Source organism: Aethalodelphis obliquidens, unplaced genomic scaffold (genome assembly GCF_003676395.1).
Source record: "Aethalodelphis obliquidens isolate GAN/ISIS:26980383/991018 unplaced genomic scaffold, ASM367639v1 scaffold14, whole genome shotgun sequence".
In the NCBI taxonomy this organism is placed as follows: Eukaryota; Metazoa; Chordata; class Mammalia; order Artiodactyla; family Delphinidae; genus Aethalodelphis; species Aethalodelphis obliquidens.
The window spans coordinates 23,763,903-23,835,991 of record NW_020837958.1 but is presented as its reverse complement, the minus strand read 5'-3'; the positions used below and the strand labels follow the sequence as shown (position 1 = coordinate 23,835,991).

Below are 72,089 nucleotides of genomic sequence, written 5' to 3'. Positions count from 1 at the left end.
TCATTGTCCAGAAACGATGTCCTTGATTCATCTTTACTAAGAATCCCTCTAGTTGTTGCCACACTATATCAAGCCAGCACTACAAAAGTCAACTGTAGCAACAAAATACAGAAAGTTCGTACACTCTCTCAAAGAAAAGAAGAAATGTTAGATTAGAGCTCTCATTTATTCCTTGATTAAAAATTTATTGAGTGCCTACAATGTTCCATATGTTCCTGCTCATTGCTGGAGTACACTGCTCATGTCTAGTGGAGAAAGACAGAGATGTACACAGTTACAATTCCTTAGATGTTAGGTATAGAGGTGTGCAAAGAGACCCATGGATTTTCATGGGAGGGTCCACCTGCATGCATGAGTGTGTTAGTGTGTGTGTGTATGTGTGTGTGTGTGTGTGTGTGTGTGTGGTGTGTGTGTGTGTGTGTGGTGTTTAGGGAAGTTGTCTGGAATATTTGATGACATCAGTCAAATTTTGAAAGAATGGGTGGGAGTTAGCCAGGTCAGTAGGGTAGAAAAGGTATTTACGGTAGAAGGGACAACATTTGCAACCACAGAGAGGCATGTGAGAACATGGCCCTTGAAGAAGGTCAAGTAGCTTAGTCAGATTGGGGTTTAAGGTTCAGTAGGGAAGGATGGAGAGAGATAAAACTTGAGAGGTTTGCCAGATTATGAAGGTTGTAGGATGCTGCGCTAAGGAGTAATAAGTGGACCATCGAAGAGCTTTAAGCAGGACAATGTCATGAGGTTTAGAAATATCACTTTTGCAAGGTAATGAATGGGTTTGAAAGTGGCACAATAAATAACAATAGAAAACATTTGGCTAGCATTCAGTATGTGCTAGCATTACAATAATTTTATGTATTGATTCCTATTATCATCCCCATATTACACAAGGCATAGTAAGGAAGTGGATTTTATGGGATTTTAAGTGATTATTGAAAGAACAGTGAGGAGTGAGAGGGAGAAATTAAGGATGATCTGGGTCATGGTAGCACTGATTATTAAAGTGGGAAATATAGGAGAAATATATTTTGCAAGGATGTTTACAAGTTTAGTTTTGGTCACTTTCAGGTGCTTGTGGGACATTCAAATGGAGATGGCCAATGATCAGTTAAATTTTGAGGTAAGTCTAGGAATGTGCACTTGGAACTATAAGAATAGGGGGAGGTAATTATCAATACGGACGCAGGCATGATTTCCCAGGGACACTGGGTACAGTGAAAAGAGAAACAAGCCAAGGATGGAACCTTGACAAACACCAACAATTAGAGCATTCTTTGGCTTTCAAACCAATTTTAAGCAGTGGAAATTGTTGTGCAAATAAAATTTGTAGAAGGAAAATCAATTTATAGGAAAGATCAAAACCAAACTGGTCTGGTTGAATGGTTCTGGCAGTGGTGGAGAAAGGGGGCTGCAGGCAGGGACTGGATTGGTGGGGGCAGGGAGCCGTGTGTGAGTGGTGAAGCCTAACAGTTAGGATTCCTATATTAGTTATCTATTGCTGCATAACAAATCCCCCAGAAATGTGGCAGTTTAAAACAACAAGCATTTATTATCTCACACTTGCTGTAGGTCAGGAATCTGGGTGAGGCTTAGCTGGGTTCCTCCAGCCCAGGGTCTTTCAGGTTACAGTCCGGTTTTGCTGGCCGTGCCTGTGGTCTCATCTGAAGGTTTGACTGACAGAGTATCTTCTTTCAAGCTCACTCACCTGGGTTTTGAAGCCTCTGTCACTCATCCATGAGCCTTTCCATATAGCAGTTGGCTAATTCATGTTGAACAATCCAAGAGAGGGCAAGGGAGAACCTTTCAAGGTGGAAGCCACAGTCCTCTTATAGCCTAATTGCAGAAGTTAGGTCTGCAGTCTTCCGTTCACTAGGAATAACTCAGTAGGGCCAGTCCACCAGTCTACCTCAAGAGGATGGGATTATACAAGGGATATGAATACCATGGGGCAGTTAAGTTTTGAGGTATGTCTAGGAATATACATATGGAAACTGTAAGAATAGAGGGAGGTAATTATCAATATGGACATAGGCATGATTTCCTAGGTAGAGTGGATACAGTGTAAAGAGAAACAGGCCAAGGATGGAACCTTGACAAACACCAACATTTAGAGCATTCATTGGCTTTCAAGCCAATTTTCAGCTGTGGAAATAGTTGTGCAAGTGAAATTTGTATAAGAAAAATCACAAGGGATATCAATACCATGAGGCAGAGATCACTGAGGGCTATTTTTGAGGCTACTTATAAAAATCCTTATCCCCAGGGCGTCCCCTTATTTGGGATTCATAATGCCCTGTTTGACAGTCACTGATTTAAATTATGAGCAGAGAAATCAGTACTCAAAAAAGAAATGGGTTCACAAGAAACCATGGAGGAAAGAAGAAAACTGGGAAGAGGTGATATTCTCTAAACCACCCAAACAGTGAGTTTCAAGAAGGAAGGAGAGGTCATCAGTGTCAAATACTACACTAATATTAGAAGCCACCCTCTGATTTAACATTGATTATCAAGGAGGGGCAATTGCAGTACACTGCTGGGGTGGAAGACAGATTCCTGTGGATAGAAGTGTGAAGTCAAGGAGTGAAACTAGTGAGAAGAGGAGACTTAAAAGTAAAGACCCTATAATGTAGGAAGGAGAGTGTGTGCTAAATAGAGGTGATCTATGCTTAAAGGAGGCTTTTGTAATGGAGATGCAACATATGAAACCATTTCTGATAATGAGGTATCTCTATAGCAGCAATGATGAAGAAATAAAGCAGTCTGGGATATGATACTCCAGTACTTCATTCCAGTGACCAAAGCCTATGCAATGCCCTGCCCAGGGTTGCCGAGGAGCAGAGTATAGTGAATGCCATAGACTGACTTGGAGATAAAGAGTGGACTAGTAAATCCAAAAAGAAATGCCAAAGAGTCTTTTCTATCATTAAATTTCTCCCTTCTGGTAATTTATTACGGTGGCCTGAGGCATTATATTTCTGTGCTGTAGCACAGCATTTATTCTGTGTATTTGGATCTTTTATATAAGTCATATGTGTGACTTATCCTAACGCACCAAATGTAACTCAGATTCTGACGTTAAGTGCTAGGAGGCACATTTCTTTGAATATGCTTCTAACCAAGTTTGTTTCCCCCACTCTTTGCTTTTTCTCCTAATAAAATTTCTTCTCCTGGGTTCCCTTGGTTAAAGATAGTACTACCATATAGTTCTAGTGTAGTGGTTAAAGTCACAGGGTCTGGAGTTAGACTATCTGGCTTCACTTTCCAGCTCTCACATTGATTAGCTGTGTGACCATAGGCTAAGTATTTAACTTCTCTGTGCTTCTTTTATCACTTGCAAAATCGTACACAATTTACCACCTGCGAAATGGTAAAATATTTCGCACTAGGATTGTTAGGAGTATTAATGAAGTACTAGCAGTTAGAAAAATGCCTAGCATATAGGAAACACTCAACAAATGTTGGGTGCCTTCACCTTGTTATTGTTTTCTTATCACCTCCATTGGAAACCTAAGTTATTATTATTATTATTATTACTGCGGTACGCGGGCCTCTCACTGCTGTGGCCTCTCCCATTGTGGAGCACAGACTCCGGACGCACAGGCCCAGCGGCCACGGCTCACGGGCCCAGCCGCTCCGCGGCATGTGGGATCCTCCCGGATCGGGGCGCGAACTCGCGTCCCCTGCATCGGCAGGCGGACTCTCAACCACTGCGCCACTAGGGAAGCCAAACCTGAGTTATTATTGATCCCTCTCTCTTCCTTCATCCTTCTATGTCTGACTGGCTGTTCAGTCTATGCTACTTTTGAAGTAGTGAACTTGTCTTTAGTAAGAAGATTTTAATTAGTGGCATTAGACACAAAACTTGCCTGCTTGAAGCTGTGACAGATTATCCTACCCTTTAGCTCAAACATGGTACATAACATCAATTACTATATGGAGTTGAACAGTGTTCTCCCCAAATTCTTGTCCACCTGGAACCTCAAACTGTGATTTTATTTGGAAATTGTGTTTTGCAGATATGACTAGTCAAGATAAAGTCATCCTGGATTAGGGTGGGCCCTAATCCAATGACTGGTGTCCTTATAAGAAGAGAAAACAGAGAAACAGAGATAGATGGAGAGAGAAGACAGCCATGAAGAAGAAGGCAAAAACTGATTCAGCTACAAGCAAAGGAACGCCAAGCCTTGCTGGCTAGGAAAAGGCAAGGAAGAATTCTTTCCTAGAGCCATCAGAGAGATCGCGATACTGCTGACGCCTTAATTTTGGACTTCAGAACTGTGAGAGAATAAATTCCTGTCGTTTATAGTCAACAGGTTTGTGTTAATTTGTTATAGAAGCCTTGTGAATCTAATACAGTTACTAATAGACTTTTCCAAACTCTTTAGCGTGGCATCCAGTGATCTGACCTCTTGTGTTCTGGCCAGATTCTGCTTCTATGTTCAGACCTTTCATCCATCACTCATGCTGTTTACTCAGCCCAGTAGGTCTGCCCTCCCCCACTGCCCCACTGATACTCTTACTTCAAGACTTGAATCAACTCTGCATATTCCTATCAGAATTATTTGCTCACCTCTCTGTTTTCTATACAGAGTATGTTGCTTTTACCTCTAACATATATTTTATGTCTTTGTGCTTTGTTTACATGCCTATCTCTTTTACCAGACTTAAGTTTCTTTAAATCGGGGTCTGTGCCTTTTTGGTCTCATACATATGGGGTTTCTGTGTTATGCTGATGTGGATTGATTGGGTCAATAATGAACACAGTGCTTATTGGAGTTTATAACATGTTTGTTATGTGAATGAATGAGAGTGAATGAATGAATGAATCTGGTGAACACGCAGCACTCTCAGCTTATAGTTTGCAGGCAGACCTCCCTAATCCTTCTATCAATCAATGACTGTGAATCTAGAAAGCCCACTGTCAGAGATTCATTATTTGGGGTTATCAAGATTCTCATGGTCTCTTGAGAAACCACAGCTCAGAAAAGAATAAGCCATTAAATCCAGAACATTTTCCTGAGAATGTGTTTATCAAATCAAAGACAAAGAGAAAATGAAAGAACTGGGCTACAAGGAAGAAAAGAAGGTGGAAGGATGATATAGTTTTTTATTTAGGGATGAACTTTGTAAGGTTTAGACGCCTGAAGAGCCAGGAAAGAGGCTCCAATCACATTTTTTTCCTTAAATCACATTTTTATATGAGGGCAGATGAGGATGCTTAGTCATTGCACAGTTGCTGCTATTAGACAAGTAACCCCTTTATGGAATATGGATGTCCTATTTCTGGAGGAGTAGGGCAATGCAAAAAGACAGCAGTGAAGGAGAGTCCTCTGGTGCCCAGGTTTAGTCCACTCCTTCCTTCTGTATATTAGTGGATGGCTCCCTCTGTATTCCACTCCTCCAAGGAAGCTGATACAGTAGCTTCCAAGTCATTATTTTCGCAAGTCTTGTTTATCCTAATTTCACCTCCTGTTTGGTGGGGAAGCAGCTCTCAGGCCAGGTACTACAATTCTTTATGTTTGCTGAGGCAGAGAGAGCTTTGATGAGCTGAGCTGTTCCTGCTCTGTGGCTAAGAGAGGCTGTGGGGCTCTGTTCTCCACGGGGGTAAGCAACAGAGCAGAAGGCTTTCTGTTGAGGCTCTTGGACTAAAAAAGCAGAGGTTTGTCTGTCCTCATCATTATGCTTGGAACCCTTAAGGCAGTGTTTGGAATGCATGCTCCCCACTTATGTCTACCAATATATTCCCTGGGGCATGACTCAAAGTTATTCACATGCTAGTGTTCAGGCCTAGGCCAAAATGTTTGAAAATTATTTATGTTCCAATTACACTTCATTACGTTTTTTTTAACATCTTTATTGGAGTATAGTTGCTTTACAATGTTGTGTTAGTTTCTGCTGTATAAGAAAGTGAATCAGCTATATGTATACTTATGTCCCCGTATCTCCTCCCTCTTGCGTCTCCCTCCCACCCTCCCTATCCCACCCCTCTAGGTGGTCACAAAGCACCGAGATGATCTCCCTGTGCTATGCGGCTGCTTCCCACTAGCTATCTATTTTACATTTGGTAGTGTATATATGTCAATGCTCTCTCATTTCCTCCCAGCTTACCCTTCCCCCTCCCCGTGTCCTCATTACTTTTAAACTAAAGATCTCATTTCACTCCAGTGACGAACCCAATACAATTTGGCTAATTTCAAAGCAGCCACAGAGAACCTGCATTTGGGGGCCATATTTCAATAAAGATAGGGCATACCATTTAGACCTTCCCCAGTTTGTGAGATAAAGTGCTTCAGTAAAGCTCAGAGATCAAATCTGGAGTTGCTATTAAAAAATAAACAAATAATATTTATTTAAAAAATTCTGTGAGCTTTTCTTAATCAGTTTCTGGCAATATCCATGCAGTAGTTCATTTTTTTTGTTGTTTTTTTTCGTTAAAGTTTTTTCAAGCAGCTTTTACTCCTTTCCTCCAATTCTGTGATTAAATCCGAATGATGTTGCAATAGGTCTTTACTCCCACAATTTCAAAACTATCACTCTGACCACTGTGATTTTGTTAGGGCCTCTAGCACCAGTCAAAATAAATTGTTTCAAATGAGAGAGGTATTGTCAGTGGCTCAAAAATAAGCTCTAGGAATTAGATCTCTTCTCCCTCATTTCAGGTTGAAATATCACTTTTAGCCAAAGCATTCCCTAAGGAAAAGGATGCAATATGTCCTTGAGGTCCTTGCTGCCAGGTTTTTAGCCAGAGAACTGAGCTTTCACTGAGGGCTGTAGGGTCCTGGTTCAGAAGATCCAGCTGAGAGACTTTTTCCCCTCACATTCTCACAGGATGTTATCTCTGGCTTCTCATCTTGGTTGGGGATTTTTTTAGCTTTTCTTTTTTTTTTTTTTTTTTTAACATCTTTATTGGAGTATAATTGCTTTACAATGGTGTGTTAGTTTCTGCTTTATAACAAAGTGAATCAGTTATACATATACATATGTTCCCATATCTCTTCCCTCTTGCATCTCTCTCGCTCCCACACTCCCTATCCCACCCCTCCAGGCAGTCACGAAGCACCTAGCTGATCTCCCTGTGCTATGCGGCTGCTTCCCACTAGCTATCTACCTTACGTTTGGTACTGTATATATGTCCATGCTTCTCTCTCGTTTTGTCACAGCTTACCCTTATTTGTCTTTTTCTGACTTACTTCACTCTGTATGACAGACTCTAGGTCTATCCACCTCATTACAAATAGCTCAATTTCGTTTCTTTTTATGGCTGAGTAATATTCCATTGTATATATGTGCCACATCTTCTTTATCCATTCATCCGATGATGGACACTTAGGTTGTTTCCATCTCTGGGCTATTGTAAATAGAGCTTCAATGAATATTTTGGTACATGACTCTTTTTGAATTATGGTTTTCTCAGGGTATATGCTCAGTAGTGGGATTGCTGGGTCATATGGTAGTTCTATTTGTAGTTTCTTAAGGAACCTCCACACTGTTCTACACAGTGGCTGTATCAATTTACATTCCCACCAGCAGTGCAAGAGGGTTCCTTTTTCTCCACACCCCCTCCAGCACTTACTGTTTCTAGATTTTTTGTTGATGGCCATTCTGACTGGTGTGAGATGATATCTCATTGTAGTTTTGATTTGCATTTCTCTAATGATTAATGACGTTGAGCATTCTTTCATATGTTTGTTGGCAGTCTGTATATCTTCTTTGGAGAAATGTCTATTTAGGTCTTCTGCCCATTTTTGGATTGGGTTGTTTGGATTTTTGTTATTGAGCTGCATGAGCTGCTTATAAATTTTGGAGAATAAACCTTTGTCAGTTGCTTCATTTGCAAATATTTTCTGCCATTCTGAGGGTTGTCTCTTGGTCTTGTTTATGGTTTCCTTTGCTGTACAAAAGCTTTTAAGTTTCATTAGGTCCCATTTGTTTATTTTTGTTTTTATTTCCATTTCTCTAGAAGGTGGGTCAAAAAGGATCTTGCTGTGATTTATGTCATAGAGTGTTCTGCCTATGCTTTCCTCTAAGAGTTTGATAGTTTCTGGCCTTACATTTAGGTCTTTAATCCATTTTGAGCTTATTTTTGTGTATGGTATTAGGGAGTGATCTAATCTCATACTTTTACATGTACCTGTCCAGTTTTCCCAGCACCACTTATTGAAGAGGCTGTCCTTTCTCCACTGTACATTCCTGCCTTCTTTATCAAAGATAAGGTGACCATATGTGCATGGGTTTATCTCTGGGCTTTCTATCCTGTTCCATTGATCTATCTTTCTGTTTTTGTGCCAGTACCATACTGTCTTGATTACTGTAGCTTTGTAGTATAGTCTGAAGTCAGGGAGCCTGATTCCTCCAGCTCCGTTTTTCATTCCTAAGATTGCTTTTGCTATTCGGGGTCTTTTGTGTTTCCACACAAATTGTGAAATTTTTTGTTCTAGTTCTGTGAAAAATGCCAGTGGTAGTTTGACAGGGATTGCATTGAATCTGTAGATTGCTTTGGGTAGTAGAGTCATTTTCACAATGTTGATTCTTCCAATCCAAGAACATGGTATATGTCTCCATCTATTTGTATCATCTTTAATTTCTTTCATCAGTGTCTTATAATTTTCTGCATACAGGTCTTTTGTCTCCTTAGGTAGGTTTATTCCTAGATATTTTATTCTTTTTGTTGCCATGGTAAATGGGAGTGTTTTCTTGATTTCACTTTCAGATTTTTCATCATTAGTGTATAGGAATGCCAGAGGTTTCTGTGCATTAATTTTGTATCCTGCTACTTTACCAAATTCATTGATTAGCTCTAGTAGTTTTCTGGTAGCATCTTTAGGATTCTCTATGTATACTATCATGTCATCTGCCAACAGTGACAGCTTTACTTCTTCTTTTCTGATTTGGATTCCTTTTATTTCCTTTTCTTCTCTGATTGCTGTGACTAAAACTTCCAAAACTATGTTGAATAAGAGTGGTGAGAGTGGGCAACCTTGTCTTGTTCCTGATCTTAGTGGAAATGCTTTCAGTTTTTCACCATTGAGGACGATGTTGGCTGTGGGTTTGTCATATATGGCCTTTATTATGTTGAGGAAAGTTCCCTCTATGCCTACTTTCTGCAGGGTTTTTATCATAAATGGGTGTTGAATTTTGTCGAAAGCTTTCTCTGCATCTATTGAGATGATCATATGGTTTTTCTCCTTCAATTTGTTAATATGGTGTATCACGTTGATTGATTTACATATATTGAAGAATCCTTGCATTCCTGGAATAAACCCCACTTGATCATGGTGTATGATCCGTTTAATGTGCTGTTGGATTCTGTTTGCTAGTGTTTTGTTGAGGATTTTTGCATCTATGTTCATCAGTGATATTGGCCTGTAGTTTTCTTTCTTTGTGACATCATTGTCTGGTTTTGGTATCAGGGTGATGGTGGCCTCGTAGAATGAGTTTGGGCGTCTTCCTCCCTCTGCTATATTTTGGAAGAGTTTGAGAAGGATAGGTGTTAGCTCTTCTCTAAATGTTTGATAGAATTCCCCTTTTAAGCCATCTGGTCCTGGGCTTTTGTTTGTTGGAAGATTTTTAATCACAGTTTCAATTTCAGTGCTTGTGATTGGTCTGCTCATATTTTCTATTTCTTGCTGATTCAGTCTTGGCATGTTGTGCATTTCTAAGAATTTTCCATTTCTTCCAGGTTGTCCATTTTATTGGCATAGAGTTGCTTGTAGTAATCTCTCATGATCTTTTTTTCTACAGTGTCACTTGTTACTTCTCCTTTTTCATTTCTAATTCTATTGATTTGAGTCTTCTCCCTTTTTTTCTTGATGAGTCTGGCTAATGGTTTATCAATTTTGTTTATCTTCTCAAAGAACCAGCTTTTAGTTTTATTGATCTTTGCTATCGTTTCCTTCATTTCTTTTTCATTTATTTCTGATTTGATTTTTATGATTTCTTTCCTTCTGCTAACTTTGGAGTTTTTTTGTTCTTCTTTCTCTAATTGCTTTTGGTGCAAGGTTAGGTTGTTTATTCGAGATTTTTCCTGTTTTCATAAGGTAGGATTTTATTGCTATAAACTTCCCTATTAAAACTGCTTTTGCTGCATCCCATAGATTTTGGGTCGTCGTGTCTCCATTGTCATTTGTTTCTAGGTATTTTTTTATTTCCTCTTTGATTTATTCAGTGATCACTTCATTATTAAGTAGTGTATTGTTTAGCCTCCATGTGTTTGTATTTTTTACAGATCTTTTCCTGTAATTGATATCTAGTCTTATAGTGCTGTGGTCGGAAAAGATAATTGATACAATTTCAATTTTCTTAAATTTACCAAGGCTTGATTTGTGACCCAAGATATGATCTATCCTGGATAATTTTCCATGAGCACTTGAGAAAAATGTGTATTCTGTTGTTTTTGGATGGATTGTCCTATAAATATCAATTAAGCCCATCTTGTTTAATGTATCATTTAAAGCTTGTGTCTCCTTATTTATTTTCATTTTGGATGATCTGTCCATTGGTGAAAGTGGGGTGTTAAAGTCCCCTACTATGAATGTGTTACTGTCGATTTCCCCTTTTATAGTTGTTAGTATTTGCCTTATGTATTGAGGTGCTCCTATGTTGGGTGCATAAATATTTACAATTGTTATATCTTCTTCTTGGAGTGATCCCTTGATCATTATGTAGTGTCCTTCTTTGTCTCTTGTAATAGTCTTTATTTTAAAGTCTATTTTGTGTGATATGAGAATTGCTACTCCAGCTTTCTTTTGGTTTCCATTTGCATGAAATATCTTTTTCCATCCACTCACTTTCAGTCTGTAAGTGTCTCTAGGTCTGAAGTGGGTCTCTTGTAGACAGCAAATATATGGGTGTTGTTTTCGTATCCATTTAGCCAATTTGTGTCTTTTGGTGGGAGTATTTAGTCCATTTACATTTAAGGTAATTACTGATATGTATGTTCCTATTTCCATTTTCTTCATTGTTTTGGGTTTGTTATTGTAGGTCTTTTACTTCTCTTGTGTTTCTCGCCTAGAGAAGTTCCTTTAGCCTTTGTTGTAAAGCTGGTTTGGTGGTGCTGAACTCTCTCAGCTTTTGCTTGTCTGTAAAGGTTTTAATTTCTCCATCAAATCTGAATGAGATCCTTGCTGGGTAGAGTAATCTTGGTTGCAGGTTTTTCTCTTTCATCACTTTAAATATGTCCTGCCACTCCCTTCTGGCTTGCAGAGTTTCTGCTGAAAGATCAGCTGTTAACCTTATGGGGATTCCCTTGTGTGTTATTTGTTGTTTTTCCCTTGCTGCTTTTAATATCTTTTCTTTGTATTTAATTTTTGACAGTTTGATTAATATGTGTCTTGGCGTGTTTCTCCTTGGATTTACCCTGTATGGGACTCTCTGTGCTTCCTGGACTTGATTAACTATTTCCTTTCCCATATTAGGGAAGTTTTCAACTATAATCTCTTCAAATATTTTCTCAGTCCCTTTCTTTTTCTCTTCTTCTTCTGGAACCCCTATAATTCGAATATTGGTGCATTTGATGTTGTCCCAGAAGTCTCTGAGACTGTCCTCAGTTCTTTTCATTCTTTTTTCTTTATTCTGCTCTGCAGTAGTTATTTCCACTATTTTATCTTCCAGGTCACTTATCCGTTCTTCTGCCTCAGTTATTCTGCTATTGATCCCATCTAGAGTATTTTTAATTTCATTTATTGTGTTATTCATTGCTGTTTGTTTCATCTTTAGTTCTTCTAGGTCCTTGTTAAATGTTTCTTGCATTTTGTTTATTCTATTTCCAAGATTTTGGATCATCTTTACTATCATTATTCTGAATTCTTTTTCAGGTAGACTGCCTATTTCCTCTTCATTTGTTAGGTCTGGTGGGTTTTTATCTTGCTCCTTCATCTGCTGTGTGTTTCTCTGTCTTTTCATTTTGCTTATCTTACTGTGTTTGGGGTCTCCTTTTTGCAGGCTGCAGGTTCGTAGTTCCCGTTGTTTTTGGTGTCTGTCCCCAGTGGCTAAGGTTGGTTCAGTGGGTTGTGTAGGCTTCCTGGTGGAGGGGACTAGTGCCTGTGTTCTGGTGGATGAGGCTGGATCTTGTCTTTCTGGTGGGCAGGTCCACGTCTGGTGGTGTGTTTTGGGGTGTCTGTGGACTTATTATGATTTTAGGCAGCCTCTCTGCTAATCGGTGGTGGTGTGTTCCTGTCTTGCTAGTTGTTTGGCATAGGATGTCCAGCACTGTAGCTTGCTGGTCGTTGAGTGAAGCTGGGTGCTGGTGTTGAGATGGAGATCTCTGGGACATTTTTGCCGTTTGATATTATGTGGAGTTGGGAGGTCTCTTGTGGACCAGTGTCCTAAAGTTGGCTCTCCCTCCTCAGAGGCACAGCACTGACTCCTGGCTGCTGCACCAAGAGCCTTTCATCCACATGGCTCAGAATAAAAGGGAGAAAAAGTAGAAAGAAAGAATCAGTAGAAGTAGAAAGAGAGAAAGAAATAAATAAAGAAAGAAAGAAAGAAAGAAAGGAGGGAGGAAGGAAGGAGGGAAGGAAGGAAAAAAAGGAGATAAAGTAAAATAAAATAAAGTAAGATAAAATATAATAAAGTTTTAAAAATATAATTATTAAGAGAAAAAGAAAAAAAATTTAAAAAACAAACAACAATAAAAAAACGGACAGATAGAACCCTAGGACAAATGGTGGAATCAAAGCTATACAGACAAAATCTCACACAGAAGCATACACATACACAGTCACGAAAAGAGGAAAAGGGGAAAAAATCATAAATCTTGCTCTCAAAGTCCACCTCCTTAATTTGGGATGATTCGTTGTCTATTCATGTATTCCACAGGTGCAGGTACATCAAGTTGATTGTGGAGATTTAATCTGCTGCTTCTTAGGCTGCTGGGAGAGAGTTCCCTTTCTCTTCTTTGTTCTCACAGCTCCCAGGGGCTCAGCTTTGGATTTGGCCCCACCTCTGCGTGTAGGTCGCCCGGAGGGCGTCTGTTCTTCGCTCAGGCAGGACGGGGTTAAAGGAGCCGCTGATTCGCGGACTCTGGCTCACTCAGACCGAGGGTGGGAGGGTCACGGAGTGCGGGGCGGGCCTGCGGCGGCAGAGGCCGCCGTGACGTTGCACCAGCCTGAGGCGCGCCGTGCGTTCTTCCGGGGAAGTTGTCCCTGGATCCCGGGACCCTGGCAGTGGCGGGCTGCACAGGCTCTCCGGAAGGGCGGTGGGAATAGTGACCTGTGATCACACACAGGCTTCCTGGTGGCGGCAGCAGCAGCCTCAGCGTCTCATGCACGTCTCTGGGGTCCGTGCTTGTAGCTGCGGCTCGCGCCCGTCTCTGGAGCTCCTTTAAGCAGCGGTCTTAAGCCCTTCTCCTCGCACACCAGGAAACAGGTAAGAAAAAGTCTCTTGCCTCTTCGGCAGGTCCAGACTTTTCCCCGGACTCCCTCCCGGCTAGCCGTGGCGCATTAACCCCCTGCAGGCTGTGTTCACGCCGCCAACCCCAGTCCTCTCCCTGTGCTCCGACCGAAGCCCGAGCCTCAACTCCCAGCCCCGCCCGCCCCAGCGGGTGAGCAGATAAGCCTCTCAGGCTGGTGAGTGCCGGTCGGCACCGATCCTCTGTGCGGGAATCTCTCCGCTTTGCCCTCCGCACCCCTGTTGCTGTGCTCTCCTCCGCGGCTCCGAAGCTTTCCCCCTCCGCCACCCGCAGTCTCCGCCCGCGAAGGGGCTTTCTAGTGTGTGGAAACTTTTCCTCCTTCACAGCTCCCCCGACTGGTGCCGGTCCCGTCCCTATCATTTTGTCTGTTTATTCTTTTTTCTTTTTCCCTACCCAGGTACGTGGGGGGTTTCTTGCCTTTTGGGAGGTCTGAGGTCTTCTGCCAGCGTTCAGTAGGTGTTCTGTAGGAGTTGTTTCACGTGTAGATGTATTTCTGGTGTATCTGTGGGGAGGAAGGTGATCTCCGCGTCTTACTCTTCCGCCATCATCTCGGAAGCCCCTTAGCTCTTCTTATAAGTGTTTCTTTGTTTTAACTTTCTGTAGGCCAATGGTAACTTGGTGTTGATTTTAATATATATGGTATGGTGGTGTGGGTGCTTCCACTGGACTAGTTCTTTAAAGAGTCATGTATCAATAAAAGAACATTAGCAAACATTTGATTCACCTGTGAAGCTACCCCAGGTCCAGGATGTGGACTTCAGGCATCAGCTCCCATGTCTGCCACTAAGTGACTATGTCCCTGAGTATGACCTTGGAGAAGACCTTCGTTCCTTAGAGCTTTGTTTGACTATTTGGTAAACTGCAGAGTATGGACCAAAGGTGTTTTCCCTAATTGTCCTGCGGAATACTGATCTTTGACATAGTAATGAGTGTTCTGCACAACACACAAAAACTAAAATAAAACAAAGTAAAAACCTCTGTGGTAAAATAGGTGTGAGAAATGCTTCCAATATATTTTTCTCTTGAAGATTTATATTTTCTATTAGCATCTTAAAGCCTTTAACATTTCGGTAGTAAACAAACCTGTAAAATCTGTGTTTTTCAAACTTAACTGATAATTGTATCAGTTAGGATAGACTAGGTTATGCTGAGAGAAAAATACACCCAAATCTCATAGGCTTAAAATAAAGTTTCTCTGTCTCTGTCTGTCTGTCTGTGTCTGTTTCTCTCTGTCTCTCCCTCTTTCTCTTCTATCTCTCTCTCTCTCATTACATTTCCAATATAGATTAATGGCAGTGGAAAGGGGCTTTTTTCTTCATAGTCACTCAGGGTTACAGCTGATGGTGTAGATATCATCATGAAAATTGCAGGCCATTTTGCCTGAAAGCAAGTTTAGGAGGGTCTCAAACCAGCCATTGAATGTTACAGCCCAAATATGATGCATATAATTTCTACTCACAATTCACTGGCCTGAACTAGTCATATGACCCTAGATGACTACAAGGGAGATAGTACCCAGAGGAGAGAACTGGATGGTGGTGAGCAGAACTAATGACCACTATGACTCTGGAACCCTTTCTTATTGTAAAAGCTATAACTAACTTGTAGAATTACATTCTGGAAAATTCTGTTCTGGATGAATTTTTTAAGAGCCCTTTCAATTCTGAAGGTTTATAATTCTATGATCTAGCCTCAGAAAACTTTTCCCCTTTCTAATTAGTATGTGTGACTCTCTGGAAGAAAATACCTTTTAATTATTTTCTTTGTTTATTGTGGTAAAATTTATATAACGTAAAACACATTTTTTATAAGCTGAAATATTAAGGGATGAACCTTCTAATTGGCTGTAGGATTTTTTAGGATAGCTGGTTAATATCAAAGCATATCTGCACACCAATCACTGAACAGAAAGAAACCAGTTATATTTTTTAGTCCAATTTCATAACCTTGACTTAAGAGAGAAAATGAGGTTTGCCTGTGACCAAATCCTGTTGAAAACTAGAATCTAGACAGTCATCTCTGAGAGAGGGAGCCAGGTCAGAGCAAATTTATGAGTCTTTTGCTTGGGGAGTCCTTTCCTATTCCCTTCTTGCTGCCAGTTAAGATCCCAAAGATGAGAAAGGGAAGAATTCGCCTTCCAGAAGCGGAATATGCATATGTAAAAGGATATATGCATATATATTTTAAAAATTAATCTAATATATTAATATATATTTTAATTAATCTAAGCTCACCTCCCAGATATTAGGTAATGTCCCCACTATCCCTCATCCACCTATGTCTCCTGATTTTCCTATTGCCATAAAATCCCTTTGTCTTCTAAAGGAATCATAAGACTGCAGTCATGTAGAAATAAGAGGCTTGCCTTTAGTATGGTGTAGTTTTTTTTCTAGTGTGAGGGATACAATTTATAATATTTGGGTGAGCTGCTGACGTGTCTCCAATAAGAGAGGTTCAGTCTATCTACAGTTCATTCTGACCAACTGCCTGGTAGGGACCTCAGTGGCCAGGGTGATATTTAATTTGTCACTGAACAGCCTGAGGTGATGATAAATTCGTAACTTTCTACCTCCCTTCCCTCAATACACGTGCGATTTGTTGATGTGTTTATATACCATTCTGGGAATGGAGGCATATTTATAAACATTTTGTAATGCAAAATGGAGTTAAGTACAAAACTATGCACCGTCATGGTTTGTGAATTGCTAATAGGCCAAAAGTCTGGCTTAAATATACATCACATCCTGCGGCATTAATCAGTTCCTAGAGCTGAGAGAACACAAGACTTGTCCTTCAGGGACACACAATGCCCATTTTGAAAAAAGGAATTATAATAAGGAGCACATAGGCATTCTAGAGCTTGAAGCTCTTAGCAGTAGCACACCTTTTGTTTCATTTTTGAATGAAAAGCATTTGCAAGATGATACATGTGGTAGATTCAGCCTGACTTTTTAAAAAAGGATAAATATAGTGGCCTTGCCTCTATAGGAAATATCCAATTGTTTGGCGACTTATTGATTTCCAAATATTTGGCCCTTGGACTACATAAAGAAAAATGCCTCTTGTGTGTAAAATCTGTTTGAGGCTGAGCCCATCATGAAAAATGAATGGATTTATGAGTGGGAAAAAACAAATCTTTTTCTTTTCTCTTTTTGCTTTGCTGTCACATACTGCTAAAACACTGATGGTTTCTTTCCCTTTGCCTATGTTTCCAAGGTACAAGATCCTTTTATTTTTCTGTTAAAATATATTTGAAGCCCTTGGAGATGCCATACCCACAATCACAGTATCTTCAAAGTGCTTTTACATATATCCTTTAGTGATCTGGCCAGCATCATACGAAACACCTTAGGCAACCTGGCATCTTCTGCATTTTGAAGATGTGATAATTGAGGTTTAGCTTAAATGACTGGTCAAGAATATTTAGCTAGAAAATAGTTGAATTGGGACTGAAAACCAGATTTTCAGATATAAAACTAAGGCTTTCCCTGATTGTGATAATTGTTCATAAAATTAGTTCCCTGGTAGGTAAATACAAAGGTATTATTTGTTTATTAAGTAATTCCTTAGGTTTTCAGAAGGTAATAAACTCCCTAATAAAAATACATTGCAAAAAAATGAAACTACATCACTAAAACAAAACAAACAAGATGTTATAGAGCATGTACCATATCATACCTAGAGAGTTTAAGAACTTTCAAATTGACCTTTTGTGTCTCTGTTTCCAGATTCGTTCTGGCCAGATGGGGCATGACCTGGGGTTGGAACAGAATTTCTCTATGAAAACACTCTGATAGGGGAACACTTCTCTCCAGCTCTAGATGTTTCCTTCCATGTGACAGGAGCTCAGCAAGCATGTGTCCTCTAGTCTGCCTCTTCCTTACTCTGACCCAGGGGAGGAAGAGTGACTTACCTGATTAATACACTTGAGAGGAATGACTAGGACATAAGTGTACTTAGCTCAGCCACTTCCTTCTATTTTTGGACAGTCTTTCTGCTGTGCTCTTTCAGGAGTGGGATCTGCCCCTTGAGGGACAGAGTGGGAGGCTATCCCCAATTCTGTGTGGCTGTGACTGGCATGACGTCTGCCTAATTCTCTGGTACACACATTAGCCACCCCGGCTCAACATTTATCTGTCAAAATGTGATACTTGGACATCCCTGTGACACCCCTGGCCTTATTTTTTTATTTGTTCAGATCCTGGGTTGATTAGAGAGGTACCATTTCTAAGCACATTTAATGATCTCAGTAGCCATGACCCCTGAATTTTTTTATATCTTTTAAACTACATATTCCTTTTTAACTTTGGAGTGTTTGCTGGAAATATGAATTCCTAAAGCCTGAAATATAGTTAATAATAAAAATATTAATAATTGCAGCTGACATAGTCTGATACCATGCTAAATACTTTGCTTGCTTTATCTCATTTAATCCTCATTATAATAGTTTTGATGAACATACATGTTGTTTTCAGCTGTCAAATGGGATTTGGGTTCAGTATCCTTGAATGAGAACACCCCCTTTTATTGACATAGCAGTATAAAAACTGTACTGTCTAAAGCAGCAAAGGATGATTGGAGAGGGGAAAGGATTCTGTGCTGTGAGTCCAAGATTTTGCTTTAGAAATGAAAAAGTTACTCACTAAGCTTGGGAGGCTCTGGATGTCAGCCCTCAGCTCTTCGCCCACTTGGGGACAGGCAGCAGGAGCCGGGCAGTACACGGTCCTTTTCCCATCCTTGCTCTGGACAGTGGAGAGTCCTGGAAGGCTTTTGCATGAAACCGTGAGACCATTATTCTCCCTGCCACAGCAGAGCCCTTTGCCCACACCATTCTTTGCCCTCTTTAATGTTCAGACCCACATTTCCTCCTTTATTCATTCTTTCCTTTCTTCATTCATTTGTTCATTTTCCTCCCTTCCTCCCTCCCTCCCTCCCTTCCTCCCTTCCTCCCCTTCTCATCTATTATTTATTAACATCTTGATGACATCTTTTCCTTGCCTGTTACTGAAGCCGTGATCCGGATCACTGCCTCTTGCCCCTTCTGCTTGGATTTGCTCAACAACTGCAATTTTATCCCCTAGGAAATTAAACTCAAGCTGTGGTTGGCAGAAAAGCAGCTCTTAAATGACAGTGTAAGTTATTTCTCAATGGGCTCTCGCCCCACTCCACTGTTCACATTTATGAGATAATTGGAAATAAATCTGAGACTATGAGAAAATAGAGGGGGTGAAAAAGGTACTAAGATAATTTCACACCAGACTCTGTAGACTCTTAGACTCAGAACTTTTAATCGTCCTGGCTGAATAAACTGAATAAATGGCCAAATGACTTAAATATTTTTATATTTTAAAAATTATTCTTCTGGGATTGATGTTGTTTGAGAAGGAACTACAACCCATAGAGCAAAGCATTATAGAATTATATTTTCCTGTCTCAGTGAATTCTACTTCATAAGCAGTAAATTTTTTTTTTTTTTTTTGCGGTACGCGGGCCTCTCACTGTTGTGGCCTCTCCCGTTGCGGAGCACAGGCTCCGGACGCGCAGGCTCAGTGGCCATGGCTCACGTGCCCAGCCGCTCCGCGGCATGTGGGATCTTCCCGGACCGGGGCACAAACCCGTGTCCGCTGCATCGGCAGGCGGACGCTCAACCACTGCACCACCAGGGAAGCCCAGTAAATTCTTAATTATTTGAAATTGTCAGAGATTGATATATTCTGCTTAATCCAAGATGCTTTTTACCAAGGCATTGTCAAATATTCTACATATAGATTATCAATTTAAAATAAAATTATTAAGACTTTTACTAAAGGGAATTCATCTTTCTTTTTTTCATAATTCAAAATGTTTTGGTTCTCAATTCACACTGACTGGCTTGGAATCCCAGCACTACCACATCTCTAAGTGAGTATTTTAAACTTCCCAAGCCTCTGTGAAATGGAAGGTATAATAATTCCTAATCTCATAGAATTGTGGTGCAAACTCTGTAGGAATAATTTACATTGCATACTTAGAATAGTTTCTAGCATACTAAGCCTGATGGGTTTAAAATATGTCCTCACATTTTTTGATTTCCTCTTTTCAAGAGGTAGATGTCAATTCCCATCCCTTGGATAGCAGGCTGGACTTAGTGACCTACTTCCAATGAATAGATTGTAGAGGAAGTGATGTGCCACTTCCCTGGTGCTTGGCACTCTGTTTTAGTTGTTCAGTTGTATCACTGGCTCTGGAAGAAGCCAACTGCCGTGTTGCTAGGATGCATAAACTGCCAAATGGAGAAGTGTGTGTGGTGAGGAACTAAGGCTTTCAGTAAAAAGCAAACAAGAAACTGAATTCTTCTCCCAACAACCAACGGAGGGACCTTATAAGCTAATCCTCCAGTCTTTAGATGACTGAACTGGTCATCATCTTGACCACAGCCTCATGAGAGACCCTGAGCCAGAACTACCCAGCTCACTGCTTCTGGACTCTTGACCCTCAAACAAATACACACTACTATATAGAAAATAGATACTAATAAGGACCTACTGTATAGCACAGGGAACTCTTCTCAATACTCTGTAATGACCTATATGGTCATTATGGGAAAAAAAATCTAAAAAAGAGTGGATAATATGTATATGTATAACTGATATACTTTGCTGTAGAGCAGAAACTAACACAACATTGTAAATCAACTCTACTAAAAATTTTTTTAAATGTGTGAGATAATAAATATTTGTTTCGTTCAATGTTGGGGTAATTTGTTATATAGCAGTAATTCATATAATAAGTGCTCAAGAAATGTTAGCTGTTGTTATATTTATTCACCCTCAGTGGTTATGGAAGTCCCTTTGAGGCACCTGAGCACATCCATCTCTTAGCTGGAGTCCCATAAGACTCTCCAGTTACCAACAGCAGGACAAAGCATTTCATGTTACAGCTTTAACCTGGTTTGAGGTGGTTTGTAAATTCAGAACCAGCTATGAGTTAAATTCTCTCACTTTATAAAAAGCAGCTTGATAACTTTATTTTCTGGACCAGGATGATAATTTTAAAGAAAGTGACTGAAGATACTACTGTTCAAACTCACTGATGTCTAAATTAGGGTCGTGACCATGTGTGTACTTGCTATATATAAGTACCTTTCACATATTGTAGGTCTATTTATTCCTCAAGAGCAGGTGAGGACACCAAAGCTCAGAGTGTAAATGATTTCCTAAAATGGCTCAGGAATGAGACTGTAGAACGTGAATTTGAAACTGACTGCATCTGACTTCAAACCCAGTGTTTTTGTTACCTGATGTCCTTGAGAAAGGAAAGATGGGATCAGAGCCTATGTTCAGACTGCAGCAGGCAATTCTCTTTTACGTAGACTGTTCTGCTGATGAAGTGGGGAATCTAGGCTTGTTCCCTGTGGAGGCCAATGGTCCTGCATGCGGGTGCATGTGTGCATACACACACACACGTATGCACACAAATATTAATTCACAGCTAGAAACAATATGCCTGATCCCAGTGAGATTCCATCCAAGGATCTGTGGAAGGTTCTGGGTGAGGAATGGGAGAGGCCAGGTGAGTCTGTGGATGACCCGGCACAGCCTATCACGATGGTTGGATGGTTAGGAAATCTAATTCCACAACCTGCCTTGCTGAGAATGAGTCAGTTTTTCCTTCTTTTCCCTAACACTTCACAGATTTACCTGAAGTGATCAAGGTTGTCATACGGAATGGAAAAGCATAAAGAATAATGGAAAGAATCCAAGAAAAGTATTCTGGTATCCATTAAATGTGGGGATTTAATGTCATTTCACCATATTCTCCATGAAATAACATTTTCCAAAAAATATTTTTTCAGTGAATAAGGAGGCAATCCTGTAAGCTAAACTTATATCTCTGTTTGGGGGAGAGGAAAGGGGCTCTAAACCAGTTGTTTTTCAATATCACAGACATTTTTAAGTTCTTTCTATTTACTCAGGAATTTGAACGATTCTTTTCCTTCTCTAACAAATGACCTGACAACTCAAATTTCTGAATTTTTTTCCCTAAAAAGCAGCCATCTTAGCCACCAGTCACTTAAACAAAAAGAATTATATTATTTCTGGGCAAATTGACACTTGTTATAACAAAGATGATAGTAAAGTTCCAACTGCTGCACATTCATTGGAGGTCTGGTATCTAACCTTTGGCATGTGACCAAGAAAGGGAACTCAGAGGCTAGTGATCACATGGTGATATGATTTAGAAATGCAGGCTAATAACCTTATTTGGGTCACTTTCACAGTCCTGAAGGAATAGAAGGCTACCACTCAAATGGCTCTTAGCTCCTCCTTGGTCAGTCTGACCATAAGGTAGCTTGTTTTACCAATAGCTAACAGTCTAAGAGGATGGCAAAGTCAGCTATTGCCTGGATCTCAAGCATCAGGAACATCCCGGGGTTGATTCCAGATAACTCAACCTTATTGGGTATCACCAAAAAGAACAGTTGGTAACAGAGTTCAAAGTACATGTATTATCCAAGGAACAAGGAATTTAGGAGAACTGAACATTTCCATTCTTATTTTTTGGCTGAGAGCCCCAGAGGCAGAATTTGGGGTTTGGAAACAGAATCTGGCATTCCTTGCTGTGTGACCTGAAATAAGCCACTTCATCTCTCTAAGGCTTAATACCCTTGTCTGAGAATAAGGGTGATATAAATACCAACCCCAGAGGATGTCATGAGGATTTAACAACACTATATATAAAATGATTAAAATAAAACCTAGTACTCGTTAATCACTCAATACATGCGTGCAGTTAATAATAATAACACAACTGTAATATCAACAACTAGTGCCATTTTCCATAAAAAAGCCCTTTTCAGGCTTTTCAGAAGGAGGGCAGGGTGAATATGCCATTCTTTGAATTTAGAATGACAAATGCCAAGTTTGCAAGTGTGTGTGTATGTGTGTGTGAGTTTGTGTGTGTGGTGAGGGATTGGGGAAGTGCTTGTGTACATTCGAAATACATCTGCTGACTACTACTATCCAGTCACCTACCCGTGATGATTTAAGAGGATTTGCAGAAAGGCTCTGCTGGCCCTTTACAATTGGCCGAGGCTGCCACATGTATCTGCATATGCACTGCATAACTCCAGGGAGCATGAATTCACACAGACCATGATGAGAATATGGTGTTCCTGGTTGATACAGGGTCTAGAATGACCACAGTTAGAAACAGACTCCCGGTAATTCAATGAGAATTGAGAATTGATGAAGTTCTACCACATTTATCTTCTCAGCTGCATTTGACATAGTCTGTCATGAACTGCTTCTTGAAACATTGTTTCAATTTGGCTTCTGGGACATGTTGTCCCTTGGCTTTCTTCCCACCTCACTAATCACTCCTTAATCTCTTTGCCTAGTTTCCCTTCATCACTTTAATGTCATACTCTTAGAGTTCCCTAAGACTCAGTATTTGGGCCACTTGTGTATTTACATTTGCTTCATTGGTGTTCTCATCCATTCCCATATATTTAAACCCATTCTCAATCCTGATCATTGCAAATGTATATCTAACCCAGAACTCATTCCTGAATTCCAGGTTCTTACTCAAGTTCCTACTTAGTATACCCACTTGGATGTTTAAGAGGCATCAAAAACTTACCTTGTCCAAATCTAAACTCCTGAATATGCCTGCCAGCCCAAACCTGCTTCTTCTGCTCCTGCTACAGTCTTCTCTGAGTGCCAACTTTATCTTTCCACTTGCTGAGGCTGCAAACACTGTAGTCTATAACTCTCCTTTGTCCCACTCTGCACATGACTAATCTACAGGGAAATTCTATCAGCTCTACCTTCAAAATAAAAATGGAATCCAACAGCTTTTCACCATCTCCACTGCTTCTGCCCAAGTCCAAGTCATGTGCAGTTCTATATGTGGATTATTGTAATAGGCTTCTATCTTTGTGCTTCACTGACCGTCTCCTGCCTCTTCCCAGTCTAACTGTTTCAGTGCTCATTACAAAATGGTGAATTCCCCCAACAGTTTCTCATCACACTGAAAGCCAAGCACTTACAATAGCCAGTAAGGCCCTAGTAATTTCTTTACTCCAACCTGTTCAGCTTCATTTCTTATCCTCTAATTCTGTTGCATTATTTAGCCTCTTTTTCTTCTTTGTAAAGCCAGTCACTCTCACGACAGGCCTTTTGCACTTGCTGTCACCTTTAACTGGAATGAGCTATTTTTCTCTCTCTCTCAACTCAATTGTTACTTGATAAGTGAAGCCTCACTGAACATACTATATAGAATCATAAACACATCTATCCTTTTACCTTCAGTCCAACAATAGTCCCTCTCCACATTAATCTGTTTTAAATTCTTCCTTCCATAGCACTTATCACTGCCCGATTTTATAGACAGAGATCTATACATATACATAACTGTATACATACCTATACATATACATGTATGTAGATGAGCTGTTTATCATCTATTTTCCCTACCCCACCACCCCACCAGAAAGTAAGCTACATGGGTGGTGTTTATGTTTTGCTTACTGCTGCATTCTCAGATCTTAGAAAAATGCTTAGCGAGAGGTAGGCAGTGGGCACTTAGTAAATATTTGTTGAATGAATTAAGTTTCTATTAAACTGTAATTATTACTACTGGGACACTAACTTAAAAACACTGTCAGCCACAATGACAAGTTGAAAGGGACATAAGGCATTCAGTGTATCACCAAATTTTACAATAGAATATACAATAACCCAGAAAGGAACAGAAATTTGTTCAGGTTTTACAGTAAATAGTAGAATGTTTAGGACCAGAGGGTCAATCTCCTGAGTCTGACTTAATCTGATGCTCTATTTACATCAGGCTTAAGGTGTGTCAGAAGGTCCCAAAGAAAATATGGTGGGCTTGTTGATGGAAAGAATATAGACATTGATAGGACAAGTCCAGGGCTTGACAAGGGCTTTTTAAAATAATTTTTATTGCAGTATATTTGATTTACAATGTTGTGTTAATTTCAGGTGTACAGCAAAGTGAATCTGTTATAAATATTCATATATCCACTCTTTTTTTAGATTCTTTTCCCATATAGGCCATTACAGAGTATTGAGTAGAGTTCCCTATGCTATACAGTAGGTCCTTATTACTTATCTATTTTATATATAGTAATGTGTATATGTCAATCCCAATCTTCCAATTTGTCCCTCCCTCCCTTACCCACTAGTAACCATGTCTTAACTGGTCTCTTTCTGTTTTGTAGATAAGCTCACTTGTACCCTTTTTTTAGATTCCACATATAAGCGATATCATATGATATTTGTCTTTCTCATTTGAACTGCTAATGAGCAGCAGGGTTTACTGGAAAATTAGGGCAAGAATAATTTAAAATGGAATGTGATTCAGAAAGGGGAGGTCATAGAGGCTGAAGAAAGTTTTCAGATTTGTTCACTGATGATTGATTTGTTGATATATTCATTCATTCACTGCTTATACCAGTTACTGTACTGGGGGGCTGAGGAACATCAGTGAACTGTGCCTGCTTGCCAGGGGCCGACCATCTTCTTTTTTTTAAATTTAATTTTTATTTTATATTGGAGTATAGTTAATTTACATTATTGTGATAGTTTTAGGTGTACAGCAAAGTGATTCAGTTATACATATACATATATCCATTCTTTTTCAGATTCTTTTCCCTTGTAGGTTATTACAGAATATTGAGTAGAGTTCCCTGTGCTATACAGTATGTTCTTCTAGATTATCTATTTTATATATAGTACTGTGTATATGTTAATCCCAAACTCCTAATTTATCCCTCCCCCTCAACCTTTCCCCTTTGGTAACCATAAGTTTGTTTTCCAAAGTCTGTGAGTCTGTTTCTGTTTTGCAAATAAGTTCATTTGTATCATCTTTTTAGATTTCACATATAAGTGATATCACATGATATTTGTCTTTGTCTGACTTACTTCACTTAGTATAATAATCTCTAGGGGGCTTCCCTGGTGGCGCAGTGGTTGAGAGTCCGCCTGCCGATGCAGGGGACATGGGTTCATGCCCCGGTCCGGGAAGATCCCACATGCCGCGGAGCGGCTAGGCCCGTGAGCCATGACCACTGAGCCTGCGCGTCCGGAGCCTGTGCTCCGCAACGGGAGAGGCCACAACAGTGAGAGGCCCACGTACCACAAAAAAAAAAAAAAAAAAAATCTCTAGGATAATCCATGTTGCTGCAAATGGCATTATTTCATTCTTTTATATGGCTGAGTAATATCTCATTGTATATATGTACCACATCTTCTTTATCTATTCCTGTGTCAATGGACATTTAGGTTGCTTCCATGTCTTGACTATTGTAAATAGTGCTGCAATGAACATTGGGGTGTGTGTATCTTTTTGAATTACTGTTCTCTCCAGATATATGCACAGGAGTGGGATTGCAGGCTCATATAGTAATTCTATGTTTAGTTTTTTAAGGAACCTCCATACCGTTCTCCATAGTGGTTGTACCAGTTTATATTCCCACCAACAGTGTAGGAGGGTTCCCTTTTTTCCACACCCTCTCCAGCACTTACTGTTTGTAGACTTTTTAATGATGGCCATTCTCACTGGCGTGAGGTGATACCTCATTATAGTTTTGATTTGCATTTCTCTAATAATTAGAAATGTTGAGCATCTTTTCATGTGCTGTTTGGTCATCTGTATGTCTTCTTTGGAGAAATGTCTATTTAGATATTCTGCTCACTTTTTGATTGGGTTATTTGTTTTTTGTGATATTAAGCTGTATGAGCTGTTTGTATATTTTGGGGATTAATTGCTTATGGTTGTTTGTTTTCAAATATTTTCTCCCATTCTGTGGCTTATCTTTTCAGTTTGTTTATGGTTTCCTTTGCTGTGCAAAAGCTTTTAAGTTTCATTAAGTCTCATTTGTTTATTTTTGTTTTTATTTTCATTACTCTATGAGGTGAATCCAAAAAGATATTGCGGCAATTTATGTCAAAGAGTGCTCAACCTATGTTTTCCTCTAAGAGTTTTATAGTATCCAGTCTTACATTTAGGCCTTTAAACCATTTTGAGTTTATTTTTGTGTATGTTGTTAGAGAATGTTCTAATTTCATTGTTTTATATGTAGCTGTCCAGTTTTCCCAGCACCACTTATTGAAGAGACTGTCTTTTTTCCATTTTATGTTCTTGCCTCCTTTGTCATAGATTAATTGACCATAGGTGTGTGGGTTTATTCTGAGCTTTCTATCCTGTTCCATTGATCTATATTTCTGTTTTTGTGCCACTATCATACTGTCTTGATTACTGTAGCTTTGTAGCATAGTCTGAAGTCAGGGAGCCTTATTCCTCCAGTACCATTTTTCTTTCTTAGGATTGCTTTGGCTATTTGGGGTCTTTTGTGTTTCCATACAAACTGTAAAGTTTTTGTCCTTGTTCTATTAAAAATACCATTGGTAATTTGATAGGGATTGCATTGAATCTGTAGATTTCCTTGGGTAGTATAGTAATTTTGACAATATTTATTCTTCCAATCCAAGAACATGGTGTATCTTTCCATCTGTTTGTGTAATCTTTGATTTCTTTTATCAGTGTCTTATAGTTTTCAGAGTACATGTCTTTTGCCTTCTTAGGTAGGTTTATTCCTAGGTATTTTATTCTTTTTAATGCAATGGTAAATGGGATTGTCTCCTAAATTTCTTTCTGATCTTTCATTGTTAGTGTCTATAAATGCAACAGATTTCTATTTATTAATTTTGTATCCTGCAACTTTTCCAAATTCATTGATGAGCTCTAGTAGTTTACTGGTAGCATCTTTAGAATTTTCTATGTATAGTATTATGTCATCTGCAAACAGTGACAGTTTTACTTATTCTTTTCCAATTTGGATTCCTTTTATTTCTTTTTCTTCTCTGATTGCTGTGGCTAGGACTTCTGAAACATTGAGACTTGCCATATAGGTATAGAATGGTAGGTTAGTGCAGGGGGTAAAATAGGGAGGGAGAACTGGGAGGAGGGACTGAGGTCACATGGTGGTCAAATAGACTTGAGTCTATAAACACCATGTTGAAGGAGAGACTTTTTAAAGGCCTTGATGCTACTTTGGTGTTCCATTCACATTCTTAGATATTAACTTTTCTATTGTTTTCTTGCCTAGATTCCAAGCCATTTTTCAGGTGCTTTTATTCCAAGGGAAAAAAACCCACAATTTTTTTCATTAATACATGTCACACTCACAAATAGACTTCAGTAAGGCCAAAACCTGGTTCTAGTGTACAGACATTGTGAGAGAAGATTGAAAGAATAAAAACATGTCAGCGTTGTGCATTCCAAGCTGTAATTCTTTTTAGAGAAGAGAAAATATATATACTTAAATTTAAATCAGAGAGTGTTTTATTTATGTAATAAAAATTCCAGATGAGGAGCCTACAGTGCAGTTGTAAAGTATTGAAAGGGAGTTGTGAAGTCTACATGGTATAAATTACATCCAAAGAAAAGAGGTGTTAGATTCATGTAACAGCTTTCCTTTACATTACCATGAAAATGGATGAAAACTCCCAGAAAATTCTGGAAAGCCAGTGATTCTTTTTCATAAAAGATGAATGTTCTGTGATATTGCTGTGCTTAATCAAATAGATAATATTTTATTTGCATTTGTCTGGTAAGGTACTGGAATTTTTTTACGTAGATGTTTGTACAGATAGGAACACAAAGTAGGCAGCAGCATTGCCTCCTTCCCTTGAGTTGACAAACAACCACAGAGGGAACAGTCAGGAACTGGAAAAGATCAGAGAAAGCAAATGAGTTCTTCCCTGATAATGTACAGAGTCTGCTTTAATGGAATTCTGGTCACGTAGTCCAAAGCTCTGACCTGCTTTGGTTTAATCAGCTTCCAAATATTAGAGTCTAGTACAGCCATGTTGATCCAGGCCCCTCCATGCATAATTTATATCCCCTAAATTAGGTCTTGTTTATTTCCCTTTGTTTGACACATTATATTGAAAGCTGCAATGGGGAGACTACATTGTAGTAACAGGTTTATGGATGTATGTGTCTCTGTATGTACTTAGAGCATTTACACACATAACTCCCATGTTAAGGCATGCCACTTCCTCCCAGGCACATGATGAATACAGTACAGGATTGGATTAGAAGCAGGATTTCAGCTTCCTCTATCTTGGCAAATTATTTGGGCGCTGTGTTGCTGAAAATGGGGCCCACCTGCTCTTGCAGAATTGGATGGGTCTTGGAAGAGCCAGCACTTAACATCTTCCTAGATGTTAAGATCTCAAGATCTTAACGAATTTGTTAAGTCCTGCAGTAAGGATTCTGCAAGAGCTGCTCATGACAAGCACAGCAGTGTCAAAGATTCAAAACCCTAGGATTCTGAACACATTCTTTTCAGTGCTTTTAAGAAAATTCTGGCAAAAGTACAATTGCTATCCTCCTGCTTTCTGTCCTCAGTTGAAAGAACGAAATTCAAAACAGTGTAAGGGGCTAGAGGGATAAGCATCACAGGCAAACCTGAAACACACTGTCATATTTACGACATGTGAGACTGAAGTATCAGAAATCCCAGAACTGGACTCAGAGTAGGACCAGAGAAAACACATTTAATTTTACCACCTGGTAAGTGGCCCAGAGAAACTGGATTTGTTTGAATTCTATCCATGACTTTTAGTATGATTAAAATACCATTAAAATAATAGCTTAACAAAATATATTCAAAGTTCTTTCAGGAATGGCTTCAAAGTGGCAGCATTATTTATGGAAAGCATTATAGCTGTCTGTAACGTATGTACTTGGCCTCGTAGTTTTCTTTGCTCATTCCTGATGTTGTAAAAGGAGAACCTGTTTTTTTGAGGTGGGGATATTTATAGTTTGGCATCATCGCAAAGCAATTCCTTGCTTATTTGGGACTCGAAGCCTAGCCGGGTCTCCCTTGTGACTCATTCGGTATTCACCCAGGGCTCTCTGCCTGCTTGCCTGTGCAGCGCTCTCATGAATCCTTAATTCCATTTGAACTCAGCAATGCCAGAGTCACTTTCCATCATCCTGCCCACTCAGCTGAATTGCGCCAGCCTCTTCTGCATCACACTCCTGTTTTAAGATTGATTGGGTGTTGGGCCCCCACCACAAAGACAAACAAGGTCAAACTCAGCACCTGTGGTCTGCTTTTAAGACCTGATAGCCTCATCATCCCTTCTGACTTCTAGAGCTGATGCTGATGAAGTTTTATGGAATTTACCTACATAAACCCCACGTTTTGTTGAACCAGCTGTATCGACACTTCATCACTAATAATGCAATGAAATATCAGCAACGTGTTACTGTCACCCTCTATCTGGGTAGCACAACAATTGAAACCCAAATGACATGATGAGGCCAGATAAGACTGATGTATAGCCAACCCTGTACCATGGCATCTTTCTCATTCTCCTGCTTTGCTCTTCTTTGGGGTGATAAGGCCTGCATGGCTGGAGTGCTGGCCAGATGTCCAGTAGGAAGTGCAGCTCTACACTCTAGTGACTGCAACTAAGGTAGGCAGGATAGATTCTCCCAGGGGTCAGAAGTAGAGACAATCAGAGAGAGAGAGATCAAACCTCGTCCTTATGTCCACAAGGTGAGTGCAGAACTAAAACCTTACGGCCAAACTAGAGGATGAGGTGTAAGTTAGGGACATAGACTCAGAATAAGAGCAAGGGCAAGGGCAAGGAAGCTGGATTTAAGACCATTACCAAGAACTGGGCTTGTGTGATGGTGGCTTTTTAAAATTGGTTGCCCACAGTGTTGTGTGTATTAGGGTTGGCCTATTTTAGAAGCACAAAGTAGAGGGTTGGCAATATGCAAAGTACTAGAAAGACTGAGAACTTCTTTAGGAAGTATTGGATTATTTGAGCTCTCCCCCATGGCCCTTTAGGAGCTGTAGCTAGAGCTAAGTCAGATGTGGTCCCTGCCATGAGAGTTTCACCATCTGCAAGAGGAGACAGGGATATAAGAATATATATAATTCTGTATATAAAAAACTAAACACAGAATTGCTAGAAAGTAACATTCTCATTCTACCAGGAGAGTAGTAATAACAGTCAACATTTACTGAAAACTCACCATATACCAGGTACTATGTTAGATACTTTGTATATTTCAACTCCTGGTTTTACTGCTCTATTTTTATAGAACAAAGAAATGGAGGCTAAGACAGGTTAAACAATAATCACCCAAGGTTGCAGAGCTAATCAGTGGTTAAGTCTAATTCTGACTTACAGCTTGACCACTACACTAGTCTGTTCTAGGAGACACATTTTAAGATAGGAATATGAGAAATATGGAACTTGCTCAGCAGAGTGCCAAGAATATCCAGTGAGTCTGTTGAGATTCAACATCAAGGGCTAGAGTGGGAGGCATGTACTGTGGTTTCAGGTGTGAATGAGGAAAAGGGCAGTGTGGACTGTTTTGCTTGGAGTAGAAGGAAGAGAGGTTTATCTGTGGATTCTTGAACCACTTACTCTCTGCTCTGGACGCCAGTTTCCTCTGGCAACACATTGAAAACCTTGGAGTAACTGATAGACGTCAGATAGTCCTGCCAACGAACAACGAAAACAAAAATAAAAGCATCTAATAAATGGTTAGCTTTAAGAAAAAACATTTATAGGAATCTTCACACATTTGAAGGGCTGTCGTGTGGAAGAGAAAACATACAATTTGCTCCATACGTCTTTAAAGGATGTACCTGGAACCAATGATTGGAAATTATAGGAGGCAGGTTGCAGCTTGATAGCTATTTTTTTCCCAACGACTAAAGCTAGCAAAGCTAAAAGCTGGCCTGTGGTGGTGTGATTTCTTCGTCACTAGAGGCATTTACCTAGATATTGTGTCACTTTTTGTTGAGAGTGGTAGTTTTCAAATTTGAGGGTTCAAGAGATTCACTTGTACTGCTTGCTGAAAATGCATATTTCTGGGCTTGGCATCCAGAGAGATTCTGATTCAGTAGGTCAGTCGTGGATATCAGGAATCTCTTGTTTTTAATAAGTGAACTAGAAGATTCTGATGCAGGTGAGAAATATAATCTGAAGACTATAAACAGGTTTTCTACTTTTAGAGGAGAAGTTAGATTACATGATAAAGTTACCCTCCAGCTCTATGTCCAGACCATGTTTATCTATCTCTACGCAGAGTTCCTATTTTTCATATAGTCTTTATCATATAATTTAATACTTAGTTAAATGTTGATATTTTGTCTTCCTCTTCTAATTTGTTCCCTCATCCAACCAACATTTTCTGAGCATGTACTGTGTGCCAGGAACTGCTATAGGCACTGGGGAGACATAGTAGGACAAAGCAGCCTGCCTTAGTGCGGCAGATAATCTAGTGAAGGGAGATAAAGAAATAAGGTTTTTTATAAATACTTTCTCTGTGCAATCTCATATGAGCTCTTTTGGGGAAGGACTCTGTTTTATTTAGAATTTCATACAATGTCTAGAACAATGCTCTGCAAGACTAGGTGCTCAAAAGTATATTTTAAAGAAGCAATGACATTAAAATAGAAATAGATTTGAAGAAAAACTACAAAAACTTATATTTTTCTACCACAAATAGGGCTAATCTCACTGGTTCAACTGAGGATTCTTTTGTGCTTTAAGGTGGATGTTTGTAAGGTAGTGGATTTTTGTCAGCATCAATAGAGTATCCAGAAAAAGTGACACAAGCGTCTCAAGCTTTGGAAGGTCTCAGTCTTGTATGGTGAAAATCTGAAAGGCATCTAGGAAAAAATAAAGATGATGAGGGGCTTGACATGCCATGGTGTAGGACAGGAGTCTGCAAAATTTTTTATATACATAAAGGACCAGATAATTAAATACTTTCAGCTTTCTGGGCCACAAGGTCTCTATCACAACTACTCAATTCTGCCATGGTAGCATGAATGACCCCACAGACAGTACATAAATTAATGCACATGTTCTAAGAAGATTTCATTTATATAAATAAATGGTAGGCTAGCTGTGGCCCTCACAACCACAATTAGCTAATCGTCTTTTAGGAGAAATAGCTAAAAGAGTGCGTAAGTTTAGCTTAGAGAAGACAGAAGGAGAACACCATATCTATTTCCAAATATTGTAATGAATTTCAAACAGAAAAGGGATTTGACCTCTACTATATGACCAGAGGATCTATGACCAATGAGTAGAAGCTTTGCGCCAACATATTTTTTGCCATGTAAAAGAATAACTTTTTAAGAGAATACTCTATGGTGGTAACTTGTATAATGAGTTTTCCATCACTGGAGGTATTCAAGGAAATATCAGATTCCCATTTAGGAATGTTCCAGAGCAGACAAGAGACACTGGTGAACAATTTGAATAAATGCCCTTTAAGGTCCTTTTCAACCAAGGGGTTCCAGAGCAGGGAACGAAATAAGCTCAGGCTGACATAGAGACACAGATAAATGAGAGCCTGGCGATTGCACACATTAAATTTCATCTATGATAAATTAATTACTGGGTGAAAAGCCAGCTCTGCTAAATCTTAGGTACACATAATAAGAAGGTTTAAAATAACCAAAAGTTAAAAACGGGTTAAATATCTAGTCTTAGTGAGTTTGATTTATGGAAGACTTTAAGAGCATATCTGATAACTGTTAATCCCATAAACTACTATACATAAAATAGAGAAGCAACAAGGATTTACTGTATAGCCCAGGGAATTTTACCCAATAACTTGTAATAACCTGTAATGGGATATAATACTGCACTGTACACCTGAAACTATCACAATATTGTAAATTGACTATACTTCAATAAAAGAAAGGGGTATATCTGGCAAATGGGTTGGTCATTTGAAAACTAAGTGGATGTCTCCCAATTACACAGATTTAAAAACAACAACAACAAAAAGAGTCCAGAGTTCCCTCCTCCCTTTCAAAATTCAAGAGATGTTACATTTCTGAGTCTCTTTTGGGATTTTTTTATAGAATCCTTTTCTGTGCCTTTGATGTTTTGCATTTATAAAGCTGTAAATGCAAAAACAACAGCCCTCCAAGGTGGATGTGTAGGTCCATAAAATTAATAAACACAATGATTTATTCAGAGTCTATTGCCCCACTGATGAAAATGAGAACCAGACAGTGTCTGAAGGATGAACATGACAAAGAACTAAATGGCTTAAAATTTGTGGCTACCCTTACCATGCTACCCACGTGTGCCCAAGAAGCAAATCCTCAATCAGCCTGAGCTTGGTCTCCACCTCCCAGTGGAGGGTCAGAAGGGGTGAGTGATTCCAATCAATATCCAGTTGTCAGAGTAACAGCCATGTCGGTTCTGGATGGCCGACTGGGCGAAAACATGTTTGTTCTACTTAATGTGACAGTGTCCTGTCAAATTAACAGCCACAGTGGCAGGAGCAAGCTTGCTTAATGTGTTGGAGTCAGTTCCTCAGAGAATTTATCATCAACATGCAACCAAGAGGAACCCCAAACCTCATTACCAGGGTTTATTTGTAGATAATAACCGAAGGTATGCCATGTACTTACAACAGGATTTGTTTGCCCTTTAGCCACTCAGTTTCATGTTCTTTATCAAATGCTGCCCTTTTAACTCCCACAAACTCTGCAGGATCATGCTTGGTCTGTGACTAAATACACCTGGTGAAGTGGAATATTTCAGGAACTGTGTTGAGATTATTTAGCAAGATAAAATGATGATTGGAAAGACCCAAGCATTGGATGAGGAGGACAGGGGCAGAGGGGAAATACCCATAGTTGTTTTAACCTGGTACTTCACTGTGGAGACTTTAAATGCATGCTTCCTTCTCAGGTGAGCTCTCATGCTTAAAACCAGGACCACAAACTGTTTGCCAGGTTCCTCCCACAGCTAGGCTGTGTTTGGCCTGTAGAGTATGAACAATAAATAATTAAATGTTCTCTATCATTTAGACATAAGAAAATTTCACCTACGATTCTGGATATCTTATTTGAATTTTTAAAAAAACAGAGTTGTTGGCAGTATAAGCCAGCTTTTTCACAGGACAGTAGTTGTTGGAACTGTGTGGTACCCTGTCCCTTTAGATGGGCTGAGTGCTGTTGTGGTGCCCACTGGGCCTGCTTTATTCATTTATGTGACCTATTATGTGAAGTTACCCATCCCTGATGTAAAGGTTAAATCTTGATTTTCATCATCATAGCTGTGGATGGAAAATGAAATATTATGGCTTTACCATTCATGGATGTTGTTAAGACCATTTTTACTTCTCCCTTCCTCCAACCCTTCAATCTTCCACCAGTGCCTCCCAGTGGTCTAAACCAGTGGAAGCCAGCTGATGATGGAACCTGGGAGAGGCCAGCTCTTCACAGGAGAGCACAAGAATGGCAAGGAGAATATCTGAGGACAAACTGATTTAGGAACAACAAACCCGGGGGCTAGAAAACATGGTTTCTAACTAGCTAATTGACTCTGTGACCTTTCAGAAGTGCTTGCATCAACGTGGTCCTCAGAATTTTCCATCTGTACAATGAAAAATTGGGCTAGATGGTCCTTAAAGGCCCTTAAAGCTCACGATTCTATGGTGGAAGGGTTGGTACGGCCTTGATTTCCTTGTCTGTTGATACCTGTTCGGGTTCTCATGTGACATGTGCATTCCAACTTGAGGGACTGAAAGGCAGCCAAGTAACTTACTGTGATGAGACCCAGAGATGTTTTAAGGAGGCAGAGAATGTAGCTTGCCAGATATCAAGTCTGACAGCAATAATGAAAACAATTCTGGGCAGCTTTATTTAAAAAATAAAAATTAAAAGCTTGAAGGAAATATACAAATGGCCACTTCAACTAGAGAGTTTCTTATAAGAGAATAACTCAACAGTGCAGTCCTGGCCTTTGGGCTGGCTTTAGGGTTAAAGAATCTCAACCTGGTGGAGAAAAGGGCACCCTCCTACACCATTGGTGGGAATGTAAATTGATACAGCCACTATGGAAAACAGTATGGAGGTTCCTCAAAAAACAAAAAATAGAACTACCATAATACCCAACAATCCCACTACTGGGCATATACCCAGAGAAAACCATAATTCAAAGAGACACATGCACCCCAGTGTTCATAGCAGCACTGTTTACAATAGCCAGGACAAGGAAACACCTAAATGTCCATCAACAGAGGAATGGATAAAGAAGATGTGCTACATATATACAATGGAATATTATGCAGCTATAAAAAGGAATGAAATTCGGTTATTTGTAGAGATGTAGATGGACCTAGAGAGTGTTATACAGAGTGAAGTAAGTCAGAAAGAGAAAAGCAAATATTGTATAATAATGCATATATGTGGAATCTAGAAAAATGGTATAGGTGATCTTATTTGCAAAGCAGAAACAGAGACACAGAAGTAGAGAACAAATGTATGGATACCAAGGAGGAAAGGGTTGGGGTGGCAGGAATTGGGAGACTGGGACTGATACATATACATTATTGATACTATGTATAAAATAGACAACTGATGGGGACATACTGTATAGAACAGGGAACTCTACCTAATGTACTGTGGTGTCCTAAATGGAGGAAAATCCAAAAGGGAGGGGATATCTGTATGTGTATGGTTGATTCATTGTGCAGTGGAGGCTAACACAACATTATAAAGCAGCCATACTCCAATAAAAATTAATAAAAAGAAAAAGAAGAATCTCAACCTAAATTGATGTGACTTTAGCTGCTTTTATATTCCTCAGGAAGCCAAGGAAGTAAGAGAGTGACATGGACATATATACACTACCAAATGTAAAATAGATAGCTTGTGGGAAGCAGCCGCATAGCACAGGGACATCAGCTCGGTGCTTTGTGACCACCTAGAGGGGTGGGGTAGGGAGGGTGGGAGGGAGACACAAGAGGGAGGGGATATGGGAACATATGTATATGTATAGCTGATTCACTTTGTTATAAAGCAGAAACTAACACAACATTGTAAAGCAATTATACTCCAATAAAGATGCTAAAATCAATCAATAAATAAATAATCTAAGAAAAGAAAAAATAGAACAATGTTTAATAAATACTATGTGTGACTACCATAAAAATAAATAAATAAAAATACAGTTTGTGAAAGAAAAAAAACTAACAAAAATGTACTATTTTCATCGTTTAGATCACAAATTTTTTTCAGAATAATTGGTTCAAATTTCGGAAGGAATTCTAGAGATTGATTCAACATGAGATCCAAACCTGCAGTTCCAAATGAATCATAAATTCATTTCTGTTTCCTCGTGAACTGGCTGTTGACATTGAAATACAGATGTTTGATGATGAGTTCGTTTCTCATTGTATAACAGCAACTACATAATGAATCAGGGAAAATGGCAACAGCTATTATATCTTCGTTTGCTTAAAACATATAAAAATCTTTTCATTCTACCCTATTAAATGTCAAATAACCCAACAATGACAAAAATCTAAACCTGCACTTCCAACGATTTTTAAAAGTGTATTAAATTTGTAAGGGTACAATGATATTTTCAATAAGGGTGAACACCCACTTTAAAATATATCAATTATAGAGCCAACTGAGACGTCAATAATTTAGTAATTTCTATCTCTGAAAATGGGGAACATGTAGAACAGATGCATGAAAGAGATCCAGAATCCTTCATTTTTACCTCATTTGGAACTGAAGAGAGAGACTAAGGTTGCTTACTGGCAGATAATGATAGTCTAGACACTGATATTCTTCCAAACATTAAGCCATTTGCAATATTTCTTTGACAGGTATAAAGCCTCAGAAATTAACTGTGGGAGCTGGTCCTGATTCACCCAAGATCACCCAGCAGCTGCAAGAACATTTTCTGTTAAAAACTTGATAATGAATCAAGTTTGCTTGTTAAAATGTCCAACACATAGCAGGATAAACATGGTAATATATTCCATTTTGAATATAAAAATACAGCTGACTTTAGAGATATTGCTGAAGAAAAAAGAGAAAGTAAAATATTAGAGTCTGAAAGAGAACCCGATTTTAATTAATGATTTATTTTTTTCAGTAAAGTCTTAGTTAAGAAAAGAGTTGAGGGAGAGAAATAGCAGAGCAAGCAAAGTTTTTATTTAGCTGGAATATAAACGACTTTTTCTTATATATGTAGCCTTGATGTTGAAAATCTTCCCTAAAGGAATGATCTTTCTGCCTTAAGCTCAATTGGTCTTTTATTGGGTACTCAGCATGCACCAGACATGATGGTAGGAGACTAAAGAGATAAATAAATAACCTCCCTTGTTCTCAAGGAATTCTTAGACTCAATGAGTAGAGTATATAAACGTAAGCAAGTAGTTTAAAAAAAAATTTATTCCCAGAACCCTTCGGATATATCATTTTGGGTTTCAGTTTTCATTGCCTCTGGCTTGAAATGGACATGGTGAAATGGAGGAAGGATCACTGGATTTGGAGGGAAGGGTCTTGAGGATGAAATGAAATGAAATAATATGTACAAATACTCTTAGCACAATGTGTGCTACTTTACAAATGTCAACAACATGCATATCTATTTACTTATTGTATCAAAGATATATAGCGCACATTATTTTATTGATTTACTTCTTGGTAAGAGCTTGGAGGTGGGAACAGAGTTGGACGTCACCAATTTTTTTGTTAGTTAACCTAACATATATCGTGTATCTACCAGAATAAGACTATAAGACTGAGCCACTTAAACTGAGTCTTTAAACCAGGTTGCTCAGGAAACACATAGGAAGGACATCAAAATAAAATTTTGGGTCCCAGGAATGGATTCTTTTTAAAAACTAATATTTGAAGAAAAATGTGGAAGAGGATATTTTTAAGACAAATGTTTGCAATTTAGAGCAGTTGTTCCAGTGAAATAAATGAAGGACCTATTGGTTCAGAAACTCAGACAGCAGTCAGATTTCTAAGACGGGTAGCAAATTTCAATTATTCATGAACCAGAAGAGAATCCTTCCTTTATATAAAATTTCGTCACAAGTTGCTGGAATGAGCTCACATAGTGTGCATTCTGTATAACTATTTAAAAATGAAATCTCAGCATCTCTGTCAGTGTTGAATTAAGGAACCATTAAATTATCAAAAATGTACTGATACCTTTATATTGATAGAGGTGTCAGGTGATGAGGAAATAAAAACCAGATTTAAAACTTGTCTCACTCCTCCAGGAACTCAAAATCTTGGGGAAGATAAGTTTGAAATATTAGTTGTGAAAAAAAGTAAGTACAAGTAAGTGTTATACTGATGATATAAAGTAGGGAACAAATATTTTTACAATATGCTAAGGATCTAGAGGCAACTTCATGCTATTAAACAAACTATGACGATAAGCTCTATCTCATTCTCCATTCAGGTCTAGATATTTTAAAATTACCTTGCAGAATTGTTTGTATGCTCAGAAATTTGGATTTTTGGATATTGATTTTCTCTTTTCCCTTTCCCTTTGTCTTTCATTAATTCTTTAAAACCACAGCTTTTCTGCCCATATCCTTGCTCATGGGTATTTATAACACTAACAAGGATGCATATTCCCCGGTGCCCAATCATTTTTGTTGCTATATATATATATATATATATATATATATAATTATTATTGTCTATCTTTCTCCCATAATTAAAGCTTCGCAAAAGGATGGCCCTTGTATTATTGAATGATCTGTCTTTATTTAGAAAAATAGAATATTTGTTGCTCAGTAAAATTTTGATGAATTAGTGACTGAACATAAGACATTACATCACTCTCAGAGAATCTGTTGACTTCATGGGGATGAAAAATTTTGCCAAGTTATTATAAACTGACTTTCTCTTTTTATTCCCTATTTTGTCTTACATTCTCAAAAGGCCCTGGTTACTGGGTGAATGTTCCAAAACAGTAGCTATTTTTATCAGTCTTGGGAACTTTTGAAATGGGTCTTGAAGAATGAATAAAATGAAAAGTAGATCAGTTATTTAAAAAGAGATAGTGGGGAAGGAGTAAAGGGAATAGGAATAGTAGCAAGGCAGGATAAAACTGCATGGAGTGTGCCAAGAAATGAAAGTGGTCTGGTGTGGTAGGGCTAGGCAGTGTTAGTGACTGGGAAACAGTGAAGTTGACTTTCTCCAGGCAGTCTTTTTCAGTTATTGCCACAATTCTGATGATCTGGTCATAACTTTATTCAATTTAGCACATTTACAAGTTGTTTTATATTAATTTATCTTACAGATATTCCTATTTCTTCATACTTGATATGCTTTGCTTTTTTGACTAGTTTATAAGCTCATTGATGGCAATGAATAACAGTTTTACTATGTGTTAGAATGGAACTTGAACTAGATGTAAGGTAAGCTTCCTAAAAGCAAAGACCTTATCCACCAAGAGATGAATGGATAAAGAAGATGTGGTATATATACAGTGGAATACTACCCAGCCATAAAAAAGAATGAAATTTTGCCATTTGCAGCAAGATGATGGACTTGGAGGGCATTATGCTAAGTGAAATAAGTCAGACAAAAGAAGACAAATACTGAAATATATCACTTATATATGGAATCTAAAAAATACAACAAACTAGTGAATATAACAAAAACAGAAGCAGACTCACAGATATAGAAAACAAAAACTAGTGGTTACCAGTGGGGAGAGGGGAAGGGGCAATATAGGGATGGGGGAGTGGGAGGTACAAACTATTGGGTGTAATATAGGCTCAAGGATATATTGTACAACACAGGGAATATAGCCAATATTACAGTAATAACTGTAAATGGAATGTAACCTTTACAAATTGTATAAGATTATTTTAAAAAACCAAAAAACTTAATAAAATAAAAATTTTTAAAAAGCAAGGACCTTGAGTGACTTTTTTTACCACTGTACCCTCGGTACACATGGAAAGCACACATTAATATTTGGTAGAATAATTGAATGAAAGAGGGAATGACTCAGAAAACCTGTTTTGTTGTTGTTGCTGTTTGTTTGTTTTTTAATCAGGCTTCTCCTTTCCTCATTATATGACCTTGGGAGAGAGTCACTGAATTCCTTCTAAGACTTGATTTCCTCATCAGTGAATGGGGGGTTGCTGCTGCTGCTGAGGATGAAGCATTGTTGGGAAGCCTAAGTGAGATAATGCAGGCACTTTGGGAAATGAAAATGCTATACAAATGTATATCATGGTGCTTGCTGGTCATTATTCTGAAGTCAGTATCTGCACTCCTGGAGCATAGAAGGGAACAAGAAGAAGATAAGATTGTCAATTGGGCCTCCAAAAGGGAAAACCTAACTGACATTTTTTGGCCTATATTGAAGATTTCAACCTGCCAAAACACCATTAAAAAAAAAAAAGTTTCACATTTCACTGTAAGAAATGGAGATAGAGAATCAGCTGAATAAACAGCTATAGAGATCCAATGCCAAAGACTTCTAAGATTTCAAGGTGTTGTGTTAAGTAAATATTGCTGAGTTGGAATGGGCCTCTTTGTAAGCAGATATCTCTGGGATTCATAACCTATGTCAGATTACTCTTCTCTTCTTCCCATTGTCACTTGGGAGGGAATGAAGAAATTTTCTTGCCTTGATGTAGTAAAAAAAAGATCACTGCATCAGAGCTCAGGAAACTTGGCTTACGATTCCAGCTCTTCACTAATTACTTAAGTAACCTTGGACTAACTCACATATCTGTTTTTCCTTTGTAGAATGAAATAACTGTATGAGATAAATTCTGAGGTTCTTCTGTTGTCTAAAATTTTATAATCCCTATGCATCCAGAGGAAATAGTGAATTTGAATCCCAGGCAACTTTCCATGATCACCCAGCTTCCCGAGTCCCTTATTCTACCAATATCTGTCCCCTTCACACATATTTCTACAAAATACTTTTATTCTGGTTTTGAAAGGCTTATTTTGGGGTGTCATTTTGTTGGCTAATTTGGGTCATGTCCTGTTATCCAGCAGGATGATAATAATAAGAGCTACTACTTATATAATACTACATGCTATGCACTGTTCTAAGTTTAGTACGTTAACTCATTCAATCCTCATATCAGCTTTTATAAGGTAGATGTTATTATGATACTTATGAGTAAACTGAGGCAAAGGGAGGTTAAGTAATTTGTCCAAAATCATACTACCATTAAGCGCCAGAGTAGCAATTCAGATCCAGACTGTTTTATAACCCCACCTATGTGCGCTAAACTAATAAACTATATTGAATATGGAGGGTTGGAGGAAACCTGGGAAGAAGAGATCTACATCTAGAAAGCACGGTGCCAGGCTCCCAGATCATTTTATCAGGTACCCAGGACAGGTAAACTATTCAAACAAATGAGGAGAAAAACCAAAAGTCTGAGTTCTATCCCATAGGCCAGTTTGCTCTCAAAATTTTGTTTTTGGGCTTGCCTGCCAAAAATGTGACTTTAAATATAAAACGAATAAAATGAAATCATTTCTTGGAGAACATTTCTGTGGTTCACTGTGGAATGCCAAGTTAAGAATATCTGTCTTACATTTTCAAGCACATGTGTTGTAGTAATTTTATGGGGTAATGAGTTGGCTTCCATTAAAGATATTTTATTTTTACAGGGGCTGGGGCTGGAGAAACACTATGTGGCAGGCAGTGAAATATCTTACTTTTGCAGATTACTTTAGCTAATCACCTACAGGTGAATTTTCTAGGAACTCTGGTTTTAACCCTTTGACTGCTATGGATTTCAGTGGGTTTTGACTGAAGACTTGGATATAATGGCAAGGGACCCAGTGATGAGAAGTGGAGGAGTTTGGGGTATGAAGGAACTGATCAGAGTATAACAGAAGAAATATGGGACTTTCATCTCAGTTTTAAAACTTGAGTGGTACTTGAGATCTATTCACTGGCTTCAGTAAAAAAAAAAAAAATCAAAATGTGATCATAGCTAATAATTTATAAAAGCTAGCATAGTCTCCACTTCCCAGTTTAACACATGGCAAATGTTGCTAGTTATCGACCCAATATGCATCCTCTCCTTCATTATTAACAGAAGTCAAATTTTGCTACTAAATATTCTATTCCCCAGATTATCTTGTAACTAGTGGTGCCCATATGACAGTGTTCTTACCAAGAGATATAGGAGGAATCGGCTGGGGATTTCTGGTAAGGAAACTCCTTTTCAATCCCCCTAAACGATGTCCAGATTGTAACTATGAAGCAAGAGAAATGAGTTACAATGGTGGCACAGAAAGATAGAAAGACTTAGATTTCTGATTCTGGGTGAAGGTGGTGCAGCTAGCATGACTGCTTAGGCAGAACATTCTCATTTTCTAAAAAAAGCATTATACTTTTGATGTATAAGCAGTTCCCTAATTCTGAGGCTGAGGGGAATGCTCTCCCTGTGCTTTTCCTCTTATCCACTCCCCTCCAGTGGACCCAGATTTTGGGTGTCATATGTTCCCACCTAATGGTGTCTGTGCCAAAGGGGAATGGGATCACTTGTTATTCCTTTCGTTAGGTAACTGTTGTTCTTGAACAGGGGAAACTATTCTCCATATTCTCTGAGAAAGAAAAGGGGTTGTGACCCAAGATGAGATCAGTTGCAAAAATTTGTTGAATTTCAACATAATAAACATATTAGTCAGAGTAAAATAATGTAATGAGCATTCTACCAGGAAGGGCAAGTGAACAGGAAAGAGCTGCATACCTGATTCTTGCCCCGTAGTGAGGTCGGGGAAACGTCACCCAGGAGATATGTAGGCCCTTCTGATAGAGAAAAATCTGCACAAGATAGGTGGCAGTATTCAGTGTTCTGTGACTGAAATGTTACCCAACTGGGTAGAATTCCAACAGAACATGAGATATTTGGTAGATAAGTGTCATTAAGGAAATTTGAAAGAAATTTGAAGGGAGAGTTCAAATTACCAAAGTTAAATCGGTGTGGTTCACATAGTTCATCTGATGTTAGAGAGAAGAGACAAGTTTGAGGCTGAAAGCTTTCATGTTAAGGATAGCAGATTAGAAAGATCTTTGATGGCATCATTACATTGAAACTACATGGCCTTGGGCTTCCTTTTGCATGAGCCAAATAAATCCTCTTTTTTAAAGCCATGGTTTTTTGCATTTTTATTTGCAGCTGAAACCATTTCACACTGACACATCTACTAACACATCCTCTTCTCTTTCAATACACCCAGTAGGTGAGTACTCTATGTACAGTTGATAAGGCAGAGAAGATATTGGGGGACAAACCTTGTGATAGAGGAGTTTGATTACAACTGTTTTGGCTTCTATAATCTCTACTTTGGTTTACGTTTATTTGTTTTTTGTCCAGAAATTTTTAGGATCATTGTATTTGTATGAGTTCCATGAATACCAGTTTCTTTACACCTGGAGGTAGGTTGAGGTCTTCCAAGGAGGTCTGTGAATTTTGATTTTCTAAAGACAGCTTGAGGACTGCAGGATGGAATGCAGAGAAGAAGGAAGGTGAAGTAAAGAAATAGATGGGGGTGAGCACCTAAGGTGTGCCTCGTCGTGGTACAAGTCATTATGTCATCTTGTTTACTCCTCAGGACTGTTCTTCAGGCACATTTTGTTAAAATGATTTTACAAAATCAGAAATCTGAAACTCAAAGGGGGTAAAATGTCTCGCTAATATGTGGCAGAACCAGATTTTTTATCCAGATACTATGACTCAGCATATGGATTTTCTGTGACCTTTGCCCAGGAAGAAGACATCACCCTTAGTGTCCCGGACAGTTATCAAACTTTCCTGTTGCCCTGAGTGGATACACTATCTCTATTTTCCAAGGCCATTTGCTATACAAACATACTTGAAAAGAAAATATGGAACTAGGGCAGCCATTGCCTTTGCTTGCAAACAGTGGAAAAATAAGAGCAGCCCATGGAGAATTATCTCCCAGTAGCATTAGCCTCTGTCATCCATTCCCCCCATCTCTCTGAAAACCCTCACCATAACTCTGCCCCTACGTGCCTCTTTATCTTGGGGACCTGGGGGTTTTCCACTTTTTTATTCCCTCCTATAATAAGAGAAAAGTTTTAAAAACTCATTTGAGGCAATAAAATATTTAGAATGTATCACAAAAAGTTTTCATGTGATCTTTTCAGGCAACAAAATTATAAGAATTAATCCATTAGCTCATTTATTTATTCAGTGTGTATTGTACGACAACTAAATGCTTTAATTTTACAGAGGGCAGGCTTTAACAAGTAAATAAGTTAGCCATTCAGATACTAGTAAGTGTAAAGAAGTAAATGGATGGTTTGAATTTCACTGGGGAGTGAGGCTTGGTACTTTTACATTAGATGGTCTAGAAAAGTCTCAGTAAGTTGCAAATTTGAGCTAAGAACTCAAGGATAACAAAGAGTCAGTCATGAAAAGAGCCTGAAAAAAATACTTCATACAAAAGAGCAAAGACCCTGAAAATTAAGTCCTAAATCTATTAGTCTGAAGCAGATGAAACTTTTACTGTTGTACATGCAAACAGGCAAATCTTGGAAATTTCATACAGTTTGACATGTAAAGGTTAACAGGCTTATGGTCACTGCTGTGAGAATTGGGTTTCTGAGTATTTGTTTGCTTAATCTCATTGAAAATAAGTTTAACAATTGTACAGCACATTACTAACTTTAAAATTAATTCAATGCATAAAAGTGTAAATGCTGTGTACTCTTTTGAAGGCTTCTCTATTAATCAATAGTTTAAAAATTTTAAGAAAATGGCTCAACAATTTGCAAGAACTCTGAGAAAGCATAGGTAAATATTAATGCACCTTTAGAAAGCAGATCAAATAACCTGTTAGACCAAAATGACCTAAATGAAACTCTACAAGGAGAAGAATTGGAAATTAAAAGAGGGAATGCAGTAGGAAAAACAAGTAAAAATACTGGATATTAACAAGCTTTAGTCCACATGGAAGAGTTGAATAAAGGGAATATGTGTTCTGTGAGGCAAAGTTTTGGAAATAAAATATTTCACTAATAACTACTAAATTACAAATTATGTTAAGAATATGTACTTTATGTATATGTATAGATGTAAGCTATTATGTATAGAATGGATAAAAAATAAGATCCTACTGTATAGCATAGAAAACTATATTCAATATGCTATGATAAACCATAATGGAAAAGAATATAAAAAGTGTATATGTATAACTGAATCACTTTGCTGTACAGTAGAAATTAACACAACATAGTAAATCAACTATACTTCAATTAAAAAAAAAAGAATATGTACTTTACCTCTAGGTACAGTTATTTCACTGTGGGTGAATATCTGTTGTGACGGTTAATTTTATGTGTCTATTTGACTGGGCCATCAAGTGTCCAGATATTTGGTCAAACATATTCTGGGTGTGTCTGTGAGGGTGTTTGTGGATGAGAATAACATTTGAATCAGTAGACCTAAAGCAAATTGCCCTTACCAGTGTGGGTGGGCCCGATCCAATCCTTAGGTGGCTGGAATGGAACAAAAGGGAAGAATGAGAGTGACCTCTCTCTCTCTACCTGGCTGTTTCAAGTTGAGACATTAGTCTTCTGCACTCAGATTGGAACTTGCACCACTGGCTCTCCTGGTTCTCAGGCCTTCAGACTTGACCATTGCCCCTGGCTCTCCTGGGTCTCCAGCTTGCAAATGACAGACTGTGGGGCTTGTCAGCCTCCATAATCGCGTGATCTTATTTCTTATAATAAATCTCTTTATCTATACATATATGTATATGCATATATTATATGTATATATTATAGATATACCTTTATAAACACACACACATATATATGTACAGTAGTCTCCCCTTATCTGCGATTTTGCTCTCTGTGGTTTCACTTACCCATGGTCAACCTTGTTCTGAAAATGATAAATGGTAAACTCTAGTAATAGACAACTCAGTTTTAAATTGCACCTTGTTCTAAGTAACGAGATGAAATCTCACGATGTCCCACTCCGTCCTGCCCTGGACTTGAGTCGTCCCTTTGTCCAACACCTTCCCTTCATTAGTCACTTAGTAGCCGTCTCAGTTATCAGATCGACAGTCAGAGTATCCTAGTGCTTGTGTTTAAGTAACCCTTATTTACTTCATAATGGCCCCAAAGCACAAGAGTAGTGGTGTTGGCAATTCCAATATGCCAATGAGAAGTGTTTCCTTTAAGTGAATAAGTGAACATTCTTGACTTAATAAGGAAAGAAAAAAATATGTATGCTGAGGGTGAAACAAATCTTCTATCCGTGAGATTGTGAAGGAAAAGAAAATTCATGGTAGTTTTGCTGTCGTACCTCATACGGCAAAAATTATGGCTACAATGTGTGATAAGTGCTTAGTTAAGATGGAAAAGGCATTAAATTTTTACAAGAGTATATTGTTATAATTGTTCTATTTTATTATAGTTATATTAGTTGTTACTGTGTCTAATTAATAAATTAAAATTTATCAGATATATGTATATATATAGGAAAATACATAGTATATAGAGGGTTTGATACTATCTGAGGCTTCTGGCATCCACTGAAGGTCTTAGAAAGTATCCCTCACCAGTAAGGGGGGGACTACTGTATACATACATATTAATTCTGCTTCTCTGAAGAACATGACTAATACATCTTGCTAGTGATTTAATATGTTACTTTTAACTGACATAGTGGCATTTAAAAAATGGTGGAATTTTCAAAGGAAGTATTCTGTGAATAGCCTTTGTAAGGTATCCCTTAAATTATAAAACCTAAAATAAAACTACAAATTAAGAGATCAACTAGAATATGAACCTCAGGCCCAGTAAGTAATCCCTGCTCTATGAGAAAGCAACTTAACCTAGTTTACCTTAGTTTCTTCATCTGTAAAGTGGGGATAACAATGTCTATCTTAAAAACTGTCCCAAGGATTAAGCAAATTCATGGATATAAATTTTCTAGCACAAGTCTGACACATGGTAATCATTACATAAATGTTAATAATAATTATTATTGTTATTATTTTCACCTAAATAAAGTTGATTCTGTATGAAATTATTCTAATAACTGGTGATATGCTCAAAGATTAATAAGATTATACAAAAGTTTGTGAGCCAATAAAAGGGTATAGGAGTAGAAGCTGCTTATATAGAGGATATAGCATTATCTTTTAGGCAAATAAAAAGATACTTTTCAGTTAAGATATCTCATATTTCTACATCTAGTCAACATCAACTGTAGCAAAAAAACAGTGGGCAACAAAGCACATCATAATGGGATTTGGGGACCCCCTGGGCTAAATCATTTAAACAGTCTCTGTTCTACTGAGTTCCATGAGGGCAAGGCTCAGATCATTTACTAGGATGGCCAAAAGGTTTGTTTTTCCCTAAGATGGCTCTAGTGTCACTTAGTTGTCTTTAACTTCATTTGAAACAATTTTGTTAGATTGTATGTGACAGCTGTCATATCAGCATGCATTTAAAAAAAGACATCAAAATTGGTAAATTTTTGTGTAGCCATTTTAATATTGAAGATGGAAGAAAAAAAGCAACATTTTCAGCATATTATGCTTTATTATTTCAAGAAAGGTAAAAATGCAACCAAAAAGCAAAGATTTGTGCAGTGCAGGGAGAAGGTGCTGTGACTAATCAAATGTGTCAAAAATGGTTTGCGAAGTTTCATGCTGGAGATTTCTTGCTGGACGATACTCCACGGTCGGGTAGGCCAGTTGAAGTTGGTAGCGATCAAATGGAGACATTAATTGAGAACAATCAACATTATACCAGGAGGGAGATAGCCAATGTACTCAAAATGTACAAATCAAGCGTTGAAAATCATTTGCACAAGCTTGGTTACGTTAATCACTTTGATGTCTGGGTTCTACTTCAATTAAGTGAAGTAAACCTTTTTGACTGTATTGCCACATGCAATTCTTTACTGAAATGTAATGAGAACGTTCTGTTTTTAAAACAAATTTTGACAGGCGATGAAAAGTGGATACTGTACAATAGTGTGGAATGGAAGAGATCGTGGGGCAAGGGAAATGAACCGCCACCAACCACACCAAAGGCTGGTTTTCATCCAAAGGTGATGTTGTGTATACCGTGGGATTGGAAGGGAGTCCTCTATTCTGAGCTCCTTCCAGAAAACCAAACAATTCCAGCAAGTACTGCTCCCAATTAGACCAACTGAAAGCAGCACTTGATGAAAAGTGTCCGGAATTAGTCAACAGAAAACGCATAATCTTCCATCAGGATAACGCAAGAGCGCGTGTTTCTTTGATGACCAGGCAAAAACTGTTACAGCTTGGCTGGGAAGTTCTGATTCATCCTCTGTATTCACCAGACATTGCACCTTCAGGTTTCCACTTATTTAGGTCTTTTCAAAATTCTCTTAATGGAAAAAATTCAATTCCTTGGAAGACTGTAAAAGGCACCTGGAACAGTTCTTTGCTCAAAAAGATAAAAAGTTTTGGGAAGATGGAATTATGAAGTTGCCTGAAAACTGGCAGAAGTTAGTGGAACAAAAGTGTGAATACATTGTTCAATAAAGTTCTTGGTGAAAATGAAAAATATGTCTTTTACTTAAAACCTGAAAGCACTTTTTGGCCAACCCAAATATTTCTCTATTCTCTTTGCTTACCATGAGATAGCCACTGGCCTGAACACTTTTCACATTCCTGCTCAGAATAACCTATGAGGTGGCTATTATTATTGTCCTTATTTTACAGATGAGGAAACTGGAGCACATGAGTTAGCTGACTTGTCCAAGGTCAGACAAAGTAATCTGGGGAGCCCAGTCAAGGGTCCTCAGGTCACGTTTTTGACCACCAAGTTGTACTGCCTCTCATTGTCTGTTAAATACATCTACACAAGTGGTATAAAAGAGGCTTCAGAATGGAATCTCATTCTGTGTGCAACTTTAATCTAAACATTTGTTCCAGAAAGGAAAAGGGAAGAGATTATTGATATCATAAACACATTCTCAAAAGTTATCATCAAACTTGTATTTACCAAGTACCTATGTATCCCATCTCAGGGAATTTTGAGCACACAAACTCTTTTGAGAACTGATGAAAACTAGGAACACCCTATATATGAAGATTCTCCTGTAGTTTTAAGGATTTCACAATCAGTCTGAAGGTAGTTCAAATACCTCAGTTTAAGAACTCCCTACGATATCTTACTCAGTCCTCAGAAAAATCCTGGAAAGTTAGCATTCTTACATCCTTCTACCAATGAAGAAACTAAGATTACAGATTGGAATGATTTACTTAAGGTGACATAGTTGATGAAAAGCAACACTGAAACTAAACCCAGATCAATCTAGGTCTAAGTTTAGTCTATTAAAGTTTTACTAAACAACTTCATATCTAGTTTTTTTTTAAACTTTCTCTATTACTTGGAATCTGAATTTTTCCATGCAATTTAGAGACATTAAAAAGAAAAAGTTCTGATTCCTCTGGTTGTCCCCTGGCAATTATAATTTGAACTTTAAAACATACAATATAACAATGAAATTATTTTAAAATGTCTGTCTGCTAGGAGGTTTTTACTTTAGAAAATAATGCCTCATTAGCTGACACAGAAATGCATTCTTTCTGCATGCCTTACTTTGATTTTGCAAACTGGGCACTGGTGTTATGGTTTGATGGAACTCTGGGGTCACAGAGTTCATGGTAAGTTAATTCAGCTCAGGGTTTGGCCTAAGACACCAACTGGCTTTAGATGCAAGAGTATATCCAAATTATATGAAATTTATTTGGCACAGTAAAAATCAACAATTATAATTAAACGTTCCTAGCATAAAGCTGGAAATGACTTTCGGCTTGAGAAGTGGGGCCAGGTCCAAAAAGATCGTGAAGACTTTGAGCTTTGAGAAAGCATCATACTGTCATTAACATTTCCACCATTGCTTGAAAAATTCTAATTGAAATGAGAATATCAGTCAAAAAACAAAGAAAAACCCATTGTTTTTCCCATAGGGAAAATGTCTGAAAGAAAAATTCATAAATGAATGCAATTTACAACTAATTGACATCTTACCTGTAGTATGATTTTTAGTGTAGCCTTGATCTTTAATGAAAATGAGAACTGTGTGTTATATTTAGCTTCTAATTGGCCGTTGGGGGCAGAAGGGGAATAATGCTTAACAATATCCTTTTAAAGTTTTGAAAGAAATTAGTTTTGTGATCTTGAATCAAAACTAGTGCTGAAAAATGATTCCAAATAACAAATGTTTCTAATAACAAAATAATAGAAAGTCACCTCTGACTATGTTTGACTTCTCCTGAAAACCAAGGTCTCATGGTCACTAACCCATTTCAAAGTACTTTTTAAATGACTAAATACTTGTAAAATAAACATGTCATTTCCAAAAAGGAATGAGGAAGGAGAAAGTGTTAAGATTCATGAGCTAACTCTATCATGAATTCCTACACTATTTCTTTCCTTAAATTTTTCCCTACAGCTTTACTGAGGTATAATTTACATAACATAAAATTTACTCATTGTAAGTATACAATTAAATGGCTGTCAGTACATTTATAGAATTGTGCAACCATCACCATAATCCATCCAGTGTTGGAACATCCTTGTCATTCCCAAAAATTCCTTTGTGTACCTTTGCAGTTTAATCCCCAGCTCCACACCTAGCCTCAGGCAACAGTTGGTTTGGTTTTTTTTCTCTACAGCTCTACCTTTTCTGGATATTTCATGTAAGTGTAATCACACAAAATGTAGTCTTTGGTGTCTGGCTGCTTTTTTAAAAAATTGAAGTATAGTTGATTTACAATATTGTGTTGGTTTCAGGTGTACAACATAGTGATTCAATATATATATATATATATTTTTGCGGTACGCGGGCCTCTCACTGTTGTGGCCTCTCCCATTGTGGAGCACAGGCTCTGGACGCGCAGGCTCAGCGGCCATGGCTCACGGGCCCAACCGCTCCGCGGCATGTGGGATCTTCCCAGACCGGGGCACGAACCCGTGTTCCCTGCATCGGCAGGCGGACTCTCAACCACTGCGCCACCAGGGAAGCCCGTGATTCAATATTTTTATAAGCTATACTTCACTTTAAGTTATTGCAAAACAGTGGCTGCTTTAACTTAGCATAATGTTTTAGAGGTCCAGCTATGTTGTGGCAGGGTCAGCACTTTGTTCCTGTTTTATTGTTAAGCATTATTCCTTTGAATGGATAGACTGCATGTTGTTTATCCTTTCACCAGTTCATGGATATTAGAATTGTTTCATGTTTATGGTATGGCAGTTATGAGAGACACTGCTATAAACATTCACATATAAGTCTTTGTGTAAACATGTATTTTCATTTCTTTTCAGTAGATAAGTAGGAGTGGAATTGCTAGATTGTATGGTAAATATTGAGGACTGAATTGTGTTCCCTCCAAATTTATAACTGATAATATGTGGAGACTGGGCTTTTAAAGAAGTAAATGTAGTTAAATGAGGTGATAAGGATGGGGCTCTAATCTCATATGATTGTTGTCCTTATAAGAAGAGGAAGAAACACCAAGGATGCATGTGCACAGAGGAAAGGCCATGTGAGGACACAACAAGAATGCAGCAAGTTGCAAGTCAAGGTGAGAGGCATCGGAAGAAACCAAACCTGCCACACCTTGATCTTGGTCTCCCAGCCTTCAGAACTGTGAGAAAATAAATTTCTGTTGCTTAAACGTCTCGTTTATGGTATATTTTTATGTCAGTCCTACCAAACTAATTCAGCAAGGTTATGTTTAACTTTTTAGGGACTGCCAAACTATTTTCCATACTGACTGAACCATATTTATATTCTCATTAGTAATATATGAAAGTTCCATTTTCTCCACCTTCTCACCAACAGTTGATACTACCTGTCTTTCTGATTATAGATATTCTAGTGGATGTGAAGTATTATCATACTGTAGTTTTAATTTGCATTTACCTAATGATTCATGATATTGAGCATATATTCTTGTGCTTATTAGCCATTTAGCTTCTTTATCTTCTTTAGTAAAACATCTACTCATGCCTTTGGCCATTTTGAATTGCTATGTGTTTTCATATTATTGAGTTCTCTAATAGTCTAGACAAAAACCCTTTATCAATGTATGATCTACAAATATTTGTGTGCTGTGGGTAGTTTACCTTTTCCTTTTAAAAAATATTTTCTTTTTAATGGTATATTTTGAAGCATAAAAAGTTTAAAATTTGATTAAGTCCAATATACACATTTTCTTTTTATGATTTTGCTGTCACTTTCCTACCTAAGAACTCTTTGCCTAACCCATAATGTTCTCCTGTGTTTTCTATTAGAAGCTGTATAGTTTTAGCTCTTACATGTAGATCTATGATTTATTTTGAGTTAAGGTTGTGTAAGATGTGAGATAAGGTTCTAAATTCGTTCCATTTCATATAAATATCCAATCATCCCAAAGGAATTTGCCCTGTAGAATTGCCATGGTGCTTCTGTTGAACATCAATTGATTGTAAATGTGAGGGTTAATTTTTGTATTCTCAGTTCTGTTCCATGGATCTAGATGTTTATCTTTATGCAAAACCACACTATCTTAATAACTACAGCTTTATAGTAAGTTTTGAAATTGTGTAGAATGAGTCCTCCATCTTTGTTCATAGTTTTTGTAATTGTTATGGCTGTTCAGGGCCATTGCATTCCCATATAAATTTTAGGGCCATTTAGTCAATTCCTATAAAATTATTTCTGGGATTTTAATTGGGGTTATGTTGAATCTACAGATCACTTTAGAGAATTTTCTTCTTAGTGACATTGAGTCTTCCAATCCAAGAACATGAAATGCCTTTTATTTATTTAGATCTTTAATTTTTTTCTCAATGGTTTTATAGTTTTCAGTGTGCAAGTCTTTGACTTCCTTTGTTAAGTTTATTCCTAAGCATTTTGTTCTTTTTGATATTATTTTGTGTGAAATTGTTTTCTAATTTCATTTTCAGATTGTTCGTTGTTAGTATATAGAAATACAAACAATATGTACATATTGGTCTTGTATCCTGCAATCTTGCTGAACCCATTTATGAGTTCATATACTTAAAACAAGTCCTTAATATTTTCTATATATAGAATAATCTTAATTTCATTAAACACACTTATACTTTTTTCCTCTAATATGGATGGCTTTAATACCTTCTCCCTTTCCTTCTTCCCTCCCTCCCCCTCTTTCCTTCCCTTGCTTCTCCCCTTCCTTTTTCCCTTCCTTTTTTCTTTTTTCCCCCTTATTGTTGGCACTGGCTACGATGTCAGTGCAATGCTGAATAGAAGTGGCAAGGGCAGATTTCTTGCTTTTTATGTGATTTTAAATGTGTTTGTGTGGATTCTATTTCTGTATTCTCTATTTCATTACACTCATGTCTTTATGGGCCCTAACCATACCACACAGGTTTAAAGTTTTAATTACTCAACCTTGCAAGTCATCTTGATAGCTGATAGTCTGATAGAATAATTCTGCCTTCCTGCCTCAAATTGAATTTGGCTTTTCCAGGTTTGTTGCTTTTCCATGTAAATATGTAATTTACAATTTTTCAAAAACTTTATTGGAATTTGACTGGAATAGCATTGAATTTATAGGTTAATTTAGAAAAAATGTACATATTTAGAATATTGAATCTTTTTATCCATGTGCATGGAATATCTCTTATTTTGATCTCATTTTATGCTTTTAAATAAAATTTTATAATTGCCTTTATCAAATCTTGTATTATACTGATAGATAATTCTTAAAAAACATAGTTTTGAGGCTATTGTGAAGTGATATCTATCCATCTATCTATCTTATTGGTTATTATTAGTTTATGGAAAATCTGAATTTTTCTTTTAATTTGTTGGCTATCCACCTTGATGCTTTCCCTTATTATTTCCATGAGAATTCTAATTTTCTTTTGGAATTTTTTCATGTAAAACCTCATCTCACTTGTGAATATTCATTTATTTCTCCCTTTCGAATTATTTTATCTCCTGTTTCTTTCTTCTTTTTTTTTTTGTTCCTTTCTTTATTGCACTAGATAGGATTACCATTACAACTTTGGAAGAAGCAGCAAAGCAGCCATCATTTTTGGTTACTGACTCTAAAGGGACTTCAAAACTTCATCATTACGAATGATGTATTTTTTTTTATACATAGCTATTTACTTACTAGAATTAGGCATGATTTTATATATAAAATTGGCTTATGTATTTTTTCTCACACTTTTCAGGTTTAGTACCAAGTGTATGCAAGTTCATAAAATGAAGTTTTCTTCATTTTGTTTTGTTTCAGTTATATTTTTTGTAACAGTACAAAGTATGAAGTAGCAACTATCAGTTATTTGAAAGTTTTTTCTAAAATTTACCTCTGCAACCATATGGCCTGGTAACTTTTTTGTGTGTGGACTTCTGATTACTGATTTAGTTTATTTAATAATTTAGAGGCCCATTTGATTTTGCTGTTTCTTTCTGGAGCAAATTTTGATAATTTTTCTAAAAATATTTGATAAGTTTTCTAAAAACTTGCTTAATTTTTCAAATTCATAGATTTCTAATTATATTTCATTAATAGCTTTTTAGTTCATATCATTGTTTATAGTATGTGCCCTTTCCACTTTTTCTTCCTTGATTTCTACTATTACTACACCTATTACTACTCCTACTACTACTATCCGGACAAAGATTTATCTATTTTATTAAGTCTTTTCAAACATAAAATTTTGAATTTATTGAAATGATTATAAGGATATAATCCTTAATAATTTGGTGTTGGATTGATTCAGCAATTTTGACAGAGGCATCTTAATATCTCATTTTATTGAGGATATCATTCCATTGTTTTATGACTTGTATTCTTGCTGCTGAAAAAGCTAATTGTCATTCCTTTTTAACTAATTTGTTTTTCTTTTTGATTGCTTCTATGATGTATTCTTTGAATTTGGTGTTCTGTCCTTTCATGATACTATGTTTATGTGGGAATTTGTTTGTATTTGCCCTAGTTCAGTCCTGATATAAGGGTTCGTCAATATAAGGATTTTGTTTCTCATCAATTATGAAATATTCTCAGGACTTTTCTGGCAGTCCAGGGGTTAAGATGCCGCACTCCCAATGCAGGGGGTGCAGGTTAGATCCCTGGTGTGGGAACTAAGATCCCACATGCCATGCAGCTAAAAAAAAAAATTATGAGATATTCTCAATCATTATTTGTTCAAATATTAATTTTCCTCATTTCTTTTTATTAACTCATTTAAGAACTTGTACGAGATGTATATTGAATGATTACACTTTGTCCTAAATTTCTTTTAACCAAAATTTTGTTTTCTAATGGAACTTTTTTCCCCCACTCAGAGTCAACCTTCCTTGCTTTTTCTGTGCTGAGATTTTTTTATTTCCACATGCATGAAGGAGGCTGCTCTAAATGCATCCTAGCTTTATGAAGGGCCTCCGTTCCAGGTTTAAGTCACTGGTTCTTCTACTTTTAGGTAAGGAATAAAACCTAGACCCCTAGATTACAGAACCTATATTAGGGTTTTCTTTTTCCCAGAATATTGCAGGATTAATGCAGTTGTTTACGTTTTTCACTATGAGTTCCCTTATATTTTCTGGAATCTAGGATCTCTATTAATTTTTATGCGTTCAGCTATTTATTTATTTTATTTACTTATTTTTGTTAAATTTTATCTAGCACTACTATGTGTTTTTGAAGAGAAGAGCCTGTGTTAGATCAGTTATTTCTGTTTGCCAAAATCAGAAGTCCCCTTTTACATATTTTTGTATATGCACAAATTTTCACTTTGTGCAAAATTAGCTACAACTGCAATGGGCTTTCCCTAGATAATCATTGAAAACTCAATGGTTAATGCTATTACAGTCAGTTCATTTATATCCTACTAAATTCACAATCTATAATCATTTACCGTTTAGAGTCATATTATTGAGAAACTCCCTTATTTAAAAAAACAATAAAAACCAAAACAATTCCTTTAAGGAGGAAGCAGAATTTTTCTAAGCTAATGAAGAATTTCCTAAATTAGATTTATATCATCACAAAGAATGTGGCAGAAGTAATCGCTGCTATTTGGAAATTATTCTTTTATTGATATCTCTTTGAACAATTTTTCAGCTTCCACTGAATTGCAGTTAGTTCGCACATGTGTCTGAGCACTGCTAATACATAGGAAAAAAAAGTGAAGAGTGGATATAAGAAAGGAACTCAAGTCATAAATATGCCAACTGCATATAAGCAGCATTAGTTACAGGCACTTGTGGATGACAGAAAATTAAAATACCCTTCTACAAGTTGCTTGAGTTTTAAACCTCCACTTGCTCTCTTGTTAAAACATTTCACTGTGTACTTTGGCAAGAGCTGTATGACATTACTCTTAAGGTACCTAGAGTTGGAACATTAGACTCAAGAGTCCAAGTCTTAACTTTTTCACATATTGTGTTCTGTTGGGAGATTACCATTTCTCTTATGGTCTTTGTTGAGACCAAATGGCAGGAGAGAGTTAAACTGAAATTTTCTTAAGCTTATGTGTTCTCCTGGAAGTGGTCATTATAGATTTACATTATACTATAATTATGCCTAAATTACATACAGAATGAATGATTGATTTAAGTCTAACTTTAGGCAGATAATTCTCATTGTATAAGATTTCTTGAGAGGGAGAGAATTATGTGTGATCAGCCGGAAAGAATATGGGCTTGAGAGTCAGAAAAAACAGGAGCTTTGTCATTCATCACTATGGAACCTTTGGCATGTTATGGGACATCAGGCTCCTCACTTGCAGAATAGACAGTATCTTCCTCTCAGGGTTGTTGTAAGAATTAAAAAATAAAATAGGTGTACAGCTTTGAGCCCAGCCCTAGTTGCTCTACAAATACTCATTTCCTTCCTTGCTTTTCTAAAACCTTAAATGCTCCAGTTAAAAGACAAAGATTTTTCACATAGAATTTACCCATTATAAGCTGTTTATAAGAATAATATTGAAAACAAAAGGTTGAAAGTAAAAGAATGAGAAAAAACATACCATGGAAAAAGAAAATAGGTGTAGACAAGTAGACTTTCAGACAGAAAGCATTATATTAAAGTGGGTCACTTCATAATGATAAATGGTTTAAATCACTAGAATGATTTACTATTTCTAAAACTGTAAGACTTGCAATTTGTGTGATTTCTTTTCTCATTCTAAACAAACTTATTTTTGTACCTAAATTTTTAAAATTCATAAAGTGATCAAAAATTCACTTTTACAAAAAAGATGTTCAACATCAGTAGTCATCAGATAAATGTAGATTAAACCCAAAATGTGATACCACTGCATACAGACCAGAATGAGTAAAATTTTAAAATACTGACATTACCAACTGTTGTTGAGTTTGTGGGGAAAGTAAAACTCATTCATTGCTGGTGTGGAGACAAAAATTTTAGCCACTTTGGGAAAACAGTATGGCAAACTTTACAAAGTTAAATGTATTTGTACGGTATGACTCAGTGATTCTACTCCTTGATGTTTACCCAAGAGAAATAAAAATATAGGTCCCTGCAAAAAAATAATTCATAGAATTTAAAAACTATAAATATGAAAACAACTTTGGAGGTTTTCTTTTCCAAAACTTGTTACTGGTGTAGGGGCTAGGAGATAATGAGTTGGTCAAGTTCACAGAGAACTTACCTCAAAGCCCCATGTGTAATTCCACATTAAATATGTAGCCAAAGCTGATGGCTTTCTTTTCATTTCTTTTTTCATTGAAGTATAGTTGATTTACAATATTATATTATTTTCAGGTGTACAATGTAGTGACTCAACATTTTTATAGCTTATACTCTATTTAAAGTTATGACAAAATAATGGCTATATTTCCTTGTGCTGTACCATATATCCTTGTTGCTTATTTATTTTATACACAGTAGTTTGTATGTCTTAATCCCATACCCTTATCTCCCCCCTCCCCCCTTCCCTCTCTCCACTGGTTTGTTCTCTATATCTGTGAGTCTGTGCCTATTGTGTTATATACATTTGTTTGTTTTATATTTTAGAATATAAATATAAGTGATAACATAGAGTATTTGTCTTTCTCCACCTGCATTATTTACAATACCCAAACTATGGGAGCAACCTAAGTATTCATCAACAGATGAATGGATAAAGAAGATTGATATACATATATATATACACACACATAAATACATACATACAATGGAATATTACTCAGCCATAAAAAAGAATGAAATTCTGTCTTTTGCAACAATATGGTTGGACCTCGAGAGTATTATGCTTAGTGAAACAAAGCTGATGTTTTTCTGCTTTTTCTGTTGTTTAATAAAAATGTAAATCTGTGCTATGTCTGTGACTGTCTTTTTCTATAGGATGTAAAAGATTATTGTTTGCACTTCATGGTATTTGCCTAGTCTTTGTCTTCCAGTTTCTTGTCTGCACTTTCTCCATCTCTGTGAACTGTTTTTGTCTTGATGCTTGCTACCTCAGAGCTTCACCTCCAACACCCTACCTCAGCCCAGGTATAGAGGAGTCTGTGGAAGTTCAACCCCTCCCCAGCACACAGGCAATACAACACCTTCTGCCTAGGGAAACAGCCGTAACTATGGACTCTAAGGGATAGATAAAATAAGAAAATAAAAAATAGAAGTGGAGAAGTTTCTGCAAATGTCAGACTTTTATAGACTCTTAAAGAGAAAATGTCTTTCCTTCTCTATGGGGACATAAATGAGCTTTTTATCTAAGCCAAGGTCAGGAGACCAAATACCTGGAAAATAAAGAGCATTAATAATTTTTTTCTTTCAGAAGTGTGACTATGAATTTAAAGAATGAGTCATATTCTACTGTTTAGTCTATGAAACTAAGAACTGGTTTTTCCTTTGTTTCTTTTTCTCTTCCCCTCCTCAAAGAAACACACAGATGATTTAAGCAGCCTTGGATTACAACATACCTAAAATAATAAAGCAATTGAGGGAGAAAAAATCAGCTGAAGGTGTAAACCCCCTCCAGGCTGAATGACTGTAGCATATTTCATCCTCTCATTCTAAATCAATGCTAAGCAAAGCACAGAAATGTTTACCTTTGTCTGATCTCTAATTCCCTAAATTTATGTGGAATCATGCACAGATGCGCTGGAAACCAGCCTGGAAAAGCCTGGCATTTTAATTGATCCCAGAGCTTCTTGCCTCACGGCTCCTGCTGTGATGAAGTCTGCTACTTGTTCCAAAGATTCTCCGCCCGGTTGCCTAGCCACCGGCAGCTGGCCAATCAAGGTGTCCACAGGCAGTGAAGGAAGTAACCAATCAATTTTTTAATTTCCTTCTGTAAACGGGAGTGAATCAGGATGCATTTGAAATCTCATTAGTCAAAAGTAAGATGTGCAGTGTGCATTTTAACATATGTGTTAGTTGGATACATTTGACATTTAGTCATAAATACTGATGAATATTTGAAAGCCCATTTCAGACAAATTTGAACCTTGAGTTACTAACTTCGTTTTTAAAATCAGTTTTATAGTCTTACTAGCCCTGTCTAATTTCAACAGACCTTCCTTTACCTAATTTAACACTTCCCTCCTAGAAAAATAGCTTCGTATCAAAATTTTCCTCTAGAGACAATGGTACCTTCTATTTCCAAATCATCAAAATTCAGTATAGTGAAGTCATAGTCAACTAACTTTTTGTCTTCATTCCCCAATCTACCCAGTCATCTGTTTTTTTGGTTTTGGTTTTCTCCCCTACTTTGACCCTATTTCTCCATTCCCATGACCAATACTCTGGTCTAAGGCCCAGATTTCTTCACATTTGGATTCAGAAACAGGCCTTGGCTCTAGTTCCTCCAGTGCATTCTATAAGCCATCATCAGCTGTCATCACTTCAGTCCTCTTCTGGAAAACCTTTACTGAAATGCAGGCCGGCATGCGTTGAAGTCAGCACTTATCAATTGGCGTATTCCAGGAACATATCTTGCATCTCTGAGCCTGTTTTCTCAACTGTAAACATGGAGATAATAAAGAAGATAATGTCCATTTTTTAATCTGGTTATTTATTACATAAATATTTATCGTATAACTATATATACACATGTATCTTCTGTTACCTTTATTTTTACTATTATTTAATGGCTCCTATTTTTGCTAACATTTTCCATTTATCTTCACGGTCCTTCGTAATCTGGCCTCCTTCCCATCCATCTGTCCATCCTTATTTCCAGTATCATTCTTCCCACACCCCTTTCCTCACCACTAGGTACCCATCACTCTAATCAGATAGTCTCCTCACTGAGCTTTCATTCATCATGTTATACTCATTCCTGTCATCCCCTAATTCTTATTTATCCTTCAGACCTCAAACTCAAACACCACTTCCTAGTGAAAGATTCTTTTATTATATGCTTTCAAGAACCATGTTCATTTACTTCAGAAGACTTTTTTCAGTGTATAATTATACATTGCTAGTACAAACTATTTAAGTAATTAATGCCTGCCTCTCCTACTACACAGAGGTTTCTGTGAGAACAGGGACAGTGTAAGTTTGTTAACTATTGTATTCCTAGGGCCTAATATGGTAAGTGTAGTATAAATACTTTTTATGAGAATGTAGCTGAATTTTCATCAATTTAAATGGCCTCTACTCTTTCCCTCCCTTCAGATCTCAAAAATCTTATCTTTTGAAACCCTATACTAATTTCATCAAAGGAAATCAGTCTTCAAATACATATTTATTAAAAATATTCTATGTGCCCTATATTATGATGGGCAATATAGAGGGATTATTTTCCCTGAATTTATGAACAAATCTTGAATAAAGAGACAAAAATAAAATTCACTTAAAGCAAGTACTTGTGTGTGTGTGTGTGTGTGTGTGTGTGTGACATGAAGAGGGAGAGAGAGAGAAAAAATGAGCAGAGTGAGGGGTGAGTATAAAGAAGGACTAGAGGGCTTCCCTGGTGGAGCAGTGGTTGAGAGTCCGCCTGCCGATGTAGGGGACACGGGTTCGTGCCCCGGTCCGGGAAGATCCCACATGCCGCGGAGCGGCTGGGCCCGTGAGCCATGGCCGCTGAGCCTGCGCGTCCGGAGCCTGTGCTCCACAACGGGAGAGGCCACAACAGTGAGAGGCAGTGTGGTCTAGTAGGAAAAAGCCCAAGAGACTAAGAAATAAGAAATCTGCCATTTGATAAACTTGAGTAAATCAATTGTCTTCTCTAGGCATCATTCTTTGTCTGGAATATGAGCACATTGGGCCAGTATGTATTTAAGATGTCTTCAAATTCTGTGGGTCAAAACAAAACATGTGACAGTATTGACAATTCAACTTCCTTTTTCTTTTAATTCCTTATAGTGTATTTAGTAATCTGTAGTTAGAATGATATATTGTGATTTTTCTCTTGAATAGAGTAACATAAACATGTCTCATGGTGCCACAATAGACTTTATAACCATAATTTTTGTATTTTTTTCATTTATTCAATGAATGCGTTGACAAGGACTTTGTGATAGACACAGTGTGAGGTGCTGGAAGTCAAATGTGGAATGGGGGAGATGTGGTCGTGGCCCTCAGAGAGCTGTTAGTGTGGGCTACATCCAGGGAGTGTAAGTTGCATATTGAACTCACTTTTTTAGAATTGAGATCTCACACATTTTAATATATTCACAAGTGTTTATTGATTTTGGTTGTTACTTATGTGCAAGTATTGTATTCCCATCAAAATGAGAAGTTCTTAGGAGCTACATTTTGTGTGTGTGTATGTGAGTGTTCTTAAATTATAGAATTTTCCTGCCAATTTTTATTTTAAATATTTTATTTTGTTACCCTAAGTGCACATAAAAATTGTTAGACAGTGTATCCTAATATATATTTAGAAATTTTTGTCATTTATATAAATATATGCAATGGTTGACATACATGGAATGCTTACTATGTACCAACACTTATCATGGATAATTTTAATCCTCACAGCTACCTTATGTGATGGATACTATTATCATTCCCTTTTTTTTTTTTTTTTTTTTTTGTGGTACGCAGGCTTCTCACTGTTGTGGCCTCTCCCGTTGTGGAGCACAGGCTCCGGACACGCAGGCTCAGCGGCCATGGCTCACGGGCCCAGCCGCTCTGTGGCATGTGGGATCTTCCCGGACCGGGGCACGAACCCCTGTCCCCTGCATCGGCAGGTGGACTCTCAACTACTGTGCCACCAGGGAAGCCCCTATCATTCTCATTTTTATGGATGGGAAAAACTGAGGCCCAGAGTAGTTAAAACACTGGCCTGAAATCACATAGATAGTACAATGGTATGTATGGGATTCCAAGCCAGGTACTTCCAACTACATCATACTATGCCTTTCCCATGCTATGTTTTTTCATATACTCCTGTGACCCTCACAACTACTGTCATAGCATAATAAATGCTCAATGAATTCTTATTAAATTATATTTTTGGTAGAATCATGAAAGTTTATTTTGTGTGTGTGTGTGTGTGTGTTTGTCCACACCACGTGTCTTGCGGGATCTTAGTTCCCCGACCAGGGACTGAAACTGTGCCCTCACCAGTGAAAGCGTGAGTCCTAACCACTGGACCTCCAGGGAAATCCTGAAAGTTTATTTTGGAATAACACATATCTTCGTTTTCTTTTTTTCTGATAAGCTGTATAAGATTCAATAGAATGGTATGTAGGAGGGAAAGGAGGCAGAACAAAGAAAATATCCTGTGTTTTATGTTAATTTGTGAATCTCAATTATTTTAAATACTTGGGAAATTTTTTAAGTCATCCTTTTACCAAGCACTAGAATTTGTGCTTTGGGTGCATGATATTATATAATCTTCAAAACAACTCTGTGAGGTAAGGGCTATAATCATTCCCCTTTTAAGGATGAGGAAATCAAAGCTTATTTACTCTGGATTATGACAAATAGTGCTTTAAAAACACCAATTTTCCTTTACCCACATTGTAATAAATAGTAAGCCACCTTGCTCACTCCTCTCTTTTCTCTTCTTTTTCCCTACTTCCTTACTGAATTTATAGTCTCCAGTACATGTGGTTTATTGGTGTTCTATTATATTCCTTGGTTCAAGGGGTTAATAGTAGTAGTAAGAACAATTAATGTTTGTTCAACACTTACTATATGTCAGCCACTGTTCTAAGCAGTTTACATATTAAGTTAATTCTTATAACATCTCTGTAAGGCAGAGATTATTATGCCCATTAAATGAGATAATGTATGAAATGTGTTAAGGACATCTCCTGGCATAGTTTAGAAGTTTCACTACTAGTTGTAGTAGTATTAATAGTAGTAGTATTGTAATTATCATGTACACTTGCATTTGGGGCACATGTAGTTTTAAACTTGTCATTCTTTACCTCATCACTGTGAGGACCTCCTGTATATGCATGCATATGTGTGTTTATATTTCTGTAATCGGTAAATAATCATAGAGTTTTAACAAAGAGGGGAATCTATAAAATAGCATCTTGACAAAGAGAGTAATTTATTTTCCAACTTCCTTGACAGTTTTATTCTCTCATGTTCCTCTGACCTCTGGGTGAATTCTGCTTAATGAGTTCCCTAAATTTTAAAGACATTTATTCATTTGATAGCTCTAAGTTTTAGAAAGTCTTGCTTTATACTGAGTTGAAATATGGAATGGTAGGTGGTTTGGACAGAAAAAAATGGTGCACTCTTGGACTTTGAAATCAACCTGATCTGACTATCACTTACTGGCTGTGGATCTAACTTGTCAGTATCTCTGTACCTCATTTTCCTTTTCTGTAAGAGGGGACCATTGTCCCTATTGCAGAGGGTTACTGTGCTGTTTGGTTGAGATCTGTTTACATCATTATGAAGTGCACTCACAGAGCGCTTTGTACTCTTCACTCTGCCCCCATTCTTTCATTTCTAGAAGGCAGTGCCCTCTCCTCTGAGCCACATTAGGCTAGCAGGAGGCATCTTAGTTCAAATAAACGGAGAACAGTGGCTAAGGTGACTACCAGGGAAATATATGCTAGTTTTATTAGTTTATATTCGACCCAGTTTGCCACATTGCTCATAAGCTGCCTCTCCACAGCATCAAAGAGCAGAAACCCTCACAGAACTATTGACCTTACCCCCAAATGGCTACAGGGTTGCACACAGGCATCAATCAAATCTGGAAACAGATTCTCTGGAGAACTCAGCTACTAAGCTGTGCAGCAGCAATAGCCTCCAGGGTAAAGAGTATGGGAGACAGCTCTTAGTTACTGTGGACTGGGAGACTGAACAGCTCACAATGTCAGGATGGTCAGGAGGAGAATGGTGGATATTGAATGTTGGAAAAAAATCAATCCTCTCAATCTAATGATGTAAATAATACTTCTGGCAATAACATAGGAGGTATTCAATACACATTTTCTTTCTGACTAAATGTATGCTTGACTGAATGAATTAATGAGTGACATAAGAGTGCATAAGAGTGATTCAAAGGTATATATTTATCATCTCTCCTTCAAACCATCCATTCATTTATTTACCAGACTTACTCTATGCTAAGCATTATGATAGATGCCAAGGATTCCGACATGAATATGACACAAAGACTCTCAAATAATTCTTAATCTAGTAGGAAAGGATGTGAATAAATGATCATAAAATGACATGGTTAGTTTACTAAGGTCACAGTGGGAACTATATTGGAGGAAAAAAATATTTCTGATGGAGGATCAGGAAGAAGAATGAAAGTAACATTGAAGACAACATTTGAATTTGGCCCTAAGGAATGAGTAGGAGTTTTCCAGATGGGAAAAGAAGGGTAAGAAGTGTATCACAATTAGAAGGAATAGCATTTATATTTATATGCAGTTTGGAGAAGAACAAATAATCTAAGGTAAACAAGAGTTCATTGAGAGAAATCAGTAGGATGTGAACCTTGAAAGGAAGTTGAAGTAAGACTTGGATGGACTCTATATTGATAAGAGAATTGTTCACAGTAGATATATAATTCTGACATTTGTCCATGTTCTAGATTTTGCTCAATTTCCACCCAAGTTCATCTTTGCTCTGCCATATCCACTGGTCCCTTTGCCTACAGACAATGTCCTACAATATTCAGCATTGCCACCTCTGGCCTAAAAAGTGCTGTCCTAATTAGGGACATTTAAATTCTTTCCAAAGCTGTAAAACCCTTGGAGTGGTCAAATAACGTTACTATTATAAATTTGTTAGACTAACATTTGTTAAGTGGAGCATAGGATGACAAATGACTAGCCTTAGTTCAACAAAGACCACAAGAGAAATTGAAATAAAGCAGTTCATTACTCCAAGCCCTGGAGGAAGTACAGGACTCTTCTTGAGGGGCCACATATAAAGGCCACGTCAGAGTGCAGGCAGAAGTGGAGGCTGGACCTGAGCTCATGCCTTTATTTGGGTTCATGGGTGTAGCGCTTTTGGGTTCCCAGGCTAAGGCCAAATTGGTCAGTTCCAACCAAAAAGAGCAGGGGTTTGGGGCCTTATCAAATGGCACACAAGGGGAAGGCCCTGGCAGGTGGAGGAGACTGTTAATCACAGGGCTGTTAGGAGAGTCATATCAGGCACTCAAACTTGCACGCGACTCTGAGGGCTATTATTTAGGGCATGAACTTGCGTGAGGTGGCTAGTGTCAGCCTCAGGCCCTTGTAGTGCTCTTGGCCAAACAAAATGGATATATTTTTTTTAGCATATTTTATTGGAGTAAAATTGCTTTACAATGGTGTGTTAGTTTCTGCTTTATAACAAAGTGAATCAGCTATACATATACATATATCCCCATATCTCCTCCCTCTTGCGTCTCCCTCCCACCCTCCCAATCCCACCCCTCTAGGTGGTCACAAAGCACCGAGCTGGTCTCCCTGTGCTATGTGGCTGCTTCCCACTAGCTAGCTATATTACATTTGGTAGTGTATATATGTCCATGCCACTCTCTCACTTTGTCCCAGCTTACCCTTCCCCCCACCATGTCCTCAAGTCCATTCTCTGCGTCTGCATCTTTATGCCTGTCCTACCCTTAGGTTCTTCAGAACCCCTTTTTTTTTTTTAAGATTCCATATATATGTGTTAACATACAGTATTTTTTTTTCTCTTTCTGACTTACTTCAGTCTGTATGACAGACTCTAGATCCATCCACCTCACTACAAATAACTCAATTTTGTTTCTTTTTATGGCTGAGTAATATTCCATTGTATATATGTGCCACATCTTCTTTAATCAAAATGGATATTGAAGCAGCAGTAACATGGAGTAGCTTAGCTAAACTCTCAAAAGTTACATTTCCCTGGTCATAAAGTCTCTCATCTTATCCCTTTTCTTTAAAGTTTCCTTCAAACTTTAAAGTTTCCTTTTCTAAAGTTTCTTTCTCTAGTTTGAGAGGGCATGGCTCATTCATTCACTCAGTTATATATTTATTAATTCAATAAATATTTATCAAGTGCCTGTGAAGGACCAGCACTCTGATAGTCCCTGGACTTCATCACATCTCCATTATGTTCTTCATATCTGCCTTATTCTTTCCCAGATAATTCTCATCCAATCAGTTTGGAGTTCTTATCCAAGAATAAAACAAACACAAAATTCCTCGTGCACATTGTCCCCTGAGTAGTTTATCATCACTGGAAATCCACAAATGCTCAGGTTGTCAAGGCTGAGACTTACCTGCCAGACCCCTTTAACAAAGAAACCTATCATGGAAAAGAACTCACTCTTAAGATTGCAAGAGTCAGCTATAAGAATTCATTGTGAACTTTCAGGATCCATTGTGAGGAGCCCTGTTGACTCATCAAAGTATATCAAAGCAACCCAGAATATTTAGTATCTCATTGTGCATTGGCCGGTTTCCAAGAAATCCCAATTCTTTTTTCAGTCCAAACTGCAGTTTATTTTGGACTACAGGTTATTGGACTGTAGGTTATTTTGGACTACAGGTTATTTATAGAAAAAAGCATTTTGCATTTCTGGCATTATCTTTCCATGAAAATGAAATTTAATGGTGTAATATTTTGAATGGTTTTTGAAAAGCCCAGAAGTTCCAATGACTATTGAATAATTCAAGACCATTACAAAATGTAAGATACTTACTGTAGAGAATAATTTTGAAAAATAATATGGATATTAGTATATACAAATCTTATATTTCCTATCTTTTCTGCCAGTATTCAAAATGCTATTTATCGCTGCTTTTCAAACATGGAGAGTATGTGGCTAAATCTATGTTCTCTTGCTCAGGATGCTCACTCAAAAATGTAAGGTGATACTCATGTCCTCTAGAGCCATTTTTCCCCAAAGTAGACACACTTCTAGTGTGTCCCTAGATTCTTCAGTTGTTTATTAAAACCATGATATTTCAGTATGGTCACTCTCCTGGTCCTCCATTAGTTTATCCACTGAATTCACTAGACAGCTCCAGTTGGAATGTGATCAGCTTGGAGAATAGCAGGATCTCCTGCTAATGTTAGAACACACTATTACTACTTACTAATGCTGTCTAAGATGGTTTTTATAGCTGTTTCTATAGGGCATGAACCAATGAAGATGTCAAATGCCCAATTTAACGACAAAATTCTTGGGCAAAAATTGGAAGCACAAGTCAAGTTTAATGGACTGAAACACCTCATTAATTGAGCTAAAATGGAGTGTTATGGTTTCTCTTAGATTTTTATTTTGTATTATTTTATTTATCTTTTCATTTACGTTTTTATTCCCTCAAGCTAGTGACCATATTTTTAAGAGGCAGTATGAAGTTGTAGATATAATAGTTAAGAAGGCACCAAAGAATCTATTCTCATCCTAACTCATCACTAATATGCAGCCTTAGCAAGCCATTTAATCTCTTAGTCTCATATATTTTATTTATAATACCCATTTCTTCCTCTATAGAATTGCAATGAGAATCATGTGCGGTAACATGTACAAATGTACATTATGGATTAGAAAACTCTATACAGGTTATGTAACTGATTCTTCCACATTTACAAAAACCATTCAGTAAATACATCTGATTTGTTAAGAAGTAATATGTGTGTGTCTCTTCAGCACCAAAGAAAGTTCGACATTACTGCAAATTATACATATATTTTTTCTAAATAATTCAGTTTATACAGCTGATATGGACAAAGTAAGGAATAATGAGTAAAACATTTATATTTAAAGAGAAGGGGTTTTATGGTTTTAAAAAAACCATAATTGTAATAATTTGATGTTCCCTGTCCTTGGTCTTTATTATGAGGATATTTTTTAAAAGCACTAGTAAGAGGATTTTTGTAGCTTTTGGCCTGGAAGGAACAAGTCCCACAGTGATCACAATGTACTCGAGCCTTTCCTGCTTCATGAGTTTTACAATCCTGAGTTAAACAGAATACAGATGTCTGCAGATGAAAAGAAAACATATGAAATTCTCACTCTCAAGCCAGAAGAATTCAAGCCAATCCAAGTGTGAAGGCTAATGTCACAGCTGAAATAAAAGTCAAGAGGGTAGCTTTGAATATAATTAAGATATGACAGTTTCACTCAGATCCAAAACCCAGGCACCTAAGAGCAAAATTTTCTCAAAAGGTGCGAAGGTGAAAATAAAATGTTTCTGGGAATTGGGCTGTGATCCAAAACTAATGAATTTCCCATTGAGTTACTAATCATCTAAAGCCATGGTCATCAGACAAGAGACCAGGGAAATAACAATTCCCATTAGAATTATTTGGACCTCTCCTCTCTTTGAGGTCTGCAGAATCTATTCTTCTGGTAAAGAGGAGAAAAATAGAATTTCAAAAAGAAGAGTATTCAGATCTTCTTACTCTAAGTAGATTTGTGTCTTCTAGGCATACTGTTTGTTTTGACTCCTTGCTAAAATTGCCAGTCATCATGAGGAAAATATCAGCACAGTTAGTTTAATATTCACATTGTATCACCAGGATGAGGATCCTTTGTTCTATTTGAACCACTCTTTTCCAGAAGATTTCACGTTTATTAAGCGTCACACAGAAAATAAAAAAGAATAAATCAAATGAACTGAAAAACTTTATTTAGTTTTGTTTATTTTTACACACACACACACACAAACAAACTATAAAACATTTATTTTTATCTGCTCTTAAAGAAAAGGAAAGATTAGTTATTCAACAAAGTCCAGTCCAGAAAAAAATATTGGAGAGAAAAGTTGATGGCAGAATAGAAAAGAAAAAGGAAGAAAATAAAAAGAAAGAGGCAGAAACAAGAAAAAAGAATATGGAGACAGAAAAAAGAAAGAAAGAGAAGACAGAAGTGGAGAAAAATGAAAGACTGAAATTTGGGTGCTGTCACATGTCTTTTACCTGACCCTTAAGGTCGATTTACATCAAACCAATTAATGTATGTTTGGCCCCAGCTGTGCCAACGACTATAATAGAGACCTAGATGAATATATTAGAGACCTGTTACCTGCTTTAAGGAGTCTACCGTCTACTGAAGCAATGAGCTGTAAAGTAAGGAGAATCTTTATTTGCAAAAAATAACCATGTCTAGGTACAATGATAGGTGTTTGTAATATGTCATTATATCCTTGCATTGTCAGCATTACATTCCCCTTTTACAAATGAAGAAACTGAGGCTCAAAGAGCCATCAAATGAATCTGCTGATGGAAGCAAGAATAAAACCCAGATTTATTTGATGGCAAAGACCATACTCTTTCCACTGCATCTTGTTTACAAGGTGATAAGTAATATAGCTGACCTGTGACCACAATGTTTCTGGAGAGCAGAGGAGAGAATAATTTGTCCTACCTGGAAAAAGTCAATAACCATTGTTCAACTCTTTAATTTCTCCAGTGTTCAACAGCTAATTTTAGAGCAGTATTTACTAAAGATATACTTTGCAAAAGGCTAACTTTTAAATTATTGGCCAATGAGAGGTTCAGAGGTCAAAAAAGTATGGAAAACTCTGAAATTCATATACTTCTTTTGAAAATTCTCAGTGTTTACAGGTCTATTAAAATCCCTAATGTCTCTTGTTGAATTTTGTTCATTGTGTTTCCCAGATTTATGTGGTCATGGAATATTCTCTTGGAAATGCTGATTTAGAGGCCATATTTTGAATGAGATAATTAGTACATCTCACAACAGAGTGCTATCATTCATGATCAGAATTACAGCACAAGTGCTTCCTTTTCTTTTATTCTTGAATACGTCTTTATACAAAAATGATAGGTTACTAGTATATTAAGCCAAAACTTAATGGGCATTATTATGGTGAGAGACTGACTTGTCACAAATCAATGATCACCATTCTTGCTTTTGCACCATCCAAGGGTGTGCCAAGAGAGTTTCTAAATTATAGAAATCATAATTTACTCTCATAAAAATCAGTATAATACCATGAAAATAAATGTATTTATACATGTAACTATAATTCAAATTCATGATTACCAACTATTTCTGTTGGGAAAATCTCTACTTCACACCATGTACTTAGTCCCTATATCCTGATTTTTAATGAAAAAATATGGTCTTAGTACTCAAACCAGTCACTTATTATTGATTTTTCATTAATTTATACTTTTTATCATTAAAGTAATGCATGCCCATGGTAACAAGAAATTCAACGAGTACAGAAGAGAATGAGATAAAAAATTTTAAAGGTTCCCTTCCCCACCCTCAAAAGCTACTTGTTTGTCCCAGAAGTATATACTTGTTACTTGTTTATTCTTCTAGAAAGGTACATATATATACATATAGATTTTTTTAAGTAAAAAGATCATTTTGCACATATTGTTCCATAATGATTTTGGCACTTAATTCTATATCCTGATTATCTTTTCACAATCAAAACATTGTAAACTACTTATTTTAAATCAGCTTTATTGAGCTATAACTTACATATAATAAAATTCACCAATTTTAAGTGTGCATTTTATGAATTTTGATAAATATGCATAGTTAATATAGCCATCAGCACAATCATATTTATATTACTATAAAAGTTTTCCTTGTATCCTTTTGCAATCAATGTCCTTCTCATACTCCTGGCCTTTAGAAACCATAGATCTGCTTTCTATTTCTATTGGTTTTACGTTTTCTAGCAATTCAATAAATTAAATCATACAGCTTGTAATCTTTTGTAGCTGGCTTTCTTTTCACTCAGCAAAATGTCCTTGAGATTCATTCAAGTTGTTACATATACTAATAGTTTATTTCTTTTTCTTTCTCTTTCTTAATACTTCATTTCTTTTTATTGTCAAATATTATTCCATTGTATGGATATACCACAATTTGGTTATCCATTTATTATCTGATGGACATTTGGATGCTGCCCAGTTTTTGGCTATTATAAATAAAACTACTGTGAACATTCAAGCACAAATATTAGTGTGCATATATGTTTTCATTGCTTTTGGGCAAATAGCTAGAGGTGTAATTGCTGGTTTATATGATAAGTGTGTGTCAATGAGAAACTTCCAAAACGTTTTCCACCAGCAGCAGTGTATGAAGGGTCCAGTTGGTCTATACCCTTTCCAAGGCTGGTGTTGTCAGTCTCTTTGTTTTACCTTGCATTTTTCTAATGACTAATGACTCTGAGCATCTTTTTATATGCTTATGTGCTATTCCTGTATCTTCTTGGTGAAGTGTTTCTTCAAAATTGTTGCTTTTAATCAGGTTATTTTTTCTTGTTATTCATTGTTAAGAATTGTTTATATATTTTGAAAACAAATCCTTTATCAGATAGATACATGTTCTGCAAATATTAAAATCGGCGGCTTGCCTTTTGATTCTCCTCACAATGTCTTTTGAAGAGTAATTTTAATTACATCTAATTTATAATTATTTTCTTTATTATCTATTGCTTTTTGTGTCCTAGATAAGGTGTCTTTGCTCAACCT

General features: G+C 37.3%; 1 long non-coding RNA gene across 1 annotated transcript; it reads left to right on the top strand.

Moving 5' to 3' along the window:
* The first annotated feature begins 38,094 nt into the window (after positions 1-38,094).
* Positions 38,095-61,195, top strand: LOC113625212 (uncharacterized). Its single transcript, XR_003434579.1, has 3 exons — positions 38,095-38,104; positions 47,616-47,753; positions 61,182-61,195. It is a non-coding gene; the product is annotated as an uncharacterized LOC113625212 (long non-coding RNA).
* Positions 61,196-72,089: the final 10,894 nt, after the last annotated feature.